Source organism: Acanthochromis polyacanthus, chromosome 9 (genome assembly GCF_021347895.1).
Source record: "Acanthochromis polyacanthus isolate Apoly-LR-REF ecotype Palm Island chromosome 9, KAUST_Apoly_ChrSc, whole genome shotgun sequence".
NCBI classification, from domain to species: domain Eukaryota; kingdom Metazoa; phylum Chordata; class Actinopteri; family Pomacentridae; genus Acanthochromis; species Acanthochromis polyacanthus.
The window spans coordinates 31,624,677-31,680,596 of record NC_067121.1 but is presented as its reverse complement, the minus strand read 5'-3'; the positions used below and the strand labels follow the sequence as shown (position 1 = coordinate 31,680,596).

The following is a 55,920-nucleotide window of genomic DNA, read 5'->3' as shown; positions in this document are numbered from 1 at the left end:
GTGGACTGCAGATGAAACAGAAAACTTCAACTCATATCATTTATTACGGTCTGATGTGTTTTTAGCATAATATTGGTCCGGGGATTTGTATATTTCTTTTTTTGGTCATTGTGTTCTTTATGATGAATCTCAGGCAAAAGGCTGCCTGTTTGGGACATATTACCAACAGTAACTCAATAAAGTTAGCAAACACAGAAAAGATGGTTGAGTTGTAAGAAGAAAATTTGCTTAAATGCACACATGGAAGTGTATGATTTTTCGACGTAAAAAACGGGGATTTTTTTCAGTTCCCTCCAATTTTTCAGCGGTACCTTTCCTTATACTTCTCTGCCTTGTCGTCCTGAGCCTAAGTGGGCCCTCTTCCTCCTGCCTCTAGAACTGCACAATCAAGACAACATAAAGATGAAGGTCACAATTAAAAGACAGATGAGTGTTTGCCCTTGTGTTGAAGGCATGTCAGGTTGTCTCTGCACCCCACTGTATTCCCTCTTTGCCTTAAACGACCAAAGGAGAAGAATTCGGGACCGGCGCATAACAGCTGAGACGAATCAACACAAGTCACCAATCGCAAGCCACACTCTGATCTCTGTCCATATATATGTAATATATGCTGTACATGTATGTATTTCAAAAGTTTAAAAAAATCTAGATTTTACTACCATGTCAGCAAGAGCTGCCATTCTGTATTCGTTAAAAGGAACATTTCACTGTAGTCCACAATTTATAAAAATGTACCAACTCTGTAAAATGGAAAAGAAATGAAAAATATATCAAACATATAGAAACGCTACACTGTTTGAGTTATTTGTCATTTACAGAACTTCCAGGTGTTAAAAACTGGGTAAATAGTGCCGGTACTAGACATGTGTTTCTAAAAAAGCTGCATAATTCTCTTAAAAGCACAAAGAAAACCCAGCTGCTTGCCGAAACTGAACAAATGTTCTTTTCAACATCGCTTAAATGTCAAACAAACTGAAAATATATCACCTCTCCATAACTGCCAAGTTAAGAAATGGATTTTTTTTTTCAAATGAGCAATCAAAATAAATATTTTTAGACAAATATTATTGAAAATACAGGCCCTAAAGTAGCAACTCCATGCAGCAAAAGTGAGCACACCGGTGATCGATGACACACAAGTTAGAAAACCTGTGATCAGTTAAACCAGGGGTGCCAAACACAACATTAAATCCTAAACTAACTCTCACTTAAACCAAACTGTAGAGCGACTTGATAAATGTGTCTTACTGCGGAACTTTATTACATGTCATTCTTAAAAGTCCAATTAATTTTAGCCTTGGATAAATGCAAATGACACACGCTTGCAGGTAAAAAATGCCCATATTAATGTGCACTAAACCACTTAGGTTCTTTGTAAATATCACTGTGTTACAGTAGGATTTCTAGGCATTAAATACCTCAAAAAGCAGTTCTCACTAGGTTCCTGTCAATCTAAAAAGTCTATAAACATTTTTTATGGCATGTCCATTCATGAGGCCGTTTCAGTTCCATGTCTTAAAGTGCTCACATGGAATAATTTCCTTAATATGACTGATTGATTTCTGTATTTTTTTGCATCATGCACACAACCGTGTCCAACCCTCATGGGTTCACAAGAGACCAATATACTAGCATTGCAGCAATCCATCCAAAACACACATTATTCAGCTGATCAGTCCTTAAACTAAATATGCTGCCTTTTATCCAAGGCCTGGCAAAGAAATTCTGCCATTAAAAAAATCCTCTTCTAAAACATAACTCTAGTTTTTCATGATCATCCAACCAAAAGAATTCAAAAATAAACCGAGGACGTCTTCCTGAAAAGTACCCCTCTAGCATCTTCATGTGAAACAGAAAATCAACCTCAACTTCTTCTAAACTATACAGCAAACAAAGTCTGTCCTTCTCTGGAGTAGCGTTACTAAAGCTAATGGTAATGCTCCTGAGTGTAGCTATGCACACCGGCATCTCCGTCTTTTGCTTTTGTTTATATATTGCACATAAGTTTCCACACTGTATCTGTACTTTATATGGCAATAAGTTCATAATTTTGGTGTGTCCCAAATATCAACAGACCATTTTTCTCTAAACCTTAGAAACATATTCGTCCTCATCTCCTGAATATCACAGAATAACCTATTATGAACAATAAATGATGAGCTGCTGAAATGAAATAAAGATTTTAGTTCATTAGCCCAGGGGTGATGACTGGAGATGACCCAATTAAATATCTCTTTTGTGATTCTCCGATTGGACTTTTTTTAACATACTTAAAGCTGCATTTAGTTTGCGGTTGTCATATAATTTCCATTTTGCCCTGAAATACCTTAAAATAAGTTTGAGTGTGTCATCTTAGTTGCATTCACAATGTAAAAAAAACAACCACACATTCACAGGCAGAGGATTGTTATCACAGATTCAACACAGCGCCAGTCCAATAACACCTTTACATAAAACTGAAGGCTGCCGTCCCTCGAGCAAAGATGCAACTTCCCTTGTGGCTCTGCTGATTTAAAGCAAATGCTCGGAGCAGGAGGAAACAGGAGCAGCCTCGGAGCAAGACGGGGCGATAAATCTCAGAGAAACGGCATCACCAAGGCAACCTCGGAGAACAAATTACAGGAGTTGTGAGCAATTTTAAACCCGCTGACTGAACGATGAGAAGACACCCACTGAAAGAGCAGCTCCTAAGGTGCAGAGGTGCACCGAGGAGAGCTTCACCTGCAGCAGAAAATGTCACCACAATTATGTATGCAGATAGCTCCAGCTGCTGTGTTCAACTCAGGAGTGAAAGGGATCGTTTATGCTGGTAAATTAAGTTTGCAGTAAGAAGAGAAGGTCTAGACAGTCTTCACAACATCCTGTACATCCAAGTTGTTCTCATAATGTTAGTAACAGTCATGTTTGTGACTTCTAGCCAGGAAAGTGCTGCATATTAACCTCCATATCATGGCCATTTACCTCATTTAACAATAAAACCCCCATTCATTTAGCTTAAAGCAGCAGCACAGTTGCTATGGTGATGGCTTTGTGTCATTCAAGTTGATGTATAAAAAACTGTAGCATCATCTCTGTGTTTTCTGGCCTACATGTGACAAAAAAAAAACACCACCACCAAAAATCTTTAATGGTAGTTTGTTCTCTCATCACATTTGTAAATATGTGCTATTGTTACCGTCTAAAATGGCCAAAAATGCACTATGAAACAGATATTTAGCATTATTTGAAAGAAAATAAAATGCATATTAAGGACTAAAAAAATGCTAAATAATTTTCCAGCTGATATTTTATACATTGTCCCCGTTTTGTTAAATTACACATCTCATAAAATCCCAGAAAAACGTTTTAATTTACACGTTGACTGAAAAACAATTAAAGGAACTAAATCTGTAAATAATGTCCACATCAAAAATGAGTGGTTTCACAAATAAGAACGTGTTATTTAGCAATGTGTGACCATAAAATTTCAGTTTTATTGTATTTTAATTGGCCAAAAACAACATTACTTCACGGGCATTTGCTGGCGTATTCACTGTTTAAGCAGATTTTTATGGATTTCTTTTAAAAGTAGACCTCAGTGTAGTGTAAACCCCACGATACTTCTTTCTCAAAGGTCATAACCATCACTAATGAATCTTTCAACAGTTTTACCCATTTAAAAATATAAATAAAGAAATCAGGCTAAGAGAGAAACATCCCACTCACTCCCAGTAACTGGTGAAAATCTGTCAAGAAACAATAAAACTGAGCTACATTTTGTGGTATTTTATTTAATCGTTTGCAAATGAGCTCAGGGGTTTGTAAAGGTCAGAGATCAACACAGCAAAGAGCCAAGAGCAGTATATTACAACACTTTTTATACTTGCTAATTAGAAGACCGTCTTGTGCCTCCCCGCTTGTTATTTTTCGCCGTTCATTTGACGGCAAAAACAGTGAAGCGCACCCTGAACTCTCACCCAGAAACATCTTTGCTCTGAAAGCTGAGAGAATGTGTGACGACAGGTTCTGTTTTATTACTTGAAGCTAAACAAATGCACATAATAGTTGCATTTCCCAGCACAGTCATGTCTGCTGCTGCTGCTGGTTTTAAAGCAGCAGATTCAAAAGAATCTCGCCTAACAAAGGAAAATTCACTGTGCTATGAGCCTGTGTGCTCTCCATTTAAAATACTGTCTTCTGGTGTCTGTGGTCCTGCACTTTGGCGTTCTGAAGCTGTGAAGCAGCCTCTTAAAAATATTTCTCCTTCAGTTCAAAAACACATTCGAAGCGGTTATTGGTTGGCAGCTAGTGAGCAGAGAAATGTGATGCTGATTGATAGGTCTCACTCAAATACTAATAGTCTGTTCAGTACATATTCTGCTCTCAACTTCAAGCTAAGGTCATTGAATCAAGCACAGGCTGAGCTTTTGGAGTTGACCTGAGGCAAACCAAACCGCTCTGCTTTACCTCAGTCCACCCCTTCACACTGCTAAAGCACATCTTCTAAAGAGCCGTTAGCCCACCGCTGCTGGTCGGTGACATGAGCCAGCTATGCAGCTTGTGCTTCCGCCCAACATCGCCATTTGGTCCGCGGGCACAGTGACAGGACGGGGAGTGGGCCACAGCAAGTGGGCCGGATACGAGCAATTAAGAGAGCAGACTGAAGTGGCAGAAGGCAGTCAGTGGTGGGCGGAGGTGGGGGAGGCCAACAGGGAGAAGTCATCAGCTCCCAAACAAATGGACAGAAACTGGAGAAAGAGGGAAATAGGACACAAAGGCAGAAAAAAAAAACAAGGGCGGAAAGAGAGCCAAGTGAAATCCCTTTGTTTGAATTCTGACCAGTGGAAAAACTGACAGAGTAAATGTGTGAATAACACAATTTTCCTTCATAAGATGTGTGGATGGGTTTAATGGAAACAAATCTAGGAAGGACTCATTTAAAATAAATTAACATTTTATCTGGTGGAGTCTCTAAAACGTGTAAATCACGAGCCAACCATTTGGTTTGTATGGTGTTGTTTCTTCACTTTTCTCAGTGTCACAGCTGCCTTTTTGCACTCTGTGTATAGTTGTAAAATACGTGACTCGAGGCCACAGCAGTCAGTGTAATTTACTTGCTATAACTGGTTATTTGGTGAAGTATTTTCTAAAAGTCTGAAAAGGGGAAGAAAGGAAGAAAAGGCAGCTGTACATCAGTCATGAGGCCAACCATTCACTGAAGGAGCTATGGAAGTAGGCTAACCTTTGAGAAATCTGACACGAACCAATTCCCCTTCAAACAAAACAACACACTCATAAAATCTCAAAACATATCACCTTCAAAAATAAGCAAAGTCGCACATTCTGACTTGTGACTGGAGGCCACCACCAGCAGCAACACTAGAAACACAGAGACAGGATTGTAACCCTGAACTGTGGAAAATGTGCTCCACAATGGACAAAAACTGCCAGATAAATAAGGACTGAATACCAAACATTGATAATTTGCAACGTTAAATTACTACATTATGTACTTCTGCACCAGATAACAGCCATCCATCCCTTTTCAGCTTTTCTACCTGCAGTAAAAGTTGTGGCTGTTAAAAATGAAAACATGGGCACACACTTAACTTTAGACATTTAGCTGGGAACTTGATTTAGATAAATTGATAAGACTTCACTATGAATATAACAATATATCCACCCATCATCTATATGCCACTTAATCCTAGGGGAGGTGTAGGGTAGCTGGTCAGGAGTCTTTCCTGGTTGACCAAGGGTGACGGTCACCAGTCTATCAGGGCTACATATTGAGAGAAACAAGACATTCACATTCACACCTACGGACAACTTAGAATACAGTGAACCCTCGCTATAACGCGGTTCACCTTTCACGGCTTCGCTGTTTCACGGATTTTTTTAGTGCAGTTTTTTAAGCTTTTTTAAACAGTTATTGTGTTCTGCATCCTGATTGGCTAAGGGACACTGACCAATGTGAACAGTCTCCGCGCCTCGTCTCCTCTGTCATACACGCCAGCGCTGCCTGCTTTGGAGCGCTGGATAATTTCTCTCCTTGGTCTCCATGTAGTGAGACACCCTGAAAGACGGAGCCGACGGAGCAGCCTTATTCTTTTCCCCCGCCGTCAATCGGACAGTGGACGTGGTCCCCAGCCGTCTCTGGCCACCGCAGCCGCGCTCCCCAGGAGAAGAGCGCCGATGCGAGCCTTCCCCACCCCCGACTGCTCCAATTGATTCAGCCGGCCCGCTCTCTGAGGCAAGAGTACCGCCGCGGCGTCCACCTGGCTGCAGCTGCAGCGCTCCCCCAAGTGCAGTATTGTATAATAACTGTTAAAAAAAATAAAGCTGACTACTTCACGGATTTCGCCTATCGCGGGTTCTTTTTGGAACGTAACCCCCGCGATAAACGAGGGTTCACTGTAATCGATTAACCTCAGCATGTCTTTGGACTGTGGGGGGAAACCAGAGTACCCAGAGAAAACCCATGTATGCACAGGGAGAACATGGAAACTCTATGCAGAAAGATCCCAGGCCAGGATGTGAACCGGGAATCTTCCAGCTGTGAGGCAACAGAGCCAACCACAGATCCACTGTGTCATCATTACCTTTGACATTTTCCTACTATTTTACTAAAACTAAACTAAAAAAATAAGCATTTAAGATCCCTGTTCTAGTGACAATATTTCTGTAAAAGTTGACCAAAAGGAATGTGGGCACTCCTGTTTTAGCTTCTTTACAATGACTCCCAGTAAGTTGTAGAAGATATTTTACATTTTTACTGGTTTTAATGGTCTCCTTCCTAGCTATATTTCTGCCCTGTTGCACCAATACGTAATTTAAGATTCTCAGTCAGAGGTGGTGTTTTGTTACTGGAGAGTCTTTCCTGATTTCAACATGGTTTTAATTTTCTGTTTGATTTTCTTTTCAGTTTCTTTCAACATTTTTATGCTGTGCTTGTTTACAGTGAAATTTTAATCTCTTTTAAAATTTTAAAGATTGATTTATTTTGCTGCCTTGTGAAGCACTATGTAACCAGGATTTTGAAAAAGGCTCTTTAATAAAGACTAGAATTAATATTATCCTTCATCTAGGCATAATACCAGTAAACCACATTATCTTAATCATGGAACAGTTTTGATACAGTGAAGTCAAAATATGATAAACAATAATGTATTTGTCAGTAAATATTTTATTATTAGAAAATTAGATTGCTATCATTTACAGGTATAGATTCTCTGCAACATTATCTATCAAAGTGGTTCATTTCAGAAAATGGCTTCAAACCACACATTTCATGGACAACTTAGAGGCACATTGAGTTTTTGGACGAAATGATTAATAACACAGGGAGGAGTGGAATATGTTACTGAAATTTGCACTCCGGATGTTTTAGAATGAATCAGACTTAAAGACCCAACAACATCAACAGATTAGTATCAAAGCAGCAGCTAAAGGTGAAACTTAATGCACTGTAGCTTTAGATCAAGCACATTAACAAAGTGTTCAGTGATTTTGTTAATTAGCAGATTTCAACCGGAGGAATCAGGCTTTCCTACAAGTTTTCCTTTGAAGTGAACAAAACTCGCGCCATGTCTCACAGCTTGGCATTGCCCGGTGTAACCTGGAGGTTCTGCAGTTTCATAGCCATGCCCATGTTCCCACTGATCTTCAGAGTCCCTTTGAAGAACGCCTGACGTGACAGGAGTGAAGGTGAAAAGTTAGTCGGTGCTTTCAACACTGAAAGCTGTACCTTCAACAGACTTAAACAAAGCTCTAAGAAAGTTAGTCATCAAAATCCAAAAAAAACTTGTGATTTCTTCTAAATTTGACCCTTCACCACTTATTTGCCATCTTACATGTATAGTATTTTACTTTTCAGACATTGGATACAGAACACTGTTGGCTTAATGAGTTTTCTAAAGTGACAGCATTCATACACACATTACATTCAGAGAGAACCATAGGATTCATGAGATATATATTATTCATGCAACAATGGACACTAAATCAAGTAAGCTACAATACACAATAATGCACTTACAGGCAAAAGGCTAAAACCAGACTCATAGCAAACCAGTTAAAGTGTCCAAATGACTAACAGCCGAGTTTGTCTGTGACTTCCTTAACACTGTGAATTCTGTCCATGTGTGATGATGATCTAACTACTACTTTACCAACAGTCAAGTGAGAGGATCTGAGGATGAAGGCTCTGTAACAAACTAATTACCTGCCGCTTATAAACTGTGACTCTGTGTGGCAGCTCACCCGACTGATGTGAAGAGAAGTCCACAGTGTGACCTGATCTTTCATAATTTGTAGTTATAAGTAATGAAGTTTGTGCTGCTGGTATTTAATAAATGTGTTTTTTGCACCCTGACCTGGTGTTAAAGCTCTGAATCAAACTCTGATGTGCATGAAAGAACTACATCGAGAGACTCCCTTGAAAGAAAGACTCTTGAGCTGCTTCCAAGTGGTGCAGTTTGTTTGTGGTGTGAAAGCAAAATGAAGCAAGTGCAAGATTTTAGGATGGCAGGTATGTGGTTTGAGCAAAAGCTGAAGAAAACAGTGATGCATCCATCTGGGGATCATAAAGTGCGAGGAAAACAAAATCCTAATCTGTAGGACTAGCATGGTGCATTCCAAATAGTGCTCATCAACTGCTGAGTTACCGGTCCATTTTTCTTCATAATTTGCCTAAATTTACTATCCTTAACTGTCTTCTTTTCCTTTTGGCTTTCCCCTTTAGTGAATCATCTGCTTCCATCTAACCCTTTAATCTGCTTCCTCTTCTCTCACACCAGATAACTTCATGTCCTCTTTCACTACATCCATAAGCCTCCTCTTTGGTCTTCCTCTAGGCCTTCTGCCTGGTAGTTCAAAACTCGGTACAGGTCCAAACCATCTCAATCTGGCCTCTCTGGCTTTATCTCCAAAACATCTAACATGCGCTGACCCTCTGATGTCCCATCCATCCAAGTCACTCCTAATGAGAACATCAACATTTTAGTCTCTGCTACCTCCAGCTCTGCTTCCTGTCTCTCCATCGGTACCACTGTCTCTAAACCATACAACATCTCTCAGACTTTTCTCCACCTGCTTGCTTCTTCACCTCTTTTCCACTCTCTCCATCGCTCTGGACTTTTGACCCTAGGTACCTATAATCCTCTACCTTCTTCATCTCTTCTCCCTGTAACCTCAACCTGCCATCTGGGTCTCTGTCATTCACGCACATGTATTCTGTCTTGTTGCAGCTAATCTTCATTCCTCCACCTGCTCCTCACTTCTGTCTAAAATCATCTGTCAGCCAGTCCACCAACATAGCCAACAAGAAGGGGCTCACAGCTGATCCTTCATGCAGTCCCACTTCCACCTTGAACCCCTCTGTCAAACCTCACCACTGTCTTACAGCCTTCATACAGTTTTCCTGCTTATGATCCTTTACAGTAAATCTGACAAACCTTCTTCTTAGATTCATTGTTGCAATTTGTTCACGTCTAAAACTGAAAAAATTAACAGTTAAGACAGTTTCACACATACTGTTTGTGGGTTCAACTTTCCCGTCATCAAATCCAGGAGATCCTGGTCACTCATGGACAACATGCAGTCCGCCTTTTTACCTAAAAGAATAGAATAGATCTTTATTGTCACTGTTACAGAGAACAATGAAAATTGGTTTGGTACTTTCCGAATAGCAGCAATGAAAATGGACTATATAGCACACTAAAAATATATACATTCAATGTAATTATGGCAAACAAAAACACCATCTCAAATGCGTAACAAGTATAAATCCACATAGCACAACAAACAACTGATGTTTGATCAAACAAACAAACAAAAAAAATAAAAATCGCTGGTGTTCTATATTGTAGAAAATGACAACAGGAAAATGTCAGTGGCCATTATTACAGAGCTCTTATAAGAAAGCACTTCAGAGTAAAGCTGGCATTTTGATGGAACTGTCCATCCATTTGTAGAATACAAAGCATTGTATTTCCCTGAAGCAACATTTCAGAAAGCATCATTAGAGCTGACTGAGAACCAGAAGGTTCAGTCACTTTACTTCTTGTTTTACGTTTGTTAGAAAAGTAGGAAAATGTCCATCTGTAGCATGCTAAACAAAAGGAGAACAGTCAATAACAAGTAAACAGACTCAGGTACACATCAGCTCTGCTAAGATCGGCTACCATTGGCTCAACTACTGGCTAATTCCAAACCAGTTAGGGCAATAGCTGGAAAACCCTTGGAAATTAACAAGAATGTTCTATTGCTCATGTACTTAACTAAAGAGAACAATTTATGTTGTTTCTTTTTGCAGGAATAAATATTGTTGCACAGGAGCATGCTCAGATTCTCCTGAACATTTCTGGAACATTAAGTCTAACGTGGAGGCAGCGAGTTTTCAGAAATAATAGCTCAGATGCAGCGAACATCACAGGGCAGCCAGTCTAATGGAAACAGTCAGGTAGTTACTTATAAGGCAGCAGATGCGTTTGTGCAGGGTGTAATCAGTATATTAAGACGTCTGCATCTCTAAAAGCATCATGGAGGGACTCTGTTGCCATGTCACATTTTCTGGAATTACTTTCATGTTTGTATGTCCAGCACAGGAGCATTATCACTTTAGCCATTTATTATTACTCTACTGAAGAAAAGAAATACATCTTTCAACTGTTCCTGTTACCTCACTCTGGAGTTTTGCTCTAGTTAGCTACAACTACACCTGTGGTCAGTTGGCAGTTGGTCTATACACATTAAAGAGAATTATGATGTGAGATGATGAAGAAAACAGCACACCGCTTCACATAAAAGTGAGTTGAGGAGTGGCGCTACCTCCACCTTGGTTCTCTAAGAGAAAAATAACCACTGGATAATGGAACAAGCCTCGCTAACTGTGTGCTGATTGTGATTTTACTCAGGAAAGTCACCCCCGACAAACATTATTTCATCAGTTTGCGAGCCAGTGGCTTCGTTGGCAGTAGAAATTGAAATCTTCAGTCGTCACTTTATTCCCTTCAGACGAATTGCGCTCAGCATTGTGGACAATCAAAGACAGCCAAAGCAGTCTCTAACATCTGAAGCCAAACCACAACTGAACATTATCACTCCAGTTATATTGTCAGAACTCCTCTCCAACAGTGAGCAGTTTAAATGCCTCTTTGCTGACTACAGCTGAGACCAGAGGCAATATACTATCAGGTTCTATTACATTAAGAACATTGGATTCAAGTATGAGTAAATTAGATGTTGTGGTCAAATGCCACTGTGATTTCACAGAAGGTCTTTTGGGAATAATGCATGTGTTAATGAGAAAATTTCACACAAATGTCAAACAGGGTAACATGAGTTCCCTTTCTAAAGAGGGCTTTAGTGTTGCGACTCCTGTATTTTTTAAATGGATTTAACTACAACCTCTTCAGTTCCTTTCCCTGGAATACAACCAGCACAAGAGACCTCCTGTTCCTCCAACAGTTCACCACAAACCCACCGTCTTTATTACCTTTAATCCAATTCTGTCAAAGTCTTCACCACATATATTATATGAGCTGGGGCTGCCAAGGATGTAAACAGCAATCACAAGAAGGTAATTCTACTTTAAACCTGATTTTATCTGGGAGGACTGAACATATTTCTCTTAGGAGCTTCCACAGCAAAGAGCAAATCAAAAAAAATGTTCAGTTATAGTTTCTACAGTCTGTTTGGAACATGCTGTGCTTCCACAAAAAGGACTATGAGAAAAGAATCAGTAAGAAATATGTTACACAGATGTGTGTGTAGTCTGTTCAGGAAAGAAAAGCCACATGAAACCTTTCTGTAGTAAATGTAGAAGTGGCAAAAGGAACATGCTGCTGTGGCGTGCGAAAATGGAAAAGGCAGACATTCTATTGCTCGGAAAATACATGTTACAGATTTCTTCCTTTGAATTAAATGTAGCACATCCAAGAAACCCGAAGATACTGAACAGAATTCATCAGCCATAAAGCAAGAAATGGGAGAATAAAGACGGAAATAACATTAAAAACATAGTTTGAAATCATACTGCCGCCACCAAAATATCAGATAACTATTATTTGCCTTCACAGCTGTGTTATACATCTCTGTTCAGATACATACCTGGGTCATTGCTGACAGAACCTCTGCCATTTTTCACATCCACAACCCAAGTCTCCTCTCGTCCACCTGGGCCATCCTTCACTTTAAAAGCAAACACTCCACCAACCTTCTTCACAAGCTTCTCTCCATCCTGCAAGGAGTCAACAGGAGTTTACAGTTCCATGAAATAATTCTTCACCTACAGTGGTTGTGGACGGGTGATACACACGTGGACAAAATTGTTGGTACCCCTCAGTTAAAGAAGGAAAAACCCACAATTCTCACTGAAATCACTTGAAACTCACAAAAGTAACAATAAATAAAAATTTATTGAAAATTAAATAATCAAAAACAGCCATTACTTTTGAATTGTTGATTAACATAATTATTTAAAAAAACAAACTCATGAAACAGGCCTGGACAAAAATGATGGTACCTCTATAAAAGATTGAAAACTATTTGACCAGAGTGACATGATTAACTCAGGTGTGTCATTTAATTGACATCACAGGTGTTTCCAAACTCATAATCAGTCAGTCTGCCTATTTAAAGGGAGACAAGTAGTCACCCTGCTGTTTGGTGAAAAGGTGTGTACCACACTGAACATGGACAACAGAAAGCGAAGGAGAGAATTGTCCCAGGACATCCGAAAAAAAATTATAGACAAACATCTTAAAGGTAAAGGCTATAAGACCATCTCTAAACAGCTTGAAGTTCCTGTGACAACAGTGGCTCATATTATTCAGAAGTTCAAGACCCACGGGACAGTAGCCAACCTCCCTGGACGTGGCCGCAAGAGGAAAATTGATGACAAATTGAAGAGACGGATTGTTCGAATTGTATCCAAAGAGCCCAGAGCAACCTCCAAAGAAATTAAAGGTGAACTCCAAGGCCAAGGTACATCAGTGTCAGATCGCACCATTCGTTGTTGTTTGAGCCAAAGTGGACTTCATGGGAGACGACCAAGGAGGACACCACTGCTGAAAAAAACTCATAAAAAAGCGAGACTGGAATTTGCAAAAATGCATGTTGACAAGCCACAAAGCTTCTGGGAGAATGTCCTTTGGACAGATGAGACCAAACTGGAGCTTTTTGGTAAGGCACATCAACTCTATGTTCATAGACTCAAAAACCAAGCATACGAAGAAAAGAACACTGTCCCTACGGTGAAACATGGAGGAGGCTCAGTAATGTTTTGGGGCTGCTTTGCTGCATTTGGCACAGGGTGTCTTGAAAGTGTGCAAGGTACGATGAAATCTGAAGACTATCAAGGCATTCTGGAGAGAAATGTGCTGCCTAGTGTCAGAAAGCTTGGTCTCAGTCGCAGGTCATGGGTCTTCCAACAGGACAACGATCCAAAACACACAGCCAAAAACACCCAAGAATGGCTGAGAGAAAAGCGTTGGACTATTCTAAAGTGGCCTTCTATGAGCCCAGATCTGAATCCCATTGAACATATGTGGAAGGAGCTGAAACATGCCATTTGGAGAAGACACCCATCAAACCTGAGACAACTGGAGCTGTTTGCTCATGAGGAGTGGGCCAAAATACCTGTTGACAGCTGCAGAACGCTCATTGACAAATACAGAAATCGTTTAATTGCAGTGATTGCCTCAAAAGGTTGTGCAACAAAATATTAAGTTATGGGTACCATCATTTTTGTCCAGCCCTATTTTATTAGTTTGTTTTTTTAAATAATTATGTTAATCAACAATTCAAAAGTGATGACTGATTTTGATTATTTAATTTTCAATAAATTTTTATTTATTGTTACTTTTGTGGGTTTCAAGTGATTTCAGTGAGAATTGTGGGTTTTTCCTTCTTTAACTGAGGGGTACCAACAATTTTGTCCACGTGTGTAGTTTATCACACATTGAAAACTAGAAAAGCACTCTGAGAGTGCAGACCTCTGCCAAAGATAGAGAGGAAAACAGGAAACCCATGCAGTAAAGGATCCTGAGCTGGAATCGAACCTGCATCTCTGACACAGTTCTGTTTATGAATCACCTTCTTAACCAGCTGAGCTATCTGGACACCTTGTTCCAATTTGTTGGACGACATACTAACCTATGATGTTTGTCATATTTTGGACCACATACTAAAAAAAATTCAAAGTGATCCAGAATCCAGGATCCTTTCCGGATTGCCACCAAAATTAAAACAGATCTTCCTCTTGCCGTAGTCTACATCCCCTCAAAATTTCATCTGAATCTGCCCAGGCGTTTTTGAGTTATCTTGCTAACAGACAGACAGACGCCAGGTGTCACATAACCTCCTTAGCGGAGGTAATTACATTCTAAAGCAGAGGTGTCAAACTTATTTTAGTTCAGGTACCACATTCAGCCCAATTTAATCTCAAGTGGGCCGGACCAGTAAAATCACAGCATAATAGCCTATTAAAAAAAACTAAAAAAAACAACTCCAAATGTTTGCTTTGTTTTAGTGCATTCTGAAAATGTTCACATTTAAGGAATTTTTACAAAACATTATGAACAACCTGAAATTTCTTAAGAAAAATACGTTCAATTTCAGCAACATTGTCACTCACACATTACAACTTCCAGATCACAGTGTCCACACAGACACAAAACATGTAGTCACAGGTATCTGGAACTGAATGATATAGTATTTAACTCTATGATTAAAATGACAAAAGTCGGGCAAAAAAACAAAATACTACAAAAATGAGACACAAAATGACAAAAACGAGACGAATAACACAAAAGACACAAAATTAGACAAAAAAGTTACAAAGCGGAGTTTACTGGAAGTATCAGAAACTAAAGTGACAAAAGTCAAATGTAAGCCTGACCACAGTGGTTGGAGAGAAGCAGTAAACGCCCACACAATGCTAATGAAAGTGGAATGCCATCCTTTGTTGCATGCGAACAACCTAACATGAAAAGTTGAAGCAGGTTTTGTGACTGCACTGCTTTTATAGGGAAAGACAATATTTGAATGCATTTACCTGAATACACAACATCAACATAAAAGAGTTTAAAGTAAGAGGGAGGTTTTTATGACTGACAGCATGCTGTTTTACCTGCTGTAGCCGTTTTTCAATCTCTTTGAAGACAGGATAAGCTTTGAAGCCTTCCAGATCACTGCCTGCACTGGCAGGAACTGCAGTTATGTGGGATCTGTTGGAGGCACAAAAAAACAACAGCAAAGCACACACGATGTGACAAAAATCAGATCTGGAACATGCAACATCGCAGCCTTCATTAATCAGTTATCAATCCGTTATGTATAATGTGAAGTAAATAAGAAGCATGTTTTGTGATGTTGACATGCAAACTGTGTCTCTGGCTTTCTCTGCGAGGTTTCGGGATCAATATTGGTGCTGAAATGTGGAAAGAAACCTTCAAATCACAACTCAAAGTACTTTTGCGGATAGCCTTCAGACTTGTTTAGTAGGTTCATTAGATATGATCTAGTAACAGGGATGCTGCAACTTTTACGAAGAAGTGGTACAGCGTTGAGATGCCGTCACATGAATGAACGGAAAGGAGGGCATGTCTGGAAGGGGTTTATGTCTCAGTCGACAAGGTATGTTTCAGAATAAGGGCAGTGGTTTAAAACAGTGTAGTACATAGCTCCAACAAATGATGAATAAGAACAAAGACAGAACAAAAAGTGTGCCACAGTGATCAAAGATACGGTAACATAAGACACAATGTAGGCATTAGTGAAAAATCAGGACTGAAAATGCTTCTTTGAATTGTGGTTTACGTGGCAACAAATCATGGATCTCTTCAGCACAAAGTGACAAATCATCAGGAAGTTCTTGGTCACCTTGCCTCCTGAGGGAAACCCATCCTATAAAGTGTGACAACGACGGCTCCTCCTAAGCCAATGTTGTGCTGCAAGGCCAGTTTAGCCCCTGGGACCTGCCTCCTGCCAGCCTGCCCTCGGAGCTGCCAGCAGAGCTCAGCACACTGGGCCAGACCTGTGAGAGCATAATCAGGGAGACGGACAGAGGGTGAGGGCAGAGGTTGGATGTGCGTGTGTTTAGAGGGTGGGGGGGAAATCAGGCTTTAAAAAGAGAAAAACACACCAAGTGAAGCAGGAGAGCTGTTATGACTACCACTAGGGTCTACTTTTATTCCGTTTCACAGTGATTCAGATGAAAAAAAAAACCCATAAAAGACCGTTTGATGTAAAAACAACTCTAAAAAGCACAGCTACAAAAAGGAGGCAAGATACATCAGTGGAAATTTCTGTCTTCAAATGCACTCAGTGTTTCAGTTTTCATAAGGTGTATAGCTGTTTTTATCTTTTTAAAAAAAATACTGCAATAAATGTTTTTTTAAGCAACTTGGGAGAAGCAGAAACTGGCCATGAACAACACTAACATGATGTCTTCTTCTAAGCTAAAATGGTGAAACTGTTAGAAAACTTGTGGTGTTTCTGGCCACCTGATAAAATATGATCAAGGGATATGTCTGGGGGGAAAAAAATGAAAAGTCATCCTTGCGTTTAGAATATTTTATCAGCATTGTCCTCCAGTGTGCACTTTGAGCCACAAGGCTTACAGCATTATCCCTTTTTCTCACTAAACATGAAGGAGGAAGTGTTGCAATGAGTTACACTAGCAAATATGTGATAAAGTATTGAACATTTGGGACAGATGTTATCAGGCCGCGCTAAATTTACCTCTGTGTGTGTGTTTTCTACTGTTTGACCCTGAGGAAGCTGTGCAGTCGATAAGCTTTGGACTTTGTTTTAATCACTTGGCTACAATAAGGAAATGTTTTTATCTATTAACGGACTAAAGTGTGTGACTTTTGGGCTAATCCATCCCCTTTCTCATGGACACTGATTTTCTGTGCTCGCCAAGTTTCACCAAAGGTAATTTGTGTCGCACTTTTTCACGGGTTTTTTTTTTTTTTTGCAACTAGAGATCACACATAAAAAGGTACATTCAACAAATATTCAAAGCAAAGAAGGGCTTGAGCTGCAAAATATACGTGGTGTTAACATGAAGAGAAGGAAAAAAAATCATAAATGTGAGAAAGTGTGGATGGAAAGGTATTTAGAAACTCATGCCGAAAGCAATTTCCAACAACTTATATTTGCTTTTAGCAGCTAATAGCTATATTTTGTTGCTTTAACTTTAAGAACATCTAAAAAGAAGTCACAGAAATCAAAGGAGAGCCCCTGCAGTCCATAGCACTTTACAAAACTGTGAATTCTCATGAAAAAAAGCCTTTCAGAGCATGGCAACAATCTCAACACGGGAGCATTCTGCAAAGGTAAAACACCACCTACTAATTGAGAGGGGTGACAAGATGACTCCTAATCTGACAACTCACTCCCTAATCTCTCCAGTGGCAGCTCCTGTGCGAACGTTATAGCTAAGCATTTCATCCCATCTGTGTAATGAGCTTGTGCATTTGTCCATTATCCCAGTAAGCTAAAGGATCTAGGGCTAAAGACTTCTACCTCTGCGTCTTTTACATTCTGCAGCACTTGTCTTCTAATCTGCTCCATGAAGGGCTTGCTTGTTTGACTACAATTTTGTGTAATTACATTTAAAATTAACTGCAGGTTGCACTGAGCAAAGTATTTTCCATACATTGTAGAGGAACCTTCAGAGTGACACAAGTTTTTCATTAGCTTAGAGAGCAGATTTCAAGTACTTCATCAACATAACAAAAAGTGATCACAAGCTGTCTCAGTCTTTAATTTTTTTGAAGAGTAAACTCATGTGGTAATTAAACAAAGATTCCAAGCTATGAAGTAGTAATGCTTCACGATTTCTGGATGTCATGCCAACCTGCAAAAACCACATTATCCCGAGGCGCCATTTACTTTTATGGTACCTTATCAGAGGTTATTTAAGGCGGGTAACGGAGAAATAAAAGGATGTAAAAGATCAAATATAAAGTAAAGCATAGACAACTGTAAATCTGAGTATGTGGAATAAAAAAGGCTAATTACAAGCAGTGAAAATAGAACAGTGTTTAGCATTGTTTCATGGGTGCAGTTTGGGCATTTCTAGGTTCCAAGAAAGGATGACTCCAACAGCAGGCAGCCTAATGGTAAAAAAAAAAAAAAACCTGTCACCGTGTCTGTTTTGAAGACTGGGTATCACTAGCTGACCAGTTCCTGCAGACCTTTCAACACTTTCAGACCTCAGAAAACAGAGACGTACAGCAGGACCAGAATTTCAGTCTAAACTTAGCTGGAAATCAGTGCAACGACCTAAGAATTGCAGTGATGTGTTCTGTATTTTTGATGTTTCTCAATATTCCAGCAGCAGCACTTTGACTGAGTTGTCGGTGGGGGTGTCCCTCTGCGGGTCAGGCAATTACCCATCAATATGTGTGCTCACAGTGTTCCTGGGGGAAGAGGTCGGAGCTTTACAAGCAAGATTAAGAGCAACACCACGGATCAGACAGAGCTTAGCAGACTAGGGCAGTCACACAGTGGGAGAGTGACCCAGTCGGGCACTCGTACACTGGAAGAGTGGCAGAGCGGGTATTGATGACGCAGATGGAGAAAGTGGTGGAAAAAAATTAGGCGAAGCAAGCTGTGATTATAAGTGACAGATGAGAGGTCACAGAGAGAAAAAACGAAAGCGACAGCTCAAAAAAACTTAAAAACAAAGTTGCCGGTATCAAATGAAGGAAGAAGAAGAGCACTGCACTGCTTCACCTTGTTATCTCTCATTCATTAGTGAATGTGTATGTATGTGGGAGACCACCAAGAACAAGCAGATGTAACCATTAATACGAGTACGCATGTGTGTGAAAAACATGAGGCCTGTTGCTGCAAAGACTGGGTAGGTCAGCTGCACCGTTTGTTCAGTGTCATCCCTCAATGGTTTAAAATGTGGACAGATTACAGGGGAGGCTTGCCAAAGTCACAGCCAGCTGCCCCCTCACATGCCGGCTTAGGATCACTTTTACCCAGTAACTACCCAGCTGGCCATCACCGTGAGACGCACACCACCTAGTGGCCGCTGAGGAAACGATTTGTCAAAGTTTGATTTGGATTAACACCAGGGGGTTAATCCTGTGTTAGGAAACTTTAGTCTTCAGATCTAGAAACAGAGATCAGTGTAACTCTGGTGACTTACTCTGTAAATGTAATATGGCTAATTCTACGTTTTCTCAACAAAGATGGAGGGTTTTTTTCAGAATGGCATTTATACAATGTTTGACATTAAGGCAGCTGGAAGGTTGTCAATCAGTCACTGATGTTTATAAAGCAACATACATTCAGCCACAGTGCTTTAGAATAGAGAAACAAGATTAATTGCAAAAATGTATCTAATAAGTTTAAATATGATTAAGATTACACAATATACAAATGTGCCTGAGCAATTTAAATATTATGGGTAAGAAGTTACAAAGAAAATGTGGACATTAACGTCATCAATGTAAATAATAAAACGCATATGCAGTTTAAAAGTAATTTTTAGAAAATAGACTGTTTTTAGTCTTTAATTGGTTTCATTTTCTATGTTTTCATTTACTACAGGCTGGAATAATCATTAGTCTAGAAGTTTTTTCAGTTGCAGATCATTCTTGTAACTGAGTCAGATCATGAAGTTACAATCACAAGTCTATAAATAAAACTCTTGTTGATCTAGATTTTCACCTTCTAGTTGCTACCACCGGTGTTTTGTCACTTTCAGGTTACAGCTGAATAAATGTGTTTTAATGCATATTGTAGCGTCAGATTCCAGCATTTCATCATCAGCTAAGCTAATTTAAGTCTGTTTAATGATGAATAACTGGACTACACTAAATAAAACGTAGCCGTGCATTTACTCTTTTACCCAGTCCAATTCAGCAGGACAAATGTGCTTTGCTGCAGATTAATATTTCAACTAATACACGAACAAATTGGAGGTTCTGCTCTTCATTTACTTGTCGGCATGGTGAATCTGCACTGTTGTCAGTGTTTCCATTCACCTCACTCGCATGATTGATGATTATTGTGATCTGCTTTTCAGTGTTTGCTAAACCTGATTCCTGGAAGAGGATCCATAGCACCTGTCACGATAAACATGTCATAAGCTCTGTACATTTATATACTACACTGTACAAGCTATACTATTGCAGGAAATGATTCTGTTCTGGCATTTTCACTCCACCACTGTTTACCTGTGGCACCGAGAGGATGTCCCTTAGAGATGAGACCACCACTGGGATTGACCACAAACTTTCCTCCGTATGTGTTGTCCCCTCTGTCAATCAGCTCTCCAGCTTTACCTACAGAAACAGTCAATAGTGAAGTTTATTGTAATCTCATCAGTAATTTCATAGTGAACATTTGTTTGGATACGATGTAAGTGTGACTAACCCCAGAGACACATTTTATTGTACTTTATGTGAACCAGGTGAGACAACATCTGTCCCACTTCCTACATCAGTGGTTTACAACATCTGTAGTCAGAGGAGGGCTGCAGCTTCAGCTAATAGCAGGTGGTTGTGGAACATCTTAGACGCAACAGCTAACTGGTGCTGTACATTATTAAAATATTAGCAATCAGGCTAACTAACTAGCATTTCTATTGAGGGTAGCAACAATTCATTGTTTAGTCAACTAATCAAGTAAACTCTGAAACCAAATTCCATTTTTTCTGGCAGTTCAGCAGCATAGCTTTCTTTGTGTTATGACTGGTCATTAAAACGCAGCATCCTTACCTCTTGGGAAGCATCGAGCTGCATACTGGCAGATATTCAATACATACTGACATCGGAGGTAAAAAAAAACCCAAAACAAGAAGGATATTTCTAGTCCAGACTCATTTTAACGTCTACCTACTTTGCAGAATGTGTAAGTATATAAGTGTCTACATAAAGATGGACAGTTATATACTTAGAAGAAGGTTAGTGGAGTGATAATCTGTTCCTGTAGTATGAACAACGGTTTTGAAACATCCATCCTTACCTTCTGCACACAACCCCAGGGCTTCATATGTGATGAGCTCGTTGGCTGAGAAGCAGTCGTGCAGCTCGACCACATCAACATCACTCGGCTTCAGACCGGCAACCTCAAAACACTTCTTAGCCGCCAACCGAGACATGTCGTATCCCACCTAAAGAGAAAAAGGGCTTAAATTATTTATTTATTTGATAGGGTCAGTGTACATTAATGAACCCCTACTCATACAGCGATGGATGTAAATATGCTGGATTATAGCAACAATGCTCATTTACATCCGCAGACCCTAGGCAGGTTAAAAAAAACTGAAAAAAAGACATAACAGTGACGCAATAAAAGCACATTGTAAAAAGTATACAATGAAAACAAAACAGTGAAACATACAATAAAACACAGGACAATAAAACACAGGACAATAGGTCACAACAAAAGCACATTATAAAAAGTACACAAAGAAGTTAAGCATCAGTGGTCACAGGTCTGGTTCACTTTCAGCCATTGTTTACGGTGACTTTTGAATTCATCCAGGTAAGAGTGCTATGCATTTTCATAGAAAGCATTTCACATTTCTTACCATTTTAATGCAGCTGTTTTCATCAAATGTGGAGGAGAGGTCGGTCACCATCTCTTGGGCCACAATCTCCACTGCCTGGTTCTCAAGGTGGTGTTTTCTGACGAAGTGCTCGCTGGCCAAAACTGCCGCTCCAGCTCCATCAGAGGTAGGGCTGATGAGAGAACACAAACACACATGGATAAGTCACCAGAAGGTAATTATGAAAGTAAAAATGTTTATTTGCTCGCCTCTGTTCTGGCAGAGACGCATTTGAGACTCGTTTAATTATTTTATAGAGCTAATACCATGCGTAAATGTGAGTTTCTTACCAACACTGCAGCAGAGTCAGAAACTCAAACACCTTCCTGGATGTCATCACCTGCTCCAAACTGTACTCATCCTGGAACTGGGAGTACCTGCAAGAATGTACACAAACATGCACACACGCAAATATGGATTAAAAATAAAGCAAGACAATTTTGAAGGAATAAACTGTTTCTATAGTTAACCGTGTCTTACGGGTTGTTGGTGGAATGCTTGTGGTTTTTCCAGGCAATCTTGGCAAAGTGTTCTGGCTTTGTGCCTGAAGGAAAGTTAAACATTGACACAAATATTACATATGCTGTGCAATCTGTACATTTTTAGAAAAAAAAAAAAAGACTAAGCTAATGAAGATGCATTGAATGTACGAATGAATTCCTCTGTGAAACACACGTACCGTACTTCTCCATATGCTCCCTGCCAGCGTTGCCAAACAGCTGTGGAGCTGCTGGTGCTGCCGCCATCCCATAGCGGTTGATCATCACCTCCATGTGCTTGTCCATGGGATTGGTTCTGTCCATAAACTAAAAACATGGTTGCTTTCATCACTGTTTCAGCTGGTTTTTTTCACTTTTTAGAAACAAACAAAAAAATTTTACAGTGGGAGTGTGGGATTTTTTCAAACACACAATAAATCCAATCCAGCTTTATTTGTATCGCACTTTTACCAACCACCGATTGACCCAAAGTGCTTTACATACGTGTACGACGAACAAGGCAAATAAAATCAGCACTAAACGCAAATGCAATATAAAAATATATAATCAATGCACTAAAAACAAATAAAATCAGAGATGCATACTAAAAGCACTAAAAACAAATGGAATCACAAAATAAAAGGCACTAAAACACAAATAAATGAACGTCTTCCTCGTTCGAGCCAAACAAGTTTACACAAAACAATCTGAGCCGATGAGCAATCAAGTAACCACGCCCCCTGACCTAGCAAAACTTTTAACACTCTATATAAAAGTCAATACTGATTTATACAAAGACAGGCCACTTGATCTCTCATTTTGACCATGAAAGCTATCGGAAAAAAAATCCTGAGCTGTAGAAAAGCAGCCTATCGAATTTTAGGGGTTTATTTGTTTGTTTGTTTTTTTTGACACTTCCACGTAGGCTTCATTTTTGGAGCCAGGTGCTACGTCCATCTTTACGTACAGTTTATGGCCAGAACTTAAAGCTGTAATGATGGCGATTGTTTAGGCAACAGCAAGAAAACGGTGCATTTGATGAAAACACCCATCAAGAAAGTTTATGATACTTCAGAAACAATAGAAGCTCAACATTCAGAGGAAAGATTACAGTGAAAAACAATCAAAGGCAGATCATACATCATAAGCACACGCTGACAGTTTTTGTGTAATTAGTCTCATTGCCAGAAGGGGGAGACCAAAGCTTCTGCACTGCACTTTCAATAAAGATAAGGAGGATTCATGCAAAAACAGTCTGGATTTTTTTGAAAAGTTCAGCAATTTAGTAACAGTCATGACCTATCATACCAGTACAAAATATGACAAAGCAATGGAAATGTTTTAATATGTCATGGTTAAAAGTTAAAATTGGAGAAATGAATGGTGACAAACTGTGCAGCCTACGTGTGTTTTAAAGTTTGCTTCATCAGAAGTTGGACTCTGTATTCTGTCCAGCACTCTGCCTTTTGTGACAGGAAGCCTTCAACAGTACAAACAGTAAATAATATTTTTTTTAAACGCAGAGAATCACTAATCCTATATTCTAAGCAGGGCCGGCCGCTGACATAAACACTATGCCGTTGTTTATAGCCACATCCACTAGAGGGGGCCATACCACAATAAGTATGTGATTCGCATTTTGTCCCTGTCTAGGATGCATTTTATTATTCATGTGCATGTGTGTTTTAACCCAATTACAAGCTGTGCATGTGATTTGGTAGTTGCCCTGTGCATGTTTTGGGACCACAAAAAAAAAATCTTGCTTAGGGCCACCAAAGTCCTAGGGCCGGCCCTGATTCTAAGTATGCAAACAGGTTAATGTTTGCTGCAATCTGTTTTATAACGTTTTAGTGAGGCTTATCTATCTGTGCAACGGGGGACGAGGGCAAGTGCTAAACCCAGTTGATTCTTTTCAGCAACAACAAAGACACAGCTGGTAAGAACTACAGAAGTGGATGAAATAACAACATGTACACCGATACCTTTGCGGACAAAGAGCCCCTCTCCATCTTTTCAAACCCGAGGGCAAGTGCGCAGTCAGCAAGACCTGCAAAAGGATTTAAGAGTTGTTGAAGGGATGATTTTACTAAACTTAGTTACAAAGAAAGTTTTTCAGGGATTACACATAGATTTTCAGTTAATTTCAGATTCTTCCTGTCGTAATCAAAAATGCCACTATTACGGTTTGACCAGAGACATCTTGTTATAGAACAAACTACACGCATTTAAAAAACTCTTGGTAGTGTGTCATTTTCCAGAATTCCTGCTTGACCCACCTCCCTGAACCAGCTGCCGTGCCATGAAGAGAGCCGTGGAGCCCGTGGAGCAGTTGTTGTTGACGTTGATAATGGGGATCCCAGTCAGACCCAGGCTGTGGTAAATGGCTCTCTGCCCACATGTGGAGTCCCCTGAGACAGAGAGGTAGAAGATGAGCTATTATTATTCACCTATTTGACTCTCTTTACTCATAAAAGTACATGAGTCACACATTTTTTCTTTCATGACTGAAAAAGCATGAAATTTTATTTGCGCATGCACAAATTACATATTCAGGCCATATTGTGAATGTGCATGAGGCTATAAAGTTAGATGTGCTTCCGGTTTCAGTGAAGATATATAAAACCATTTTACTTGATAGGAGCCCTTACCATAGACGTATCCAACACAAGCTTGTTGGATAGCAGAATATGGGATTCCTGCATCTGCTAGAGCTTTTTGACCTATGATAGGATGAAGACATCATGATAAAATCTCGTTAGATTACAACATAGCTACACATTTTCTTGCATTATGCATTTGAAGAGTATGAACAATGTCCATAAACTGTAAAGATAGGCACCTGCTTCTTTGGCCATATCAGGGTAGTCATAGTTCGCTCGGGCTCCAGGCTTATCGAACTGCACCAAAACGCAAAAACAGTCGAATCAGGTTTGAAACTTTTCAAACTGAATAATTTGTTTTAATTCTGCTGAAGTAAACTTCCCCAATAACATGCTTCAATAGAATAAATAGAATATTCTTTATTGTCATTATACAATACAATGTATAACGAGATTGCAGAGCTTATCCTTTTCAGTGCCAGGAAATCTTAGAGACAGTGCAAAAACAGTTTATTTACATAAATACAGTCTAAATAAGGAGTGAATATAAATAGCAGTGAATGAGGTAGTGGTGTATATTGCACAGTTACACTATATTGTTGGCTGGGTGCGAGACGTGAGAGTTCAGGGTGGTGATGGCTCTCTGAAAGAAGCAGTTTTTAAGGTGCAACTTGGCTTCACAAACAGGAAAAGTAGATGCACAAACGTATAAACATTTTCTATTTCTCTGTAAACAAATATATTCACAGCTAAAGCTTAAAATGACATGACCTTTAATTCAGTTTTATTAATACAGTGTCAAATCACAACATATGTCATCTCAAGGCACTTCACACTATAAAGCGAAGATCTTAGAAAATCTACACAGAGAAACCCAACAAATCCTTTAGATTCTCTTTGAGCAAACACTTTACAAAAGCACAGAGAGACCAAAAAAACTCAGACTCTAATCAACACAAACAGCTGGACAAGGAAAACTGAGAAATCCACAACACCTATTTTGATTTTGGTGAGCATGATTAACACACAGAGGCCTGGAAAACACTTAGGAATCACTGTTAATTGCAACTTTCTTGGAAAGACAAGACATGTTGGATACTTTAAACTGGCTAACCAGCTCTGGAGTTGATAGTTAGCAGCAGAAATTAGCACTAGCAGCCTATTTCAGTGAAGACCTTTAACACAGTTTGTATCTCTGCTGACCATGAACTCTACATGCAATCGCAGCAGGCAAAAAAAAAATACAGATAGACACAAAGTTCGTCGAGCATTCAGCCCATATTGCTACATAACACACAAAAACAGCGGCTGATCAACCAATAACCAGTGTTGGGCAAGCTACTTGGAAACTGTAATGAGCTAAGCTACCAGCTACTCTGTGTTAAATCAAGCTTTACTACACTGAAGCTATGACCCACAGAAATGTAGCAAGCTAAGCTACAGCAATACGGCCAAAGCAGCTTAATACATTCAAGTTACTTTTTTTTCTTACCAAAAAATTTCAGGGACTAATGAAGTCAGTCAAACGGAGACAAGAAAATGCTGACTTGTTTATTATTAAACCATCATTTTTGTTCTCAGTGCTCCAAACTTAGTAAATTGATACACTGAGGAATATGTGGAGCTATATTTAAAATGAATCAACCTTTTTACATTAGAAATCATTGTTTTGATTTTCTTTTTAGTTTGTATTGCAGACATAATGTATCTGATAATTAAGTTGCAGTAGCTTATATTAACACACCACTTACATTGGAGGGTATAATAGGTTACATTTGATATCATTTCCATATAAAGTAAGCAATATTATAGTAAGACAATTTTATACATAATTTGGGTATTCACGTTGGGTATTAAATCAAGTTTTATTTCTTAAGTCTAATATCTATGTAAAATCATTCAATGCTTTCCCAAAGTGCTGTATCCACTACTACTTAACTCAATTTTGGTCTTGAGTGTAAGATTAAGATATTTAATCATTTATGCCATCACTTTTGTTTCCCTTTCTGTTATTTTTTTTCAGCCATTTGCTCATTAGTGTTAACAGTAATACTGAAGAAGACAGATTTTGGTTTTACTGTTACCTCGTTTTCTCCCATACCTCTTCCCTCCTATATGTATCAGTTTATTTAATCCCCCAATTTATACATATTCACACACTGCCACCACAACCTTACGCTTAATTTAATTAATTTACTGCCACGCGAATTTTAGATGTTGAAAAGTAGCTCGTTTGTGTGTGCATCTTATACTGCGGTTGACATGTGGTGGTGAGCTAACTGCTGCTGGTTGTGCATATTCGGTAGTCCCCTGTATATGGGTTCTCTGATTTGTATTTGACGTCTTTGAAGTTGACAGAAACTTCGCCTTGGGCTGGCACAGTAGGCATCTGAAAACAACTTTTCTCCGTTTTTTCACAAAAACTGATAACTATTTAGGTAGGGCCACGGTGACTCTGACTCCTTCTCTGCCATCTCTCAGTGAACTGAAGCGAGATGGCAGTGTGTGGATCCAGTGAAGTCGCAGGAAGGGATTGTTGAATGACGACATCAACAGTTCCTCCGCTTCTATTGGTCGACACAGACATGTCGGCGTTTGGAGAGGATGTCACTATCTGATCCTTAAAAGTGTGAGATGAGACTGCAGCAGAGCAGAAAGCTCCGCTTCAAGCAGTTCAACATCCATCATTTTAAAATGTAGCTTTTTGCGTTCGCTACCGCGCAACATGACCAAAAGATTAGCTAAGCTGTTGAAACGTTTTTTGATTTTGTAAACAACGACGCTACCACGTCGTTACAGAAAAATGTATTTAAACTACTAACGACGCTATTTGTAGTGACGTTACTGCCCAACACTGCCAATAACACTCATTTTGTTGCATTTTGTTTGGGCCAACTTAGCTAGCTACTGTTTCTCTATTTACTATCCGTTCTGACACATCTCAAACAGCGTTTGACACAATATAAGCACATTGATATCCGCCAGATTTACTCTGACTGTCCCTCACACTGTGAACTATTAGCTAACTACATTAGGAGCATCTAAAGCTACAGTTTTTAAGAGTTAAAGGCACTTAATTGTCGAGTTAGCCGTCTATGCTAGCCTCAAATCTCGGTTACATTAATGTCGTTCGTGCCGTTTTGCGGACCGAGACAGTGAAATAAATAAAACTTAATCACCTTTGTCATTCCCACACCGATGACAAACACTCTGTTGGATTTTCTAAGAGCCATGGTTGCCTCTCTTCAGCAGCAGAGCCTCTACAGATGCAGACAGACTGAGGATAGCAGCAGCACTGACAGCAGCAGCTATAAAACTACAGCAAAGGTCGTCTATGTCCAAGATAACGTCTCACTCTGTACTGAAATAACCTTTATGCTCTCACTTCCTGCATCTAGTCCAGCTGTTATATAGCCTGGCCATGCTACACCCATGTTTCTGACGGCACAACTCCCTGGCAGAGAATTAAATTCGTTGCCGTGGGTTGTCTAGCGCGGCTGGGCTAGCTGTTATATGTAATAAGAAGTAAATCCTTCTAAAAAAAATCAGATATAAAAATAATATAAATACAGTTATTTGTACAGTTATCAGATTTGACTACAGCAACCTTTGTCTAAACTATTGTTATTATTCTCGGCTATTTTTCCACAACTGACCCACACTAAAAGCCTTTACTTTAGCGTTTTAAATAAAATCAACATATGTATTCTTTTAATAACAGAAACTGCAGCGCCTTGATACCTTTTTATGTTCATGTATTGTTGTTTTATGCACTCATCAGCTTGTGTATGTTGTGTTAAATCTGAACAATAAAATAGCACCATTTGCAATATTGTGCAATATCAGTTTCAGTATCGTGTAATATTTTAATTCCATGGGCAACATTTCATTTTTATGTACGTTTTGTCAATGTAATATGCAGTGGTGGATTCTTTTATTCCATTTTTTAACTGCAATACTTAAATTTCAGGTGTAATGTTACGATTTCAGGTGCAATATTTCTCATGTGTCATATTTCAGCTTCATGTGCAATATTTCATTCATTCATTTACTTGTTCAAGGGAAATGCTTAAATGTCATGTGAAATATTTCAATTTTATGTGCGATATTTCATTATCATGTGTGATATTACTGCAATGTGTTTAAAAATAACAAATGGCCTCTGATTTTGCTTTTTTCCCCTAAGGCCAATTCAAACTAAAATTACCAGCAGTTTTTTTTAAAAACATACAGCTGCAACAATTTTGATTTGCAACTTGAATATCTGATTGAATTGCACTGTTTAAACTATAGTCAATGACACCCTCACCGCATTAATACACCACCAATACGTGAATTTGTGTGATCATATTTCACAGTGTACTTTTAAAATTCTCCTTGTCAAAAGAGTACTTCTGTTAGCCACTATTCTCAATCTGAGTACTTACTTTTCCTGCGCAATTTGCAGTCTTCAATTAATGCCAATGATGGAGCAAAAGTAAAATAAAAATCTAAACTCATAATCTCTCAATCGTCTTTCAATTTTATTGATGCAATGAAAAAAAAGCCTCGTCTAATTGAGAATGGTGATCAATCCAAGACTTGTGTTGAGACAACTTGCTGTGTTAATTCACATCTTTTAATGTTCATCATCAACCAATCCATGCTGTCTCAGCATCCTCAGGAGACAGCCTGAGCATGTTTGGCTGCAGTGTTCATTCCTTCATAACATGATGACATCAGCACTTGATGAACTGGTGTGTGACCTCATATATTCCCACCGACTCCTTGGCTTTCTCATCGTAGTCCGTCCAGTCCTGAAATGTCAAGTGGCGCAGATAAAAAGCATGTCCTGTCACTGTTGTGATCACTACCAATCATTCTCAGTCATTTAAAGAGCTTATAACCAAATAAGCACTGAATATCATTCACTAATCACAAATGGATGACATCCTACAATAAAATTCAGCTTCAAGTCAAATATTTTGAGAAATTTGTGCAGTGACAAGTTAGTCCCTCTGCATTCACCTTTTCTAGTAAGTTGATTTCAGGAAACTGTGTCCCAGATTCTGCTCCTTCTGCAGCAAAGCCAGCCTAGAGGAAGTGGAAAAAAAGACTTAATCATGTTATCTGGCACTGAGAACACAATATCAGAGGTTTTAGATAATATGTCTAAACCCTGAATCTGAGACATTTCTGTCTACACCGCTTCTTATTTTGTGTCCAAATATTTGAAATAACAAACACAAGTACAGAGCTTCTTAGAGGGAATATTGCACAGTGAGAGTACTATCTATTTATCCAGAAAGTGTTCAGGTCACCTGCGAAAGTTTGGATATGTTATCCCTTGATTTACTTACCATCAGTGGCATTTCTTATGTACATCCGTATTCTACCTTGATCTCTGGCTATGGACTTTAGCAATAAAACTGAGGCAAAAGATGGAACAGAACCCACACACTGTGCTTTTTAAGCCACACACACACAGGCTCAGAGTAAAACTTATATTTTGATGTTCTTACTTGTGGTTGGAAGTCAACAGGCTCCAGACCTCGACACTCAAACTGCACCATTGTCTTAAAGCTCTCGTTGTCCTCGGCCTTCAACCCAGAAAACAAACAACAACATCAGAGGAAAAAAAGGGAGAGTGTGACTGTTAACCAAAGCTGTTTTCACTTATAGAAATATCACTTTATTTAAAAGCAGACCTGCAACAATCAACTGGTTAATTGATGAGTTATCACCCACTAAATAAATTGCAAACTATTCTGTCAATCGTCTGATTAGTTTAAGTATTTTTGTAGGGAAAAGAAGTAAAAACTTTTGTATTCCAGCATCTTAAATTTGAATCTTTTCTGGTTTCTTTGCTCTTGTATGACAGTGAACGGAATATTTTTGGTTGTAGACAAAACAAGACTTTTGAGGACTGCCCGTTGCATTCGGGGAAGGTTATTGACATCTTTCACTGTTTTCTAATATTTTACAGTGCAGACAACTAATTAATAATTGATCAACAGACTTTATGACAATTAAAATAACTGTTCGCTGTGAGCCTAATATAAAGAAGCTGCCTTTCACTGTAAAGACAGACAAAGAAAACAAAAAGTGACAACAACTGACGCATTATCCACTTAAAAAAATACAAAATTCATATTATCTCACGCAATTCTTGTCTTTAAATCACTGATCTCTGCCAAAAAGGAAAGAAATGTTCCACAAATGAAAAAAATAGTGCCTCAAAAACTGGTCAGTTTGTTTGCTACACTATCTCTAATAATTCTGAGTGGCAGCTTCAGGTTATATTGAAGCAGCTGACAGCATAAGAGTAAATCTCCTGTGTGGACTGTAGAGCTGCAAGGAAACAGGTCAGGAAGGTTTGCTTACATTATATGGTGTGATTGTGTCTCCCAGGATATCTGTAAGGAAAAAAGTTGACATTAGATGATATATGTGGAGTTTTTAACTCAGGGAATTGTGGCAAAAACAGTCACACCACATTTAAGGGCTTACCAATTGAATTTTCCCTGGCGCATAGTTTACACTTCTGCACCATGCTGGCACTGCCTCTCCCTCCTTTTAAAGGCACACTTTCCTATGGCAAAACACACACATGGGTTGGATATTATATTTACAATTTTTAATAATTTGGTAAATGCAAAGAGGCAAAGTCGTTTTTAATCCTTACCACTAGGGTTATATACTGCCATTTATCTGGGATCTCGCCACAGTTTCCACACTTTAGCTAAATTAAAGGAGAAAACAATAAACAAACAACAAAATGCTTCCACACATAAATGGTTTACCAGTTTTAATAGACTGTCACATTAGTGCTAATGTACTAGCTTAATAAATAGAGAATTACCGGTTGGTTCTACAAAAGCAAAGACAATTTTACAATGTGCATGTGCTTCCTTAATTAGTTCGGGCATAATGTCATAAACAATGCAATAAAATTATGATTATTATCGCGAGAGGAAAATAAGGTGCAATGCTAACGTTTAAGCAGGTACATTAGCATGGTAGCTAGCTTGACAGCCCTCCTACCTTCAGAAACCAGCGGAAATCGTCGCCCAGCGGCCTCACCTTGGTGACATTCTCCAAGGTGGCTTTAAATTGAAGCCCAAACTTCTGTCAGGTCAAAACGAGATTTGAAATTAATGAAAAAAGCTGCACAAACTAGTACAGAGTTTAAGCATGGAGCAGGGATACATACCACCATCTTGGAGCTTCCCCGCTGACAATTTTTATTGATGCGTTCAGGGCTACTCGTTAATTCCAATTCCGAGTCTCAAAAAGTAGTATTTTCCCTTCTACTCGGAGAGTTAGCCAGACAGTAAAATAGTCATAGCATACTAGTAGTAACGTGCGATTTTTATTAGTAGTTTTGACTTTTAGAAACTGGTTATTATCACGTTGATTTAGCAAACATCCATATGAAGTAATATGCGTGAAGTTGAAACCACCATGTCACAAACTGGTCTTTTGATGCAGCGTTAAGTTTGCTTGGTCGCGTTGTTTACAACTAAATCTGGCGTTTCTGCTATGTTTTATGTGGTTTATTATTATTTTAAGTGATCACATACCTGTCAGTACTTGAAGAGAGCATAAATACAACAGCAGACACTTATGCCCCCTAGTGGACTCACTAAAGGCAACTTGGGTTATCAACTTAACGCATCAACAACATTATGCTGCTCAAATAATCACTCCTTCACACAGAGGAATCAGTTGCATCAATTTATTAACCATCAAGCAACTGACGACTTCATTCAATTATAAATCACCCTGCAACCCAACCCAACAGCCATACAGTACAAATCTCAAGGTACAAATCATTCATTCAATTGCACTATACACAACAAAAACGGAGCACAGGGCATATTAACAAGATTCAACAGTTTTATTTTAACCTTATTTGAGTGGATTCTGTATTCTAGTGTGGATACTTACTGTACACGGTAACCTGAGGCAGCTTTACAGAGGCATTGTGGTGGGTCTTGTTGGTTAATGGCCACACACCTGGGATATTGCTGTGGCGCTTAACGCCTCCATCTATTTCTCTTTCCTGGAATTTCAAATCAACTGGTGTCATAAACCTGAGAGTAAGTAGGTTATCTTTCAGTCAGCTGACCTGATTTGGTTATGTGAGTGCATCTAAACTCGGGGAGAATATAAGTATTATTTACAAAGTGGAACACTTTGCTCATAAATCTAAATACTTTTAAAGACAGGAATGCCTGCATAAATGAGTTTTAATCATTACATTTCAATAAGCTAAGGGACAAGCAATTCAAAAATCAGAACAATTCCATTAGTCTGAGTTAACACTGCAGTCAGTTGAACCTTCCAGCATTTGGCTTCATTCGTTTGGTAGTCACGTTACTCTGCATGTGACAATAGATACTGAAAAAGCATGTGTTTTTTTCTGTTGCAGACATACAGAAACAATGTGGCGAACACTTTGTGTAGTAAACAAGACTTATAGTGTAATAGATTACACTAAACCTGATAAGGGAACTTAAACACTGAAAAAAATGGTAGGAAACACTCCCAAGATTGTCAATACAGAGTGCAATCCTGGTTTGTCGGACTAATTTACATCCGTCTCATTTGGAACCCTCCGCAACATTAATCCATCTCCCCCCCGGCCATTAGGGGTTCAAGTTTTATCAGACATAATAAATAAAAAGGTTTCCCCTCCTTTATTCATTATCAACATGAATTTCCATGGAGCAGCAGGGGATACATAAAAAAAAAAAAGAAAACAAAATGCAATCGGGCCAAAAATGCGTGGGATCAAATTTAACCCATGGTCTCATCACAAGATTAACAAGAGCTTCTCTTTATCCTCCTGACAAAACTAAATCCCAAGTTTAACAATTACAATGAAAGTAACTAAGAACAAGAGTTGTCATAATAATAAAAGGCATTTCAATTCTTTTTGCATCTCTCTTTTTCCTTTTCCCTCTTCTTAAATATAGTGATGCCAACGGGCATTATTTACAGCACAACCCCCACACCCCTCTCCGCTCTGTGAAGAGAGGTGTGACGAGGTCAATGAGGCCGGCTGCTTGACTCGGAGGTCCGTCGCTGCCGTGGGGTACTGTGGCCGTTCACGCAGCCGTTGTGACGCTTGTTTAGTCCTCCGTTGAGAATGTCTTGGATGTGCTGTACTATCAAGTTGATGGCCACTGCAAGGAGAAAGAGGCGGTTACACAAAGGGTCAAAACTGATGCAGGAAGGACCACAGACAGTTTTGTTTCATTCATTCTTCCTCCTCCTCGTCAAAACCAAGCCCCCAGAAATGCAGCTCTGTGGCAACTTTGGCACATTAGTCACAGTGTGGTACTACAATCAGCTTTGTTAAAAGGTCACATCAGTCCATGCATTTTATGCTTGGTGTGCTACATTCGGTCAAGTTAAGTCAGCATCCAACAGGAACGGTGAGCTGTTGCTTGTTGGGAGAAAAAATATGAATCAACTAGTCACACAAGATGCGATTAGCGTGTCCAGAAATCTCACTGTTAAACACTATTAAACATTATTAGAAGTTCTGTGTGTTTAACTATTGAATTCTATATTTAAAAGTTGCATTTGTATAATTTCCATTCCAAGTTAACCAAGTTTATTAAGGGGTCCTTAGGAACAAATTTTGCCACTTGCCAGCCTCTTAAAAATGCCTCCAAGTTAACAAACAGGTCCCCACTAAATAAATGGGGAGAGAGCAACAGCTGTAATTTGAAGTCATTAAGGATGCATTAAGTGACGTCTATAATGTTTTTGGTAGTGACTAGCTCATGGCACACCAATCTTTGCTATATCAATGTAAGACCGCAGTTTGTGCTCCTTGTGTGACTCAAACTGACACAAACATCATTCACTGTGACTGAAATACAAGACTGACTTTTTCTGAGTATCACTAACCCTTAAATGACTCCCTACAGTCAGAATCTGATGCTCTCAGATCAATAACATTTGGAGAGTCAAGAGGAGCTGGATGATTCCAGTCCAGCAATGTTCACAAGAGAAACATGTCCAGACTTGTCCACCACACATTTAATGCTGGAGTTCTATCATAAGAATGATAACAATAATTCTGGCCTTACCAAGGTTATCTGCTCCACGTGGAATAATCACATCTGCATATTTCTTTGTCTAGAAGAAATAAAGACAATGTCAAACAATGGTCAAATTAACAGACAATCAAGAGCTTCTTCTTGATCAGATGCATACTGGCCAGAACAATACTTAGAGATCATATTTAATAAATCAATACTTTGTAAGGACACAATACAAGATCACTTTTTTTAAAACAATCCCTTAAATTTGATCTCAAAGGATTGCAATAAATATTGGAAAATCATTCTGTACTGTCCAGTGGACAATCTGCCATAGAAAGATGGTCCTGTATCGATTCAGTCTGCAGCCTTTCTGTGCTGCAGTTTCTTGTTACACTGAACAACATTTACACCAACATCTCCGTGTCAGCCTAAAACTGTGGTACAGTTCTGGCCATCCTGGTGTAGTGAGCACATTCTACACAACAAGCAAACAAGTCAGGAACTTCACTTACTGGTAAACAGAACTCTTCAAAGGCCGGTTTCACAAAAGTGATGTACTGAGCCAACACCTGCTCCAGCTCTCTGCCACGCTCACTGATGTCTCTTAGAACTGAAACAGAGAAAGTACACACACAGCTATTTACCGATACTATACAAAAAGACCACACTACCCACTCCCCGGATCAACAGATAAATTAATAGTAGTTGTGGGTGTTAAAGACTCGCTATACACCTCGACGTGACAGCCGTGTGTCTGGATCTGTGTCAACAAACAGCTTCATCTGGAACAGATCTCTGATTTCCTGTGAGTAGAACATGAGGATTCCCTCAAACAGCACCACATCAGCCGGATACACCGTAATAAACTCGTCTTTCCTGAAAGAACACACACAGAAAAGTTTCCTCCTTTCTGTGAGTGCAAATTAAACACATTAAACAATTAAGGTACGAGTCAAACATCATATTCAGGAACCTATTTAGCATGAATGGCAAGAACTAATCATGTTTGTTTTCTGCAGGAACACATGATTATGGGTTGTGATTAAAGGGCAAATGTGGAGGAAACAAAGAAGAGCTCACCTGGAATGAGTGACAAAGTCGTAAACTGGGATCTGAACAGTCTTCCCCTGCAGTATCTGCCTGAGCGTCTGCAAGATCAGCTCACTGTCGAAGGCATCTGAGGACAGGAAACGGCATATTCTTAGTTGTGACCTTTATATTGTTTAACTCCATTTACAACAGCATGGTGTGCACCTATGGGCACATGTGACTTTGCGCTGCACGTTTGGTAACCCAGGAACCACTGTCGTGTAACAGGTGCTGTGTTCCGTCTCTGAGCCTTAGAGCAGCTGTCTCTGAAGAAGGCGTGCTGACTGTGGGGGTTTCAAATCAGCTGAGAAAGGAAGCAGGAGGAAGAGGGGGCAAAGGCAGACTCCAAAAATGGAGTGTCAGCTTCTGCCAAAAACGCTTTGGGAAAATTATCAACGTGGCAGTAAAACCACACAATCAGTCTTCCTGGACATAAGCCTGATCTAAACATTCTGCAGTCATTGCCACCAAAGCGTTTTTATCTTAACCTTTATAGTGATATCTCAGCCTTATCTGGAATTTATTACGCAAATGATAAGATATATCATTCAGTTTTCAATGCAGTTAGCTGTGTACTATCAAAATTCACACCTGCAATTAAAGTATATTTGCAGATCAAGTCTTTGGTTAAACCAGTTCAAACATTTTTTTTTCCATGAAGTCAAAACTCTGTGACAGGGTTAGGAAACGTGCAGCGAGATAAGGCGCTACGCCCAAAACAGCAGATAAGATGTGGCGCCAACTCTCCAATGTTTCCATACCTGGATGATCAAAATTGAACTGGCCCTTTAGCGCCTTGGCTTTCTGCTCTGGAGTCAGCACCTTGTAGAAGCTGTCCTGGCTGAGGATCGCCACCTGCCGTTGGTGGTGGTCGATCTTGTTCTGCCCCAGCAGCTCCATGATCTTCTCACATACAGACGACTGTGGATACAGACACACACGCACAAAAAAAACAGACAGTTGGAGAATGTCACCTGACGAGCCCATGTGCCTACAGCTTAAAAAAAACAAATCACATGTGGCCCGCAGAAGACAGTTATCATTTATGTAACAAGGAAAAAGGATGGGTAGGTAGTTTCCCATGTTGTGTGATGGGAAACTCACCTAACACCCAGAGGCAAACTGTCCTGAGATTCACCACATTTGTCCTCCCTGACCTCCCCAACGGAAAGAATCCCATGTCCAATGCTGACGGGGCATTCCCCAGCTGCCCGAGGCCCTGATGCCTTTGTGCCGGTAAAACTGTGCTACAATGAATTTGGACGCCCCCACTCGGGAGCTGGCAGGTCGTGTCAATCCACTCAAATGCAGCAGTTTCAAACAAGAGGACCTGACTTTGAATGCACCCTGAAAGCAGTCCAGTGACACTGGCAAGACAAATCATCTAATAAACATTTTACAACCTGAACTGATAGGAAGTTTTGATTTTAGTCATATTCAGATAATCAGGTTTCCTGTTTTGCTTTTTTGTCATCTAACAGGAAGCAGTTTCACTTCAAGCTGGTGGCTCAATATGAAAAATTGCTTTGGACGCTTAAATTATTATGATTATTATTGTTATTATTACTTTTTACAGAAGTAGAAGAGAAGTCAAACTGTACTCCACCCAAGTATTAGTAGGGAGTCTGATGAAAAGGGAAAACCCATCTGAGTTTGGAAATGACATCATCCATATCATGAGTAATTAAAACTGGTCTAGTGTGGCGTTTAAGAGCACCATTAACCCCTTCCTCTAGTCCCCTTCCAGGAAGCAAAACACTGGCTTAGGGCCAGTATGATGATATCTGGGACAAAGTTAGGAGGAGGGGCTAACTGGGATAAAACTAGAGACTGAAGGGAGGAGAGTCTTCCCCCAGTCTCACATTCATTTCTGATTCTGATAAATCTACACTCAAATATGACCGGAACAGCACTGAAAATCCACTAAATGTCGAGATAAATCGCAATTTAAAGTGAAGTATCGTGGCTATGCCTGTCATTGGCGAGCCCTTCTGTCGTGGAGTCGGTTTACTCGAGGTGTTTTTTTCGGCACCTCTAATAAATCGGAAAATACAGGAGATGTGTAACAAAGAAATCTAATGACGTCTTCGAAAAACAGCCACATCTGTATTCATTTCCTTGAACAAGAAGAGGGTCGGCAGCAGCGAGCTGGTCTGAGTTCAGCTCTGCCCACGCAGTAACGGAAAAACTCTGCAGAGCTATTGTGTTTACCTAGCTGGCTGATAAATTTCATCCAGATTTCTACATAATAAGCTCGATTAAAATTTTACTACGCTACTCAATTTGCTCAAAACGTGTTTCTTCTACATTTTAATAGCATCCGAGGACAGGACAAAAGGAAGTGGGTGAAATCTCTCCATAGAGATTTTCCCGCGGGCGGCTCTGTCTGTTATTACTCGCTAAACCAAGATCTAGGTTAACGTTATTTAACTTCAGCGGTAAGTTCAGGTCACTCACCCCGAAATACACATTTGACACTACGACACATGTATTATACTGGCAAATAGGGTATTTGCATATTATAATGAGGACATTCTTGCTGAAAAAATGTGATTCACAATGTTTACAAACAGACTTCAACTAGCTAATAGGTAAGCTAACGGTAGCTATTGTCTAAGCCCACCAGGCACTGCTAGCATGTGATGGAATTCCACGTTAGCTAGGCGGCTAATATCAGTGAGCTCCACTTAAAATTAGCCTAAAGGTATAGCAAGTGGCAGCCAAGAACAAACCAGGGAAACAAACTTAAAATTCAGCACCACGGAGGGTGGGAAAGAAAGCTAAACCAGTGCTCGCAGCAAGCCGGGTGGGTAACCATCAGCTGTCAATCAAGCCTCAACGTTGCGTCGCTGAAGCCACGCGGTCGTTAGCACCCGGCTGCCTGGCAGCTCCGCAGCCGCGATTTAACACAAAATGTAAGCATGACACCTCGCGAAAACCGCCAAACTAGCCAGCTAGAGAGCCAACCTTGCCGCTGGCGGTGCCTCCGGAGACACCGATGAGGAAAGGTTGGCGAATAATGTCGGTGTTCTCGCTGCGGTCCCTTAGATGTGTCTCGCTGTCCCCGGCCATACTTGCAATGTGCCGAATGAGCTGCTGTGCTGTGGCATCATTGTGACGGAGCTCCTCCCACCACACCACCCAGATTGTTATACGGGTGCAATTTAATAATATAAAAACGCAATAATATCTATTTCTTCCCGTAGGTCCACATTGACACATATAAATACCATTAAATCAATTTTAGATGTGCGAATATTTTCTCAAAGATGATTTGCGTTATTGACAGTGGAACTATCCAATAGCTTGCTACGTTCTGGTAGCAGCAACCTTCGCGGCCCCTTAGCCCCGCCTCCTGGTTGAGCCTCAACAAAAATGGCAAGATGTAACGTAACATTATACTAACAGTCAGATTTACACTCCTAACCTTCAAAAACACATTTAATGTGCAGTTTCTGTGTGCAGGTAAGTGTGTTTAATACAATAATAAAACACCACAAATGATAAGGCGAGGAGAAAGTCGCTAGCGTCTCACAGTTTTACCTACATGGTGCAGTTGAGTAAAACTCCTTTTGACGTTATCTAATGTCGGTAAAGTGCCAGGGTGTCGTGCAGTTAACCTTAATGTTGTGTGTTTTACAGTAAGTTATTAAACTCGGAGGCGTCGGGCCTGCTTGAAAATGCTCCAGAGTTTTGCAAGGTTGTCGTGGCGGCGGCTCGCTGCTGCTGCTCCTCTTGCTGCCGCTGTACGGTGCGCCTCCTCGGGCTCGGTGGACATCACGGTGCCGCTGAACTTCTGGGCTGGAAAAAGAAGGAGAGGCCCCGAGAAATGCAACACGGAAAATGTATACGAACCTGCAACGGGTGAGCCACATAATTCTTATATAATGACAAAAATGTGTCTTGTTATGTACATTATTGACTCTAAACTGTACTTTGATCATGGGATATCTGCCTGGTGATGTCTGGTAAAGTAAACCAGGGTATAATGATTGACCTACTTTCTAGCTCTTTGCAATTGACATTGACTAACACAGTTCAGCAACACACTCCTTCACATATAGTACTGGATATCCATATAGCTGGTCACTTCCATTTGCAACTAGTTTTTATGGCCAAAACCAACAACCACAACCTCAACAATAACAGCCTGCCTTGCACCCGTTGCATTCAATATTTAATTTTAATGCTCTTTGTGGCTTCTTACCCAATTTCAGCTAACACTGTGCAGCACATTCAGGAAAGATTCTGCTCCTTATCGTTATTATCATCATTGGAAGTGTCATTTCCAGTTGTACAGTGTGCCACTGCCTCAAACCTACAGGTCTAAACTTAATTTCCTTTGTCAGTGAGGGATAAGTGATGCCGAATCAGTACTACCAACATGAACAGACATAAGATGGCCCTATCAAACAGAAACTGCTAGCTGTTGTTTTTGTGTTTAACCTTTTTATGAGCATATCTGGATTATGGCTGTAACTAATGATTATTTCCATTGTTGACCAATCTGTCTATCAATCAGTTGCTTTTTGATCAACAAATATCAGAAAATCTAGAAAAATGTAGGTCCCAAAGCCAAAGATGTCATTCTTTAATGTCTTTTTTGTCCACTGTCATAGTGGAGTGAAGAAACCAGAAAAGACTCAAATTTAACAACCTGGGATAAGATAGTTTAGACCTTTAAAAAAAATCGAGCAAATATCCAAATAGTTGGGAATCATTTTAGTAGGTGACAACTAATGGATTCATTGTTGCAGCTTTAGTTTGAAGAATAATGCTTTATTTTGCAGGACGCATCTTGTGCCATTTGGAGCCGTGTGGACCTGTGGAGGTTGATCAGGCTGTGAAAGCTGCCAAGTCAGCTTTTGGCCACTGGAGCAAAATGTCAGGGATGGAGAGGGCGAGGACCATGATAGAAGCTGCCCATATCATTGAGGTATTTATTCTGTGTTTAACTGCATGTTTTACATTTTAGAATGTCTAAAGTAATTTCTGTAGATTAGGTTATTTCATATAAAAAGATCTGAAGGAGCATATACATACAGGATACATAGTGTGGAAAAGAAAAATCAGTGGGGCATTTCCTCTAATGCCGAGTTGTGACTGCTTTTGCTCAAAGCAGCCGTTTGTGTAAACCTTAAAAACTCCATTTATCATCTTCCTATTATTAAATTATGTATTGAATAATACCTTTTCCCGAGGATTCATTGTACATCATGAAAAGAGCATCTTTAATGTTTATACACCCAGTGTTGTTTCTACACAAATATGAAATATTTTTTTGCTTTTGCCCTGGTTTTCATACGCAGAGCAGGAGAGAAGAGATAGCTGAGATGGAGGTGGTCAACAACGGGAAGTCCATCACAGAGGCCCGTCTGGATGTGGACTCTGCCAGACTGTGCATAGAGTACTATGCAGGACTGGCCAGCACTCTGGCAGGTTGGTGTGGATTTCACTTACTTTCCCAAACACTCAGCTAGTACGTCACAAATGAAATGGCTGATCAAGTGATTTTACCTCATTTCTGCTTCTGTTTTCCTTTGTCCAGGCCAGCATGTCCAGTTGCCCGGGGGATCCTTTGCCTACACCCGTAGGGAGCCTTTGGGAGTCTGTGTCGGTATCGGTGCTTGGAATTATCCCTTCCAGATAGCCGCCTGGAAGTCTGCTCCAGCCCTGGCCTGTGGTATGAGATTCTAATAGAGCTGTCAGACATCAGTATACGCATACAACAATCAGGCATAACATTATGATCACCTGCCTAATAATGTGTTGGTCCCCTTTATGCTGCTATAATTCCTCTGACCCAGTGGGGCATGGACACAGGACCTCTGAGGATGTCCTCTAGCACTGGGATGGCGGCAGTGAATTCTGTGGGTTGCAGGGTGGGACCTACCTAGATCAGACTTATCCTGGCACATCCCATTGATGCTCAATAAGATTTGGATCTGGGGAGTGTGAAATCTAAGAATTGAGACTGAATCAAGGAAAAACTTAAATGTCTTTGTTCTGGATAACCCCCAAAATGCAGCAACTGAGCAGTAAGGCTTCTAAATATAGACAGCTTTTCCCAAATTTGGGACTTACAACAGTGGATGAGCATAAAAAACTTTCTTTCTTTTTAAATGCTTTTCCTTGTTTTGTAACTTGCTGTTAGATTCTTTGACTTATTTGACATAAACTACAATAAAGGATGGGTGCTGTATATCCACATAATGTAGAAAAAATAATGGCATTCACCTCTAGATGGCACTACAGCTCATTGACTGATTTAAATGACCACATCCCAGTGCAAGTCTTGTTTATTCACAAATTTCTGATGAAACAAGGCCTACCACTACAGTTTAGGTCCCCAGTCTATCAGCACTGCTGATCATTAGTTACTGTTGTTTTTCACTTCAATTATGTAGACAGTTTAAAGGATTGGGCAGATTTAGCATACAGTTATGTCTAAAATTACTCACAGCCTTACCACAATATAATTTATAGAAATTTTGTTTTTGACTAATAGTTTTTTCCTGCTGGATATGACAGAAACAAGTGATTAAATACAGTAACACATTGTCTTAGAGATGTTAATGATAAATTTAAAGTATTTTATGATTTTTTGTTTAGTTTTTATACATTTTTCTACTAAAATATCCAGAAAATTTATGCATTCTTTGTTGAGAAAACAGCTTCTTTACCGCTACAAATAATCCAGATTTCACTACTTTCTAGAGCATTCTAATACAGTTGCAAGTCATGGCTCAAACAAAAGAGCTTAGAAATAGTTAAAATTTATTAATAACATCTCGTGTTTTATTGTGTATGTTTGTCATACCCGGCCAAAAGAAACGTATTTGCCAAATTATATTTCATTGTAGATCAGCACTGGCATGGATAACTGCAGACATAACCTCTGAGAGCTTTTCAGTTGATTAAATGAGTCAAACTATTAAAGTCTTACTTGTATTTCTTGTCTCTGTTCTCCAAAACAGGAAACTCCATGGTGTTTAAGCCATCACCAGTGACTCCTGTGACTGCAGTCATGCTGGCAGAGATCTATGCAAAAGCCGGAGCTCCAGAGGGGCTGTTCAACGTGGTGCAGGGCGGCCAGGAGACCGGCAGCTTACTGTGTCACCATCCTGATGTGGCTAAGTTGTCCTTCACTGGGAGTGTGCCCACAGGAAAGAAGGTCTGTATTATCGGACACCTCACAAAACAAGGAAATGTTGAAGCCATTGACCCTTTTCTGTCGTAAGCTGTGATATGACCAGAATAACTGATGGATTACCTTCTATTGACCCACAGATTATGGAGATGGCATCTAAGGGGGTGAAACCGGTGACTTTAGAGCTTGGGGGGAAATCTCCTCTGCTCATCTTCCAGGACAGTGATCTGGAGAACGCTGTAAGGGGAGCTCTCATGGCCAACTTTCTGTCTCAAGGCCAGGTAGCGTGTCCTGTTACTTTACTGACACAGTTAAACCAAAAAATAATGTTGATTTACATCTAGTTCACACACAGAACACATTTAAATCTATATATCACAGGTCTGCAGCAATGGTACAAGGGTCTTTGTTCAGAGGGATATTCTGCCTGAGTTTGTGGAGGAGGTGGTGAAGAGGACCCAGGCGATTGAAATAGGAGACCCTCTGCTGGAGAGCACCAGAATGGGAGCACTGGTCAGCCGGTCACATCTGGATAAAGTCTTATCCTTTGTTGATCAAGCAAAAAAAGAGGCAAGACTTGTCCAAATAATAATTTTTCTTTGTTTAAACGCAACTTCAAGTGAGACTAACTTTTCGCTGTCACTAGGGAGCAACAGTGATGTGTGGGGGTGAACCTTTTGTCCCATCAGATCCCAAACTCAGAGGTGGCTACTACATGACCCCATGTGTACTGAGTAAGCCGTCCATGCTTTCCCTCTGAAGTGGATGTCACTTTTTGACACTTTGTTGTGGTCAGTGTTCCTATGTTCTCATCCTCTTATACACTCCTACAGGTAACTGCACAGATGAGATGACCTGTGTGAAGGAGGAGATCTTTGGTCCTGTCATGTCTGTGCTGTCTTTTGAAACGGAGGAGGAGGCGCTGCAGAGAGCCAACGACAGCACATTGGGTCTGGCTGCAGGTGTTTTCACCAGGTTGGTTTGTGATGGCAGAAAACTCACAACTCAAGAAGTATGATTTGTTTTAAGCCATGACAGATTTCCTGAAGAACAGACATTAAAAGCAGCAGTAAATAACTAAAAAAATATGGCAAATAATAGGTTGGGAAAGGCATGTGCACATAATACATGACCACTTTAATATTCTTAATTCAACACCCAATACCTCACCTTACCTTGTTTTGTGTCTGTAGGGATGTGAGACGAGCCCATCGTGTGGTGGAACACCTCAAGGCTGGCTCTTGTTTCATCAACAACTACAACATCACTCCTGTGGAGGTGCCCTTTGGAGGCTTCAAAATGTCAGGTACAGCTTTGCTTTTTTCAGTCAGACTTATTAAGTTGTTCTAGGAAGAAATGCCGCCAGATTTTTTTTAGTTTTTTTTTGTCAGACCAGGTTAGAATAAATGTAATGAGTTATTTATATGACCCAGATCTACTTGTAGTGAATATGTCTGCAAAGAATTGTGACATTGTGCTCCCCATCCAATGTGACCTCTGTAGAGAGTGCATCCTTGTATTTGAAAAAACTAATTTTAGTCCATCCTAGCAGGGTCTTTTAGGGTTGTGACTACACAGCATTGCTGTACGTACAGTAAATGAAGGAATATTAGCAACCTTGTTGAACAGAAATGTATGCATTGTTCTTTTTTGTCTGACAGTTTCATCAGCAAAAATGTCTATTATGCCTGAGTAAATTAAACAACAATTAATTAAATTGCTATACTTTTCTATTTTCAATTCTTAATATTTTGGCACTAGTGCTTTTACTAAGACCCCGGCTAGAACTTCTTTGATCGCATCGAAAATTCCTCTATGCAGGAAAACTTCCCAGTCAATCTAAGTAAAAGTGGAAGTAAATTTGTGCTTCTTACATTCACCAGGCATAGGGCGGGAGAATGGCCAGGTAACGATTGAATACTACACCCAGCTGAAGACTGTGTTTGTGGAGATGGGAGATGTGGACAGCCTGTTCTAGACCACACAACCAGTTGAAGCTGCAGCCATGAAACACTGAGCCAGAGACTCAACCAGGAGGTCCAAACATCTCTTCCATCACTCAGGGGAAAAAAAAACATCAAGTGATTGTGCAATTGTATGTAACACAATGTTAAGGGAAGCTGAGGCTGCAGTATCATAGCAGGTAAAAACGCGTGAGAATCAAAAATAAGCATTATTGTCTGAGCCAATCTGATCTAATTAAAGATTTTAGTTTAGCTTCAGTTCACTTCAGATAATTCAGTTAAAATGAAATTTATATTGTGCCTCACGACTTGCAATCAGCAGGTTGGTCTTATCAACGTTTGTCATTTGTTTATAGAATACAATTTCAAATGTATTTGACATATTTGTACAACCAATGTTTAAAGTCAAACTTTATTTTTTGAACTATATTCATCAGTCTTTTTTGTACACATACAATAGTAAAAAATGAAACACTAATGCATTGTATTGATTAAATTAATCTTGAATGTACGCTTTTTGTACAATGTCGTTTACATTTAGAACTGTGAATGCAACATCCTGCCTTGAGGTTAGAGTGAAATATCAAAGGAACCCATCTAACACATTTGGGAAACACATAAATCTTATCATAACATAAACAGCGTTTGTGAATATAACAAAATGAAGAAGTTTTTCATATTTCAACTTGCGTTTGGTCACTTGTCTTATTGCCTAAATTCTTCTTTTCTTCCTGGACAGACTTTTGCCAGCTGGTTTTCTCTAAGACAGACAAAAAAAATCTCAGTTTGTATTAACTCCTATTACAATTCAGTGATAAGCTCCAACAAATTCTGATTTTAATCTTTTTTTTTTTTTGCCAACATGCAAACTGTGCTACCATTATGCCTCCATTATGTACCTTTGCCAAAGGTCTTGTTGGTTTCTTGAACTGTGCAGATTCTGTTTAAAAGACAATCAGCAGTGTAAACTCCTTGGTAAACTTTATATTTTCAGAACAGCAGCAGCTGACAGACTTACCATCTTCAGAAGGTAGATCATCTTTCACCTGCAACCAAATGTTGAGAGACTTCAAGATTAACTGACATTATTATGATTAACTTTGTCACATAAAACAACTGAGACTCACCTTCATTGTTTCCTTCCTTGGAGAAATTCTTTCAGGAACCTGCTGAGGTTCCCTCAAGTGGTTTCCTCTCTGGAGTTTCTCCACCCGGCCTTGTTCCGCTGACACTCGCACTCTCAAGGTGTGGAAGGCCGTCTGCACCTCACCCACCCTGAAGTGCACCGCCATGCCTTCAAACCACAGGCTGTCGCATTCCCCCTCCTTGAAGCCAGGTGGTTGGTATTCTGCAGGGGTGACTTTGAAAGCAGATCATTGCAAATGCTTTCATCACAACCCGTTAAACTTCAGCGGCCCGCATTTGGGCCGTTTTGAGATGTGTAAAAGTATTTTTCTTAATTGACCGAAGCTGCAAACTCGATGATAGAAACATTATACACCCATGGAAAGCTTAGATTCTCATGAATCCGCCGGTATAAACCACTTTCAGATGTGATTACCACAGCGGGTAATATAAACACATTTGTCCAACAAACAACATAAACAGCACAACTCACCTTTAAAGGCTCATAACTAGTCACAGATGAAAATATTCCACAATAAACGGCCATCCAGACAAAACAAGCCAGTAAAATCTTTTATCCAAAACATGTCTTTAAAAGCACTTGAGTGATTCTGACTGCACTGGGTGAAAATTCAGGTTGTCAGCTTTCAAATGAGACCAGAACCATGCCTATACTCCAAATTGTTCAAGAACAGCATTCAATTTACTTTGGGTACATCTTCAGTTGAAATTTCAGGCGGAATTGACTGCAGTATATAGGGTTAAACGAGAACGCATCCAGAGCGCAATACTCCACCAAAGCTGTTCATTCCCCCATATAGCATCATCAGAAATGCAGCATTTGTTTTAGATATTGATGATCAGAAATCGCGGCTACATAGAATGTATCCATTTAATATAGATGTACCCACAAACAAAACGACCATGGGCTGAGTACAGGCGTGTGTTCTGCATGTGTACGTTATGTACGGATACTGAATCACATGACCTAAATATTTAGCGGGCAGTGGGAATTCATGGGACTCGGAAACACCTCTACAATTTAATTAACTGTTCCTTGTGTCATTTCCGGCGGATGAGTCCCGATAAGTCCACAGCAGCTGATCTGTAGAAGGATCGCAGTCCTGTGATCGCCAGCATTCAGCTGTTGTAGCGTTCCCTTCTTGTCATAGTTACAGTGACACCTTGCCACTATCTCACAATGATACAGAAATCTTTAACAAATCCGTGGATCCAGACTATAAGCCGCATCACTGCCAAAATCTAATCACTTGGTCTTTGTCATTTCTAACCTTCCCTGAAAATTTCATCTAAATCCATTAATCCATTTTTGAGTAATGTTGCTAACAGACAGACAAACCAACGTAGATCGTCACATAACTCGTACCGGGACTCTTAATTGATTCTCTGAGACATTAAGAGTAAATCGTCTTACTGTCGTCGTAGTAGTAGAGCTTCATGGTGAGGTAGACATTGCTGGGGAGGGCGTCCAGATTCTGCATCAGCAAGAAGAGCTTCCTGATGAGCAGCACTGAGGCCTTCTTGGTGTCCTCCAACGTCACCTGCATCTCCATACTCCTGTTCCTGAGGTTTCGTACAGGGTTACATCACGCCATCAGCTTAGTCAGCTAGCCCCAGCACAGTCTACATGACAAATGCAAATGCAGATCTATCCAAACCTGAAAATGTCCATCTGGGGCCCCTTTTCAGTGTATCTGAATTTGAACTGGTAGGACTCGATAATGCACTGAAAATTAGGAAAAGTAAATGTTACTTTATGATACACACTGCACAGTCGCATTCAGACTGAATGTGTGGATATTTTAAGACAGAACTTACATTGGGTTCATCTGGATTGGTGTAGACCTAGAATGCAACAACAACAAGTTGTGGGCATTGTGGGCATTATTGTTGATGTAGGAAATATTTCAACTCAGTGTTGCTCCAGTGACTTTATTTACCTACCCCAAGGAATACAATCTGGAGCTGTTGAGAGGAAAACAATTAACATTAATAAAAGTGGCACCAGAGTGATAAAACTGGCAAATCACGTTAAATATTACAAAAAAAAAGCATTCAAGGATGTAATCTACTTACATACTGCTTTTCTAATGCATCAAAGCAGCCCATCATCCTAGAAAAAGAAGATGAAAAGGATGAAAGTGTCATTCAGGATGGGAAATTACCTGCAAACGCTGACTATTACTGCAGATTGTCCAATTTGAAAATGGGTCTGATTTCTGGGATGTTATATTTACCATTTCACAACTTTGCTGGCACCTGGAGTGTTGCAGTTCTCACGCAAAACTTTAATGCACAAATCTAGGGAAGTTATATAGAACAAAAACTGATGCATTTAGTACTTTCTGATGAGGACTAATCACTAAAACCATGATCTGCATACAATCATCAGTGTTTTCTATTGTTTTTTTTAACAACCCTGTATGTTTACAATACACCTAGAATTGTTATGTAGACACCAGTTAGATGTGTAAGTTTTAATATAATATTTGGGCAATTCCTGTGAAGTGTCCCACGCATTAAATTACCAGATTTCCCTGAATTTAAATTCTAGATGTGTTCACCTTCCAGATATCTGGATCTGTAGGCATCCTCTGGAAAAATCCCTCTGAGATAGGTGATGGAGGAGACAGCCACAGCCATCATCCTCTTAATGAAGACCAGAGATTCTTGCTTGGTTTTTAGGTCGTTCAGAAACAATCCTGTCCACTTAAAACAAACAAACAAACAAAAAAAAACACACAAAGGCGTTTACTGCGAGGGAGCAGTACTAGCAAATACTAGAGTGCGTCTTCGTGGAAACATTATGGCGCAGTTGGCTAAATGTTAGCTAGTGCGGCTAAAAGCTATGTTCAACACTGACAAACAGATTAAACAACCTCTTAAACGCTATGTTTAGATAGTTTGCGGTGAGTTCAAACCTCTGCAGTCTCCTGCTTGTTCGTCCTGAGGCACATTTTCCCTGCTGCCATGTTTCTTCTTTGTTTTGCCGAGAGTTAGCTCGCTAGGAATTGCTAATGCTAACGAGCAAACGAGCTAACAGTGAATGACGCGCAGCTACGTCTAATTTCTTTGCAATATTACTAATAGCACTTTCGTCTAATATTAGTGTTACTTAAATATTACATAAAATTTGTCTTAAGAGACCTATGATAACCCTAAACAGGTCTGGATATTGTTAAAAATATCATTAGCCAGGACTCAACAGAATGGCCTCGTCGAGTTTTTCCCGCTCCTCGAAGTGTCCACAATAACAGTACAGTAACTCTGTATACTGTACAGTAAGAGTAAGAATTAATCCAAATTTTAGCAGATTTTAGAAGAAAACATGTCACAAATAGGTACAGCCTCTTGTAATAGAGAAGCATAGAAGTCACATTAAAATTACAGTTGGTAATATCAATATATCTTCTGTTTAATCCATGAAAATGTGTTTTTAATTTACCAAATCATCACCAGGTAGAAAAATACACGAGGAAAACTGTCTTAACATAGGTACTTATCAATTGTCAGCTATGCTTTAATTGTTAAAGCAGTTTAATTACATTAATGATGACTTTGTTTTATTTAGGCATGCAGAATTCTAACATTAAAATACTTTAAGAAAATTTAATGTTTAGTTTTACCTGTTCCTCTAATTCCATGACACCAAAATGTCCGCTGTAAGGTATTATGTCTGCGTAAAAGATGGATTACATGTTTTAGAAATATGCATATTTAAAGGTCTTTGCATGTGGACATAATTCAGCATAGGTCCTTAGCTTTATTAGATACTTATGAATTATTTTTGTTGTTTTGTTCACTGAGATAACAGATGTAATGAATAAGAGTAGCCTAAATCACAGTAATTAAATATATCCCTTGCTTGATAGTACTGAAAATGCATAAACGCAAAGTAGATATATGGTGTGACCAGTTTTCTGAATTCTTTATTTGGATGAAAGAACATTTGTTGTCCACTGTAAAAAACAAAACAAAACAAAACAAAAACACACACACAAAAAGCAGAAGTGTTTCTGGCTTCTTCCCAATAAAAATGTTTGCACCTAACAGTGTGGAATGACATGATGATACAAACTGACATTTAGCTCTGTCAGACGGTAAATACAACTGACATTACCGCAGCATCATTACACAGTTATATACTTTGGTCTAAGTGCACTTGTAACTCTACAAACAACAAAACACACACAACATGTCGACTACATCAACAGTCTGCTAAACACTCCTCCACAGGCACAGCGGCTGACTAAAATATCGTTGGAAAATGTGACCATGAAATGAAATCTCCTACAGCAGGTGGCAGACTCTGGCCTTGGGTTTATCACTGCTTGGAGAAGAAGTCTTTGCTCTTCTGGACGTCGGGTTTGATGGTGTCGCTTCCTGGTTTCCAGCCGGCTGGGCAGACTGAAAAGATAAACCTGTAATGAGTCCTGGCCGGCAGATGAAATAATGAAGAAATGCCAATGTGACACACTTCAAAACCTGCACTGCTTTGGGTGTATAAAAGGCAAATGTTTCAGAGGTTTGCTTGCATAATGTCAAATTTGTCTTTGCCAGACCATGCTGAATTTATTGCCCTGCTTTTACTCTATAAAAGTTTGTCGGTTCATGTGAATATAAATAATGTGAAGTGTTTAGACAGCCAGGAATTCAATTTTCAATTTGAGCATATTTGGATCAAAGAGCAGGATGAGAGTTTTAATTATATCACTCACAGCGCTGCATATTTCAACATTAGTGCGACAGAACTGCAGCAGTAATTTACCTTCTCCGTGCTTGTCGGTGAACTGAAAGGCTTGGACCAAACGCATGGTCTCCTCAACAGAGCGTCCAACCGGGAGGTCATTGATGGTGATCTGTCTCAGAATGCCCTTGTCGTCAATGATGAACAGACCTCTGAAACACAGGAAAAGAGCAGCTGACCTCCAAAGTCCAAGACAACATACACATTAATAACTTTTCATGTGAAACCAGCATTTTAAAACAAACACAAGCCCCATTCAGACAAGCTTTGCTAGCACCATTTCAGTAATGATCTATATTTTCTGGAACAAACTTCCTGAAAGTTGGATGTCCGCTCCAACTCTCACTTCTTTTAAATCAAAGCTCAAGACTTTTCTGTTTGCCACTGCTTTCATATTATAGCTTATTTTAACTTGATTTAAATGCAAATTGTATTTTTATTTTTTAGCATATTTCTAATTTCCCTTTTCTTTTTATGTTGTATGATATTTGTCACTTTAATTGTGCTGTTTTATGCTTGTGTGAATGGTTCCAGTGCTTTTAATGTTTTAAAATAAAGCACAAATCTGCCTTGCCTGCCTTACATGCTTACTAACATTCCTAAAAACACATATTGCATGGGCATGCAGGTGCCAGTGGAACACAAAAGCAGCAGCCGGTTGCTTTGTTGCAGAAAATACTACTAAAAACAGCTATGGTAAAAAGTAGGACCAGAGATTTCTTAATTGCACAACAGTCGCTCACATAGACAACTAGGTCGGCAATGCCTACAATTCATCGTTCATGTTTGATTAGCTGCTGGTGTTCTTCCAGATTATGTCAAGTGACAAATACGTAAAAAATATTTAACAGCCTGTAGTAACAGCGTAGACCCAGTTAGGAAGTAAACGTGTGTGTATGCATAATTGTTTCAAAAATTCTTCTTGTCCAGAGCAAAAATCTTGGCAGCCGCACATCTAAAGGTCTCTCTTTTAGGGGCACTAAAACACCAAAGTAATGTAGGCGGAAACATGGCCATAACTGCTTCTTTTAAAAAGCGTATTAATGTGGATGTAGCCTAAAGTCCAGCCCCTGTAAAACACAATAAGGGCCCAGGTATATTCACTTGCAAAAATGCACACAAACAGCTCTAGACTCCACTGGTGCATAGTTGTTCTCATTATACTACTTTCTAGTCCACTTAAGAGACCACCTGGAGGACACATTGCGTACATGCACAGCAGATCAGCACCTTTAACATAGTGGCCATGCAGAGGCAAATTTTGGGCTGCATCCACAAGGTGTCCTCACAGCCTCTAGCAGACTTGGAGGAATTACAACATTTTTGTCATTCGGATTCTTGTTTACTCCTGGATGGGCAAAGTATATCAATGGCTTAACAGATGGCTAGAAACTTGACGTTCTCCCAGCCTGAAATAACTTTAGGATGGTGCAAAACCAACATCAACACTAGATGAAATAGTTTAATCTCTGAGGTGTAACCAGCACAACTCCACGTGATGAAGCCCACCTGTAGGCGATGCCCTCATCCTCTTTGAGAACACCATAATCTGTGGAGATGGTGCGTCGCGTGTCGGATACCAGAGGAATCTTCATGCTGCCCAGTCCGCCCTGCTTACGCGGTGTGTTGGTCCTTTGAGAACACAAAAAGAAAGTGTGAGGACTTTGTAAAAGTGAATGCACACAATGACTGTGAATGTTAAAGATTTAAAAAGCTCATAAATACCACGCAAAATGGGAGAAGTGGGAGTCCACGGAGGCGGCGATCACCTCACAACCGATCTTCCTGAAATCCTCAGCAGCGTCGCTAAAAGCGATGATCTCAGTCGGACACACAAAGGTGAAGTCCAGCGGATAGAAGAAAAAGACCACATACTTCCCTGTAAAACACAACAATAAGGCCATTGAATCTGTCAAATTACACTCTAATTAATTCTTCTCTTTAGTAGTGTAAATGAATGTCCATTCAATACATTCTGGGGATCACAAAACAGCGAATTACAGAAAGAGCGTCATCAAAGCATGAGCTGCAGGTTGTTGTGTACCTCTGTAGTCCGACAGCTTCAAGTCATTGAACTGTCCATCTGGCATCACCGCTTTGGCCGTGAAGTCTGGGGCCAGCTGTCCAATTCTTGCGTTGCCTGCAGACATCTTCAGTCTAATCGCATTGCAGAAAGGGGAAACAGATTGTGTTTAATACAATCTCTTCTCAAAATCACAAACACATTGTTTTTTTTGTGTGATGATGTCAATGAATGAAAAGCCTTCCTCATTTGCAGGACAAGGAAATGATATCGCTAATATGTAAAACATAAAGCCAGCTCTACAGTTTGGTTTCAAAAGAAGGCACTGTGCATGTTGGGGCTGTGACTAACACTTATTTTTAGAAACAAATTAGGCCTATAAAAAATCGTCAAAAATTCCCATAATAACTTTTTAAGGCCCATTAACTTGACTATCCTATAACATAAATGAAATCAACAATTGCTCAATTTAAGAGACTGCAGCAAATGTTCAGGATGTCTGCTAAAAAGAGTAGTAAATTATTAAGGTGACAATTTGTTGTCAATCGAGCCTTTTTACCTACTACACATATACCATTGAAAGTATGCTTCTCCACAATGAATGCATTCCGTTACCAAAAATTTTAAATAATGGAAAAACGTCTCTTCTGTATAAATCTTTGATGGTGAGGTGTCATTGTTGGTGATGGAAGATTAAGTTACAATTCTAAACATTTTTATATGTATTTCTATTTTATTTTTTATCTTTTATAATGACAAAGATTATTGCTGACACTGATGATCAACTCATTTAGGCTAACACTGATAAATGGACACCTTTTTCCCCACCTAATTATAGAGAACACCAGGTCTCTACTGTAGTAGCATTAGCATACTATTATTCTTTCTCTAATGGTAAGTGCACACATGAAGTGCAATGCTTTTCCATCTTACATATTTGCTGGTTAAACAAGAAAACTAGTTCAGCTTACAGAATTGTAAACTTTTATGTCATCAGACTGTCAGTGTCCATTTTGACCCAGTGCTGATATAGCATTCTGACATCCTTATCAGACATTATCTACAGAATATGATGCTGATATCTTTGGGCTTCTCGAACAGGAAATGAATGAGCAATGGCTGAAATAGTGGTTCATACAAAAACACCAAAAACTCTCTCGTTCCTGGTTCTCCAGTGTGAGCATTTGAGGGTTTTCGTTGTCAAGTTCGATACTATTTGTCAGTCATAACTGAACAGCTGCAGGGTTTTTCCTACAAAGAGAAACGTTTGATGGTAAAGGTTGTAGGTGCTCACGCCCAGAAAAGTGTTACCCAACTCTAAAGGAAGAAATGTGAATACAAATATATATTTAACTCCAGCTTTGGTAATTGGGGATTCATTTACGTAAGCACAGAAGTCATTTTCGTTGATCAAATGTCCAGAAAAAAAACAACAGGAAATGCACAGATTTTTGTTAAATGACGCAACACTGACCCTTATGAAAAACTTTCCTATACAAAAATCCTTATCTGTTTGCTCTGAGAAAATATTAGTGGCATTATCTGATGTTGCAAATAAAAAAAAATCAAGTAATAAAATCTATTCACTTGTTAGTTGCAGCCATGAAAGTGAAGTCAATAAAGTCATCACAGACAGGCTGTCATAATCTGAATGCCTGTCATTCATCTCAGCATGTGGGAGTAGAATAATAAGTAATACTGTCTCTAATAACGGTCTCGAATTATAACAATAAGGAGTTCTGCTCAAGTCAAACTAAACACCACACACAGTGTAATGTGTAATTAAGGGTCATTCAGCACCTCGCCCAGCTATTATTTAAGCTCCGAGCATTTTACCACCCGAAACCTACGAAGCATTTCCACTTCTCCTCTTGGTTCACATGTGTTTCCGCATATCTACGATTGATTTCAACGTTTCTCTTTTTATAGTGTAAACTAGGAACTGGACCACCTCAGGTCGTTTGTCAAGGTGCGTCTGGTATCTTTCAAGCGAACGGAGGTGAAATACCAAACATGAACATCAGCTCAAGTACCTACAGCTCAGAATAAACCAAGTGAGAAATAATTATTTCTGTCTCTTAAAAAAAATGATTCCATCTATAGACCAACCCCTTTTTAACTTGACTATCCAATAAAATCAGAAAACCTCGAAAATGAACTTTTTTTTTTCATTTTGTGGAAGAAAAAAATACACTTGTTGATCGGTAAATTCAGCTACGAAGATTAAAAATTTCCTTGCGTAAATAAAAAGTCGAACTTAGAATAAACTGAAACTAATTTTAAAAAGTAATAGAGTAAAATAAAAACACGAATAGATGCATTTTGTCATACATACCTCAGTAGTTTCTGTAACCACACGGACACGACGAAACGAAGTGTAGAAGCTCTCAGTCTCGTCTCAGGGTTTTATAGCACTGCGCACATCTCGCGATAACTTCTAGCCGAACGTGAACTCAGCTCACTTCTGTCCAGTCCTCCTCCACTCTCAATATCCCACCACACAGCATGACTTTGCAGTTTTCCTCATGACTTTTCTGGGAATACTTGTACTCTTGTGAGAACATGTTAAATCACAGAGTGAGGATAAGGAAAGAGAGGAAGAACAGACTTCCAGGAAATATTTTACTGCTTTTTTTTTTTTTAAAGCCACGGCTGGTTAACAATCTCTGGCCTCAGTATTTATGATAAGATCAACTTCAGTGACACTTCACGGGGGAAATTAAAACATTACAGCAGCTAGATACAATGAAAGATAATAAAAAAAGAAACAAGAATTACACGAGTGCAATCAAGGTGAAAATAAAGATAAGAATAAGGACTATGTACACCTTCCACCTGTACAGATATGGCATGATGGATAATTGTACTCAAATTGTAGGATATTCAAAGTATGTAGATTTGTTTTTTAAATGTTGTTGCACTTGAAAAGTTATTAAGAAAAGCATTGTTTCATTCATTAAGTCAGTGCAGTCTATTTGGAGCTGTAAGGCAGAATTTTTTAAAACTGAAATTCAAAAAAAGCAGGTTTCTGATGGCAGTTCCCTAATCCAAACACCTAAATTTCATGTCGATGTCATGGAGTCATGAGGTTTCATCACATGACTCAACCTCTTTCAGGAG

At 39.5% G+C, this 55,920-nt stretch overlaps 6 protein-coding genes across 8 annotated transcripts; 1 reads left to right on the top strand and 5 right to left on the bottom strand.

The window, feature by feature from the left end:
* Window positions 1-7,147: 7,147 nt before the first annotated feature.
* scp2a (sterol carrier protein 2a) lies at window positions 7,148-28,088 on the bottom strand. Its single transcript, XM_022212775.2, has 16 exons — window positions 27,821-28,088; window positions 24,881-24,938; window positions 24,690-24,761; window positions 24,318-24,449; window positions 24,024-24,088; window positions 22,242-22,368; window positions 22,043-22,106; window positions 21,853-21,939; window positions 21,545-21,695; window positions 20,977-21,124; window positions 20,187-20,294; window positions 15,865-16,018; window positions 15,113-15,209; window positions 12,091-12,220; window positions 9,514-9,593; window positions 7,148-7,666 (listed from the first exon to the last, which is right to left on the bottom strand). The coding sequence occupies exons 1-16, from the start codon at window positions 27,872-27,874 to the stop codon at window positions 7,571-7,573; spliced, it is 1,623 nt and encodes a 540-aa protein (XP_022068467.1). The 5' UTR covers window positions 27,875-28,088; the 3' UTR covers window positions 7,148-7,570.
* A 1,057-nt stretch (window positions 28,089-29,145) lies between these two features.
* On the bottom strand, window positions 29,146-31,908 carry czib (CXXC motif containing zinc binding protein). 2 transcript variants are annotated; one of them, XM_022212832.2, is made up of 8 exons: window positions 31,834-31,908; window positions 31,665-31,748; window positions 31,306-31,362; window positions 31,131-31,212; window positions 31,005-31,036; window positions 30,143-30,220; window positions 29,649-29,714; window positions 29,146-29,437 (listed from the first exon to the last, which is right to left on the bottom strand). In XM_022212832.2, exons 1-8 carry the CDS (start codon window positions 31,837-31,839, stop codon window positions 29,360-29,362), a joined length of 483 nt encoding a protein of 160 aa, XP_022068524.2. In that variant the 5' UTR covers window positions 31,840-31,908; the 3' UTR covers window positions 29,146-29,359. The 2 variants fall into 2 exon arrangements, with proteins under 2 accessions (XP_022068524.2, XP_022068533.2); XM_022212841.2 differs by having other exon boundaries at window positions 31,704-31,748; window positions 31,834-31,854.
* A 436-nt stretch (window positions 31,909-32,344) lies between these two features.
* On the bottom strand, window positions 32,345-38,880 carry uck2b (uridine-cytidine kinase 2b). Its single transcript, XM_022212807.2, has 7 exons — window positions 38,738-38,880; window positions 36,532-36,691; window positions 35,762-35,858; window positions 35,415-35,557; window positions 35,194-35,291; window positions 34,727-34,775; window positions 32,345-33,811 (listed from the first exon to the last, which is right to left on the bottom strand). The coding sequence occupies exons 1-7, from the start codon at window positions 38,840-38,842 to the stop codon at window positions 33,675-33,677; spliced, it is 789 nt and encodes a 262-aa protein (XP_022068499.1). The 5' UTR covers window positions 38,843-38,880; the 3' UTR covers window positions 32,345-33,674.
* A 213-nt stretch (window positions 38,881-39,093) lies between these two features.
* aldh9a1b (aldehyde dehydrogenase 9 family, member A1b) lies at window positions 39,094-45,569 on the top strand. Of its 2 annotated transcripts, none has more exons than XM_022212786.2 (12): window positions 39,094-39,235; window positions 39,413-39,634; window positions 40,561-40,706; window positions 41,080-41,209; window positions 41,319-41,453; window positions 42,748-42,944; window positions 43,061-43,201; window positions 43,302-43,490; window positions 43,567-43,654; window positions 43,754-43,895; window positions 44,114-44,226; window positions 44,804-45,569. In XM_022212786.2, the coding sequence occupies exons 2-12, from the start codon at window positions 39,451-39,453 to the stop codon at window positions 44,896-44,898; spliced, it is 1,560 nt and encodes a 519-aa protein (XP_022068478.1). In that variant the 5' UTR covers window positions 39,094-39,235; window positions 39,413-39,450; the 3' UTR covers window positions 44,899-45,569. The 2 variants fall into 2 exon arrangements, with proteins under 2 accessions (XP_022068478.1, XP_022068487.1); XM_022212795.2 differs by having other exon boundaries at window positions 39,116-39,325.
* On the bottom strand, window positions 45,524-49,817 carry zte38 (zebrafish testis-expressed 38). The gene is made up of 12 exons (XM_022212851.2): window positions 48,952-49,817; window positions 48,595-48,739; window positions 48,268-48,331; window positions 48,107-48,143; window positions 47,975-47,995; window positions 47,849-47,875; window positions 47,689-47,756; window positions 47,445-47,593; window positions 46,012-46,244; window positions 45,903-45,930; window positions 45,784-45,824; window positions 45,524-45,644 (listed from the first exon to the last, which is right to left on the bottom strand). The coding sequence occupies exons 1-12, from the start codon at window positions 49,000-49,002 to the stop codon at window positions 45,597-45,599; spliced, it is 912 nt and encodes a 303-aa protein (XP_022068543.1). The 5' UTR covers window positions 49,003-49,817; the 3' UTR covers window positions 45,524-45,596.
* Window positions 49,818-49,932: 115 nt separating this feature from the next.
* On the bottom strand, window positions 49,933-55,289 carry prdx1 (peroxiredoxin 1). Its single transcript, XM_022212820.2, has 6 exons — window positions 55,136-55,289; window positions 52,822-52,934; window positions 52,503-52,656; window positions 52,287-52,409; window positions 50,799-50,929; window positions 49,933-50,437 (listed from the first exon to the last, which is right to left on the bottom strand). Exons 2-6 carry the CDS (start codon window positions 52,925-52,927, stop codon window positions 50,355-50,357), a joined length of 597 nt encoding a protein of 198 aa, XP_022068512.1. The 5' UTR covers window positions 52,928-52,934; window positions 55,136-55,289; the 3' UTR covers window positions 49,933-50,354.
* Between the last annotated feature and the right edge of the window lie 631 nt (window positions 55,290-55,920).

What these genes read in the sequence shown, in the direction of transcription:
- scp2a (XM_022212775.2), bottom strand. Translation starts at nt 27,874, where the DNA reads ATGGCTCTTAGAAAATCCAACAGAGTGTTTGTCATCGGTGTGGGAATG. An exon ending in ACGGCAGCTGGTTCAGGGAG is followed by an intron (nt 24,089 to 24,317) that starts GTGGGTCAAGCA and finishes ATCCTTTTGCAG; the next exon opens with GTCTTGCTGACTGCGCACTT. An exon ending in GGAGCATATGGAGAAGTACG is followed by an intron (nt 22,107 to 22,241) that starts GTACGTGTGTTT and finishes ACTTTCCTTCAG; the next exon opens with GCACAAAGCCAGAACACTTT.
- czib (XM_022212832.2), bottom strand. An exon ending in ATTTCCGCTGGTTTCTGAAG is followed by an intron (nt 31,363 to 31,664) that starts GTAGGAGGGCTG and finishes CCTTTAATTTAG; the next exon opens with CTAAAGTGTGGAAACTGTGG. An exon ending in ACACAATCACACCATATAAT is followed by an intron (nt 30,221 to 31,004) that starts GTAAGCAAACCT and finishes TCTGGGTTGAAG; the next exon opens with GCCGAGGACAACGAGAGCTT.
- uck2b (XM_022212807.2), bottom strand. Translation starts at nt 38,842, where the DNA reads ATGGCCGGGGACAGCGAGACACATCTAAGGGACCGCAGCGAGAACACC. An exon ending in GTTCAATTTTGATCATCCAG is followed by an intron (nt 35,859 to 36,531) that starts GTATGGAAACAT and finishes TCCTGTCCTCAG; the next exon opens with ATGCCTTCGACAGTGAGCTG. An exon ending in TTGAAGAGTTCTGTTTACCA is followed by an intron (nt 34,776 to 35,193) that starts GTAAGTGAAGTT and finishes TATTTCTTCTAG; the next exon opens with ACAAAGAAATATGCAGATGT.
- aldh9a1b (XM_022212786.2), top strand. Translation starts at nt 39,451, where the DNA reads ATGCTCCAGAGTTTTGCAAGGTTGTCGTGGCGGCGGCTCGCTGCTGCT. An exon ending in CATGACCCCATGTGTACTGA is followed by an intron (nt 43,655 to 43,753) that starts GTAAGCCGTCCA and finishes ACACTCCTACAG; the next exon opens with GTAACTGCACAGATGAGATG. An exon ending in TGGAGGCTTCAAAATGTCAG is followed by an intron (nt 44,227 to 44,803) that starts GTACAGCTTTGC and finishes TACATTCACCAG; the next exon opens with GCATAGGGCGGGAGAATGGC.
- zte38 (XM_022212851.2), bottom strand. Translation starts at nt 49,002, where the DNA reads ATGGCAGCAGGGAAAATGTGCCTCAGGACGAACAAGCAGGAGACTGCA. An exon ending in CCAATCCAGATGAACCCAAT is followed by an intron (nt 47,757 to 47,848) that starts GTAAGTTCTGTC and finishes CCTAATTTTCAG; the next exon opens with TGCATTATCGAGTCCTACCA. An exon ending in TGATCTACCTTCTGAAGATG is followed by an intron (nt 45,825 to 45,902) that starts GTAAGTCTGTCA and finishes TCTTTTAAACAG; the next exon opens with AATCTGCACAGTTCAAGAAA.
- prdx1 (XM_022212820.2), bottom strand. Translation starts at nt 52,927, where the DNA reads ATGTCTGCAGGCAACGCAAGAATTGGACAGCTGGCCCCAGACTTCACG. An exon ending in CACTTCTCCCATTTTGCGTG is followed by an intron (nt 52,410 to 52,502) that starts GTATTTATGAGC and finishes GTGTTCTCAAAG; the next exon opens with GACCAACACACCGCGTAAGC. An exon ending in CACCGACAAGCACGGAGAAG is followed by an intron (nt 50,438 to 50,798) that starts GTAAATTACTGC and finishes TTATCTTTTCAG; the next exon opens with TCTGCCCAGCCGGCTGGAAA.